At 41.4% G+C, this 72,089-nt stretch overlaps 2 protein-coding genes across 5 annotated transcripts; both read left to right on the top strand.

Moving 5' to 3' along the window:
• Positions 1-1,235: 1,235 nt before the first annotated feature.
• CCL20 (C-C motif chemokine ligand 20) lies at positions 1,236-4,598 on the top strand (the record flags this gene model as incomplete). Its single annotated transcript, XM_082658256.1, has 4 exons — positions 1,236-1,314; positions 2,479-2,593; positions 3,547-3,624; positions 4,577-4,598. The coding sequence occupies 4 exons, from the start codon at positions 1,236-1,238 to the stop codon at positions 4,596-4,598; spliced, it is 294 nt and encodes a 97-aa protein (XP_082514382.1).
• A 35,871-nt stretch (positions 4,599-40,469) lies between these two features.
• DAW1 (dynein assembly factor with WD repeats 1) lies at positions 40,470-71,838 on the top strand (the record flags this gene model as incomplete). 4 transcript variants are annotated; one of them, XM_082658542.1, is made up of 13 exons in its annotated part: positions 40,470-40,524; positions 45,556-45,628; positions 47,409-47,553; positions 48,920-48,978; positions 51,296-51,418; positions 52,045-52,144; positions 55,961-56,068; positions 57,589-57,695; positions 58,604-58,706; positions 59,505-59,619; positions 66,991-67,067; positions 69,168-69,330; positions 71,516-71,838. In XM_082658542.1, 13 exons carry the CDS (start codon positions 40,485-40,487, stop codon positions 71,548-71,550), a joined length of 1,248 nt encoding a protein of 415 aa, XP_082514668.1. In that variant the 3' UTR covers positions 71,551-71,838. The 4 variants fall into 4 exon arrangements, with proteins under 4 accessions (XP_082514668.1, XP_082514669.1, XP_082514671.1 ...); XM_082658543.1 differs by having other exon boundaries at positions 40,485-40,524; positions 47,370-47,553; XM_082658545.1 differs by lacking the exons at positions 52,045-52,144; positions 55,961-56,068; positions 57,589-57,695 and having other exon boundaries at positions 40,485-40,524.
• Between the last annotated feature and the right edge of the window lie 251 nt (positions 71,839-72,089).

Here is a 72,089-nt window from a genome sequence, read left to right as displayed (position 1 = left end):
TATCATTATGGAACTCCCTCTTTACCTCTAGTAACTTTCTTTTGTTTTAAAGTTTGTTTCTTTAGACATAGGCATAGCAACTCCAGTTCTCTTTTGTTTATTCTTTGCATGGCATATCTTTTTTGATCTTTTACTTTCAGTCTATTTGTTTATAGTGGACAGTTCTTTTTTTATGATTTTGATATCTTTAAACTTTATTTTTTAAATGATCATATAATACAATTCACTTTTTTCTTTTGATGTACATTTCTATGAATTTTAACACATGTAGTGATGTGTAACCATTCCCATAATAGGATAGAAAATAACTTCGTCACCCCCCCAAAACTCCCTTGTGGTGTTTCTTTATAGTCATACCCTTCCTGCAAACCCAGTTCCTAGCATACAATGATATTCTTCCTACTTTTTTCCTCTTTCTTTTTTTTCTTCTGAGGCTTTGTATTGAGTTATGTAACCACATTAGCATGAAGAGTTATGGGCAGATGAGGGTCATTTTCTGGGCTGCAATGTTGATTAGAGTCATGTAAAATGTAGAAGATTTAGAAGAGTGAGACTGAAACTAAGATAAAGCTGAAACTTGAGGCTCACTTAAGAGCTGGTATTTTCCACTAAAACTGGGGACACTACTAAGCATTGCTATATTACCTGCTCTGCATAATAGCCCAGAAATTCAAGGTCTTTGGTGACAGCTGAGCAGCAACGATGAAATTGTAAATGCCTGAGTACGCTTGGTGTCCTGCCTCATCCTCTCCCTCCCCTATTGGCTCTGGGAAGCAATCAGAGTGTAACAATAGGAGTTCTGGAATGTTCCCGAGTGGGACTTATCTTTGTATCATTGTTAATCCTTGTCCTCTCTTTTCAGAGACAAGAGATTAAGTTAAAACAGGACAGACATCTTTTCTGGGACTCAGGGCTGAGCTGCGTTTCCTTCTTTGCAAATTCAAAGGATTTTACAGGATTTTCCCCTTCTTAATCCTCCCTCCCCCTCCATCCTGCCCTTCACACCTTCCCAACATTAGGGAAAGGCAGGAAGTTTTCCCTGTGGTTTCTTCTTTGTGACGACATGATGGGGCAGGTTAGTCAATGGGGAAAACCCCATGTGAGAACACGCCTTCTATGTGCATTCAAATATTTGCTATAAGTAGGGCCATCCCAGACCCAGGCTGCTATCAAGCATAACAGCTCTCCCAGGCACTAGGTACCCAGCACTGAGACATCTATTCTTTGAGCTGAAAATGATGTGCAGTAGCAAGAGTTTGCTCCTGGCTGCTTTGATGTCACTGCTGCTACTCCACCTCTGCAGCAAGTCAGAAGGTAAGTGTCACTCTTTCTGCTAGCACAGGATGAAGAACTATTTTCATTTTTCTCTAAGCCTTGAGCTCATTTAGGGGTCCCCAAGGGTTGGAAGCCTGTTAGAAAATCTTCAAAAGGAAGTGATGGGGGTTGTCATCTCATTGGTGAGTGGAAGAGGGAAAGGTTACTGCTGCCTATCAGGATTTTTTCTCTGCTGTCAATCCCAGCAAATTTGGGGGGCGGTGGTGGTGGGCTCTTAGAGACCCTCGAACTCCAGAACAACCCAAAGTGCTATTCTGGGAGAGATGTAAATTGTGTAACATTACCAGTGAATGGGGCCGTTTTGAAATGTAGAAAATTCTCCCATTTCCCTAGCTTTCTCATTTCCCAACTGAATAGTTTTAGCAGAGTTCAAAACTCATCCTTTAGGGGTAGATTATGGCACCTGAATTCATCCTTGCAAGGCCTTGGGGACATCACTTGCCAACTTCGGGATTACATTTATCACTTACAGCAGGTCAAAGATACAGTAGGTTGTAATTTAACTCAGGGGAGTGCCCAAGAATTGCTTTATTACTAAGAGGACATCACTTTTAGCAACAGGTGCATTCCTGAAAATACACGTGTTGAAATTTTATGAACAAAATTAAAAATTCCCATTAACTAATATTACAATTTCAAAGTGTTTTAATTGTAGCTCTTATTAACAGCTCCTATAAATCACATTTTTCTTTGTAACTTCTTGTCCTTCCCCTCCTCTCAATATTCAGTAGCCAGATAATAGATTAAAACTTGCCAATTTACTTTTTTTTCTGAATTTAGAAGGTTATTTATAAGGGTTTCTTCAAGTGGAAGGTACTCATATTCTTGAGTGACTATAGTGAATGAAATAAAATACTGTCAGTTTGTGTTTCTTACTAAAGATATTCCTTTTATGAGACTGATGTCTCATGTGCTTCTAAACTGTATAATTGAACCAAAATTTCCCAGTACACAAACTATTTTTTTTAAGAGAACTGGAAACTATGTTAAAATGGGTCTCAAAGATATTGGAGGTGTTCCTCTAAATAGTTTATTTACCATATAAATCAGATTCTAGGTTTTCCACAACTTCAGGTAGTTCCACGATACCTATCACAGAATAAGTTCATTCATGTGGACTCAATATCTTTCATTTCTTTTCAGCAGCAAGCAACTTTGACTGCTGCCTCCAATATACAGAAAAAATCCTTCATCCCAAATTTATCGTGGGGTTCACACAGCAGCTGGCCAATGAAGCTTGTGACATCAATGCAGTCATGTAAGTTATTAAGGGATTCTAATTCATTTGTATTAGGAGTACATGAGAATTTCAAGTAGAAAAAGCTTTGCCTTTTTGGAGTTTCATTCAGAAATAACTCATGTGGAAAAAAGCTAGCTGTGTTTTAGTAGTACATTTATTCTTCAAAATTCACTTTAAATGGAACTGGAATAAGGCAAAACTTAGTTTAAAAAAAATGAACATAGTTGAGGGCAAAATCACTTTTGAAGATAAACTTATAAGCTACTAAGATACTATCTCAGGAAAATATGAAAAACCTAAACTTTGAAATGAGCATCTTCTACCAGAAAGTGGTTGAGCTATAAGCTAAAGCTCAGAGTAGTTACACTATCTCATATAATATTCTTTTGTGTTTTTTGCGGTACGCGGGCCTCTCACTGTTGGCGGCCTCTCCCGTTGCGGAGCACAGGCTCCGGACGCGCAGGCTCAGCGGCCATGGCTCACGGGCCCAGCCGCTCCACGGCATGTGGGATCTTCCCGGACGAGGGCACGAACCCGTGTCCCCTGCATTAGCAGGCGGACTCTCAACCACTGCGCCACCAGGGAAGCCCCTCATATAATATTCTTGATTTATATAGGGTATTATATTTTCAATGAAATAAGTTATTGATCAGATGTATACATATTTCATGTAGCCACCACCAACAAAATTAAATAATTCTGGGACTTGATCTTCCTGTTACTGCACAACCTTTTGTTAGATTGCAGAGAAAGTCAGGGAGAATCACTTTTATTTCTTGCATCAAACTTTCTAAGAAGAAATTTTTTTTTGCATTTTTTTTCACCTCTGAAACAAATAGAATGTTTAGGGCGTAGAGCCACCAATTGGAATATGAAATTTCCACTGCATGTCCTGTGGAAAAAAAGAAAAAAAAAACATTTAAACAATAAATGAAATTGAAACATAAATCAAATTCTCTGACTTTTTTCAGCTTATACACAAAGAGAAGATTAGCTGTGTGTGCAGATCCAAAGAAGAGTTGGGTGAAACATGTAGTGCATATCCTCAGGTATGGAACGTTTATAATCCACCAGCCTCTCTCCAAATGTTTGGGAAAGAGTGGTGTTCAGAGTGTTGCATCACAGGCTTGCTGGAATGCTTTAGCCTAAGCACTATGACGTTTTTAAAGGGTAGTGTGAATCGGACAATGAAAACAAAAAATTCATTTTTTCAACCACTTACAGATCATTTTCATTTTTTTATTATACATTTATTTATTTGTGGCTGCGTTAGGTCTTTGTTGCTGCGCACAGGCTTTCTCTTATTGTGGTGAGCTGGGGCTACTCTTCACTGTGGTATGCGGGTTTCTCGTTGCGGTGGCTTTTCTTTTTGCAGAGCACGGGCTCTAGGGTGCAGGCTCAGTAGTTGCGGCACACGGGCTTGGTTGCTCCGCGGCATGTGGGATCTTCCTGGACCAGGGCTCGAACCCGTGTCCCCTGCATTGGCAGGTGGATTCTTAACCACTGCGCCACCAGGGAAGCCCCATTTTTATTTTAATTGTTTTTAATTTAATGATTTTTCACACGATGTATGAGATTCCTCTATGCATTTGATTCTTGTTGCAAAGATGCCTCTTATTTATATAATTTAAAGACTACATGACATTCGTTTGTTAAAAGCTAAAAAATAAACAGTTAAAAAGAGATCAATGGCTCTGATTTACACTGATGATAATGGAGTGACATTTTATCAATGGACAGAATCATCTCACACCAGGGTGCCAGATACTGAATATGAAGACACAACCTTAGTGTTCATGTCCTGTTTCTGTCCTTAGCTAGCTGGGTTATGTTGGGCAGGGTCCATCCTCTCTGAACCCTGATTTCCTCATATGGCCTCTGAGCTGCCTGGTATCCTGAGATGAGATTGGAGTGTCTGAGGCAATCTGTAGGCACCAAAGATATTCCCACACACCAGGCACCCCATCTTTGCTTATTTTTTTCTTCTTTTTCTCTTTATAGTCAAAGAGTCAAGAAGGTGTAAAAACGGATACTCCCTGGACTGGAACTGGACACAGCCCAAGAACAAAAGGAACCTAGCTGAGCTGGCAGTTTCACTCACACACTGTTGCAGGTTCAGAGCTTATCTGATTTGTGTCTCATTGGACTTGTCCAATTAGTGAAGTTGATTCATATTGCATCACAGTTTGCTTTGTTAAGCATCACATTATACTCTATTTTATGTTATGTTATTTATATATGTGGTTTTGTTTGTGTTTTGCTATTTAATACTAGTTTTCTATAAGCTATCTGGTTTAGTATGTGGTATAAAGTTATACTTGGAGGAATAAGATATATGGACTTTCTTGCAAGCAGAAGGCTATTAAAAAAAACACTTAACATTCTTCTGTTTATATAGTTCTGTTTCCTAAATTGTTGTAATTACCTTGTTAAAGAGGAAAATGATAAGAAGAATAAATATTGAACATAAAAGAACAAAAATTTGTTTGTGGATTGAGTTAAATAGCATTTATTAAGAGGTGTATTAAGAATAGTTAAGAGTTTAGTAAATACGAAAATGTTGTGAAAATTGTATTCCCCATTTACTTCTTCCTGGTTTTTCCCTTTATCTCTACCCCTTGTGATCCTGGACTTCATTCTATATGAATTATAATGGAAAGGTTTTTTTGAATTAAAAAAAAATTCAAAGTCATTTAAACCAAAAATTAGAAAGATTCTATCTGTGACATAGGTCAATATTTCTTGATATAAAACTTTTCAAAATAAAAAAAAGTATGCCCATCTATTTTGTGACTCCAGGGACACAACAACTATTTAGAAAATTCCTTGAGCAATCACTTAGTCCGTCATTCTGTCACCAGCCATGGTCCTAGGAATGGGCATCTCAGCAGAGGAACATTTCTCTATTTTATAAGTCCTCCTGAGTCATCTTTAAGCACTTTCCAAAAACAAAATGATTATGCAGAGGGTTTATTTTTTAAAATTTATTTATTTTATTTTTGGCTGCGTTGGGTCTTCATTGCTGCACACGGGCTTTCTCTAGTTGTGGTGAGCAGTGGCTACTCTTCATTGCGGTGCGCGGGCTTCTCATTGCGGTGGCTCTTGTTGCGGAGCACAGGCTCTAGGCACTCTGCTTCAGTAGTTGTGGCACGTGGGCTCGGTAGTTGCAGCTCATGGGCTCTAGAGCGCAGGCTCAGTAGTTGTGGTGCACAAGCTTAGTTGCTCCGTGGCATGTGGGATCTTCCCAGACCAGGGCTAGATCCCGTGTCCCCTGCATTGGCAGGATTCTTAACCACTGCACCACCAGGGAAGTCCTATGCAGAGGGTTTTTAGAAACTGATTGCCTCAGTAACCAGAAGAGAGACAACAAATGTGTGAAACCTAGCAAGAACCCAGAAATAAGATGAAAAGACCCTGTACCAGGGTAGTTCTTGTCACAATAGTCATGTACTTAAGTTCACAGAGTGCCCGACACAGCACTCTGGACAGTCTGCTTCAGATTCCAAAAGCCACGCAGGATGAGTGGAGGAAGACACACTGATGATAGGATTTAAAATCCAGACACGCACATCCATAATGCGGGCAATGGTGGGTCATTTGGTGTAGCAAACGCTCAGTAGGCTCTGAAGGCATCTCTGTGCTCATAAATAACAACACTGAGCCGTCAGGGAAAGTATGCTAAATATCCTGTTTGACTATTCATCAAACATGAGTTAGCACCTATTATGAGCCAGGCACCGAGCCAAGTGAAGCTGGAGATGCCAAGAAATTAAGTTAGCACTTGGTGCTCACTCCCAGGTAATTAGTGCTGAGCAGTGTGGGAAGAGAGAGGGGCTGGCTAGAAAATCAGCTATGACAACACAGCGTGGTAAGCACTTGGATAAAGGAAGGCATGGGACAGGGCATTAGTAGTGAGGGTTTCCAGAAGAAAAGAATATTCAGTTGAACCTTATTAAATAGCCGATATTCGATGCTCTTGAACTATGAAGATGGCAATTGTGTATGGTTCAGCCCTTGTTGGAGTCGAGGTATGAAGGGCCAGTAGGAGACACCCAATTGAAAAAGGAGCAGCAGGGGGTGTTTGGAAATATCTGGGGGCATATTTTAGTTGTCACAATGTCTAAAGGTGGGATACTAAGGTATTCAGTGGGCAGGAGACAGGGATGCTAAACCCACTGGAATGCACAAGATAGCCTGGCACAATGAAGAATTTTCTTACCTAGGTATCAATTATGCCATCAGTTGGGTAACACTGGATGAAGCGGGATGTATGCAAGGAGTGGCTGTAGGATGGAGCAGCTGCGGATTAAGTAAAACTGTTACCTCAACTAAGCATAGTGGTTTGAACTTGAACATGGAAACACGGGGGAACCATGGAAGAAGTCAAAGCAGGAGGAAAGGGAGGTGGGATGGAAGATGGATGCAGAGATACAGAGAGAGCTGCAATGAGTAAGGTGAGAAACGGTGGGACCTCAGTTAAGGCCATGGCAAAAAGAAAGGAAGCAGAGATGGGCTTGGAATTGTTGAGACTCATTCTAGATAACCCTCCCTCTGCCACCCCTCCCCACCACCAACAGTCACCCTTTCCTGGAGCAGCACAGCCAGAGAGGACACTGTCAAGGGCAGTGGCCCATTTGGCCGACTGCTGCTGGGTGGTCTCACCAGGTGAGCTTTGCTGAGTCAGGAAAGTAGCACATTTTGTTAGTGCTCTGAATGTGTGTGAATTATTTGGGACTAGGAGTCCTAACACCTATTAGCTGAGTTTCTGGAGCCAATTTATTAATCGTAATGAGAACATTCCACTGTCAAGTGCATGGGTAAAAGCACCTGTGCAAATCAGTGTGTTACCCCCAAGAGTCCAAATTGGAATCACAAAGCCAGATTGTTAAGCCTGGGATCAGAGCACAGCACAGAGTCTCAGCCGTACAACTGCAAGTTTAATTCATTAGTCTCACTGCACTAACCATGTTCAAGGATTAGAGAAGTTGCTCCCAATTCGCAGCTCTTCTTTTTCTTTTTTTCATGTTGGAAAAGGTATTTTCTACTTAATTTTTTAATTAAGGTATAAAGTAAAAGGTATACAGTATACAGTAAAATGCACAGGTCTGTAAGTGTACAGCTTAGCTGAATTTTTGCATATGTACACGCCTGTGTGATGACTCTGGGCCATTCAAGATTACCCAGATGGCTCCCTCATGCCCCCGTACATCCATCCAGCCCCAGAGTAACAGCTTCAACCAACCAATGGCCATCTGGTTACATATATTCTGCCCAACTTCTCCCCGCTTATATACCCTGACTTACTTTGAAGGAATTCCCCAATATCAAATTATTATATATGAATATAAATATATATTTACACATGCATACACATATTTATATGTATTTTTTTAACAGGGACTTTTAAAAAGACACAAACAATCTCATTATCACAGATTTAAAGATCAACACTAATTCCCCAATATCACCAAATATTCAGTCAATGTTCTGATTTCCCTGTTTGTTTCAAAAAAGGGTTGTATTTATTTATTTATTACAGTTGATATGTTTGAATGAAGCTCCACATAAGGTCCACACACTGCATTTGTGTGATTTGTTTCTTTTTAAGTTTAATCTATGTTTCTTATCATTACCATCCTTCTCTTTTTCCTTTGTGATTTATGTTTTGGAGAAACCAGGAAACTTTTTCTGAGTTCCCACCTTCTGGTTTTTGGTGATTGCATTCCCGTGGTGTTACTTAGTTTGTTCCCTGACTCCTAGCTGTAAATAGAGGCTGGGTTGGGGAATGGGACCAGACCACTTTATAAGTGGCATTGCGCCGCATGGTTATAAAGTTGCCTAAACTGAGGTTAGCCAGAGGAGTGAAAGAGGATGTAGTGAACTTGGGCCAAATTTTTCAAGGCAAGTAAAGAACTGATCAAGACCTTCAACTGACAGCCAGAAAGAGGAGAAGTAGATGGTCTAATGACACACGTGTACTTCAAAGAATGGGGAGGTGTATAGAAATGAAGAAGTGCTATCATGGAAGCACAAGAATGTTGGTTTCTACCTGCTTCTGGCTCTGTGAACATCTTCAGAGAACCATAAGGGGAGTGCTGTTGCCATAGACTCAAGTTTCAACCAAGACAAGGAGATAGGGGAGCAAAAGCTGGAAGGACAGGAAAGAATTGTTAGGAAAGGCCAGAGCTGGACATCATGGAAATGGGTTGGAGGTATACAGCAGTATTCAGATGAAAGCATGAGAAATATGAGAAAGGACAGATGCATGCAAGTGTTTGGGTTTGGGTAGTAATCACGTCGTTAATAAAACCTAGACTAGTAAGCAGCAAGTGATATGCTAATATCGCTTGTAAGTTCATTAATGTACTATCTCATTTAAACATGAGGTAGGTACTATTTTTATGCCCATTTTGGGGACAGAGAAACTGAGGGTCAAGGAAGCTAAGGAATTTACCTAAGGTCACACAGTCTTTAGAGATATGATGGAATTAGTTGGTATCAAGTTTCTGACCAGGCGACTGGTATAAAGGTGTTTCTGTGTCAGTAAGGCAGCCCTGTGGTGTCTAATGTTCCTTGACGTTGATTCTCTTGTTGGTTCTTTGTCATCTTTATAATCATCTGTATGCTCTGGTATTTTAGATGGTATCAAAGTGTTAGAACAGAGAACATTTTAGACTTTCTTACTTTGGTATCAAAAAGACTTAAAAAGTTTGCCTTGTCAAGGAGTAAGTTCCAGTTGTGATTTGGTTACCTTCTTCCCCAGCAGTGCTACGCACGTATCACAGGTTTTTCCTTCTGGTTAAATAATGGTTTATTGAGTGAAAGCTATGTTCTCCACCCATTCATTCCTTCAGTCAACGGCTATTTATTGAGCACCTACTATGAGTCCGTCATCGTTCTGGTCACTGAGAATGAGCAGGACAAAGTCCTTGCTTTCATGTGATTTATGGAAGGAGAGACAGGAAAAAAACATATAACCAAATAAATGTATAATATGAAAGAAGAATAAAGGCACTTGGGGATGGGGATGGGATGTAGAACTTCTCCATATCTGTGAGGAAGCTGTCACAATTTACTTTCTTTCTCTCAGAAGCAAGGCCTGTGTCTTCCTCTTGGCTGAGCAAGGAATCTAGATAAGGTAAGAAAGACAAACGTGATTAAACCTACCCAAGAGTATACTATTAACTTTCTGTGATGAAATAAGGTCTATGGAGGACTGTTGTACTAGGCCTTGGCTTACTCTGACTTTTTCTGACTGAAAGGATAGGTCATAAATTCGAATTACTCAGACTGTAAACTATTCCTCATTGTATTGACTTTTCCACCAAGTGTCAAGATTCCAACTGGGGACTAACGTCAGGTACTTAACTATGGCCTCAGTTTGGTGATTGAATTAGCACAAAGCACCATTTATATCCACAGACTTTGGTGATTCTGCAAATTTGTTTTCTTTCTATGGTTCTGACTTAACTGAAACAGATAAACAAGGTTGATGAATAAATCCGGTACAATGAAGTAGTTATAGAAAATGCTGCCCAAGCTCTGGCATGGTACAACACATTCTCCATTCCTCTAATTACTAGAATCTGGGCATTTAAAAAAAATAAATTTATTTATTTTGTTTATTTACTTATTTTTAGCTGTGTTGGGTGTTCGCTTCAGCACACGGGCTTTCTCTAGTTGTGGCATGTGTGGGGGGCTACTCTTCGTTGTGGTGCGTGGGCTTCTCATTGCGGTGGTTCTCTTGCTGTGGAGCACGGCCTCTAGGCACGTGGGCTTCAGTAGTTGTGGCACCTGGGCTCAGTAGTTGTGGCTCACGGGCTCTAGAATGCAGGCTCAGTAGTTGTGGCGCACAGGCTTAGTTGCTCCGTGGCATGTGGGCTCTTCCCAGACCAGGGCTCGAACCTGTGTCCCCTGCTTCGACAGGCAGATTCTTAACCACTGAGCCACCAGGGAATCCCAGAATCCAGGCATTTTTAATAGTCAATGGTCACACGTTTGAAAGGCTTAACATGGAAAACTTTTTTCATGTTTCTTGTTCTTGCTGTCCTCCTTCTTCACTTGAATATCAGTTATCTTAACAGGAATATATTAAGGTTGTTTTTTTAACATCTTTATTGGAGTATAATTGCTTTACAATGGTGTGTTAGTTTCTGCTTTATAACAAAGTGAATAAGCTATACATACATATATATCCTCATATTTCCTCCCTCTTGCATCTCCCTCCCACCCTCCCTATCCCACCCCTCTAGATGGTCACAAAGCACTGAGCTGATCTCCCTGTGCTATGTGGCTGCTTCCTATTAGCTATCTATTTTACATTTGTTAGTATATATAAGTCCATGACACTCTCTCACATCATCCCAGCTTACACTTCTCCCTCCCTGTATTCTCAAGTCCATTCTCTACGTCTATGTCTTTACTCCTGTCCTGCCCCTAGTTTCTTCAGAACCATTTTTTATTTTTTTAGATTCCATATATATGTGTTAGCATATGGTATTTATTTTTCTCTTTCTGACTTACTTCACTCTGTATGACAGGCTCTAGGTCCATCCACCTCACTACGAATAACTCAATTTTGTTTCTTTTATGGTTGAGTAATATTCCATTGTATATATGTGCTACATCTTCTTTATCCATTCATCTGTCGATGGACACTTAGGTTGCTTCCATGTCCTGGCTATTGTAAACAGAGCTGCATTGAACATTGTGGTACATGACTCTTTTTGAATTATGGTTTTCTCAGGGTATATGTCCACTAGTGGGATTGCTGGGTCATATGGTAGTTCTATTTTTAGTTTTTTAAGGAACTTCCATACTGTTCTCCATAGTGGATGTATCAATTAACCCACAGCCAACATAGTTCTCAATGGTGAAAAACTGAAACCATTTCCTCCAAGATCAGGAACAAGACAAGTTTGTCCACTCTTACCACTATTATTCAATATAGTTTTGGAAGTTTTAGCCACAGCAATCAGAGAAGAAAAAGGAATCCAAATTGGAAAAGAAGAAGTAAAGCTGTTGCTGTTTGCAGATGACATGATACTATACATAGAGAATCCTAAAGATGCTACCAGAAAACTACTAGAGCTAATCAATGAATTTGGTAAAGTAGCAGGATACAAAATTAATGCACAGAAATCTCTTGCAATCCTATACACTAATGAGGAAAAATCTGAAAGAGAAATTAAGGAAACACTCCCATTTACCATTGCAATAAAAAGAATAAAATACCTAGGAATAAACCTACCTAAGGAGACAAAAGACCTGTATGCAGAAAACTGTAAGACACTGATGAAAGAAATTAAAGATGATACAAACAGATGGAGAGATATACCATGTTCTTGGATTGGAAGAATCAACACTGTGAAAATGACTATACTACCCAAAGCAATCTACAGAGTCAATGCAATCCTTATCAAACTACCAATGGCATTTTTCACAAAATAGAACAAAAAATTTCACAATTTGTATGGAAACACAAAAGACCCCGAATAGCCAAAGCAATCTTGAGAAAGAAAAACGGAGCTGGAGGAATCAGGCTCCCAGACTTCAGACTATCCTACAAAGCTACAGTCATCAAGACACTATGGTACTGGTACAAAAACAGAAATATAGATCAATGGAACAGGATAGAAAGCCCAGAGATAAACCCATGCACATATGGTCACCTTATTTTTGATAAAGGAGGCAAAAATATAGAATGGAGAAAAGACAGCCTCTTCAATAAGTGGTGCTAGGAAAACTGGACAGCTACATGTAAAAGAATGAAATTAGAACACTCCCTAACACCATACACAAAAATAAACTCAAAATGGATTAAAGACCTAAATGTAAGGCCAGACACTATAAAACTCATAGAGGAAAACATAGGCAGAACACTCAATTACGTCAATCAGAGCAAGATCCTTTTTGACCCACCTCCTATAGAAATGGAAATAAAAACAAAAATAAACAAATGGGACCTAATGAAACTTAAAAGCTTCTGCACAGCAAAGGAAACCATAAACAAGATGAAAAGACAACCCTCAGAATGGGAGAAAATATATGCAAATGAAGCAATTGACAAAGGATTAATCTCCAAAATTTACAAGCAGCTCAACATCAAAAAACAGGAATATATTAAGTTTAAATTCACCTGAATTCCAGGTGATGACGAAAGTGTTGGATTTAGATTCATTCAGACTCAGGCCATAACGAGTTCAGTGCTTTAGAGGCCCAAATCTGGGGAAGAAGAGAACTTCTGGCTTCCTAAGGGATGAAGTCTAGAGCCTGACCCAGGTAGATACAGGATCCAAGGTGAAGGGCTGTTATGGGCTGAACTGTGTCACCCACCCCCAAAACGCATATGTTGAAGTCCTGACCTCCACTGCCTCAGGTGTGACCGTATTTGGAAATAGGGTCTTTAAGGAGGTAATTAAGGTTAAAAAAGGTCATAGGGGTGGGCCTTAATCCAATATGAGTGGTGTCATTATAGGAAGGGGACATTTGGACACAAATATGCACAGAGGAAGACCACGTAAACACACAGCAAGATGATGGCCATCTACAAGCCAAGGAAAGAGGCCTCAGAAGAAACCATCCTGCTGGCACCTTGATCTCAGAGTTCCAGCCTCTAGGACTGTGAGAAAATTAACTTATGCTGTTCAAGCCTCCCAGCCTGCGGTATTTGTTCCAGCAGCCCTGATAGATGGATAGGGAGGCGAAAGAGAGCGAATGGAAGCTGATCCTGAGAACTTTGGGATTTATCACAGGTGTTGATAAATTCACTCAGCGTGGTGCATAAATAGGTTTTCACACAAGATCTTCAGTTCCTTAGGTGACGTCTTCTGTCACAGAAGCTTTCTCGCATCTATCTCAGCCATGTTATTGGGATGGGACTACGTTCATTGCGAGGAAAAGTACTGGCAAAACTTAATAAATGAAGGTTCCCATCTGATCTGAACTACCTGGCAGTGATTGATTCACCTCTCAAGGCAGAAGCTGACACACAGTTGTTCTGTGAAAAAGGGAAGGTTATCATTGAGTCCCCCCAACTCTGCCCCCAATAACAGGAGAGTCAGGAAGCTCTTTTTTCTTCGTCACAGACCCCAACCGCCTGCCCTTGGTTCAATACATGTTGGATAGAGGCGCCAAATAAATAGGTCAGGTGGCATCTGTCTCCTTTAGTAAATCGAGTCTTAGGCAATTGCAGTGAATGCCTTGACCTTCCCTCACCCTGTTCGTGGCTCCCTGGATTCAGCACATCTGGTGCGGTTTCATCTGGCCTGGATTCCATTTGCGGCAGGGATTCCATCTCCTCAGCTTCCACCCTCAGGGCTCCCTGCTGCCTCTTCCAGCCACCACCTCCCTGCTCACTCAGCTCTGACTTTGTCTGGGCCTGACCGGCCCTCCACTCCTCTCTGCTCCACTGGAAAAATTGGCTCACAATCTCTAAATGCAAAACCAGCCTGCAGATGAGTCAGCCCACGTGGAAATGTCAGCTGGAGTAAAGGGGTGTTTTCCCTTTTACAATTATGGGGGTAAAAATATTGTCTCCTACCGAAAGTAAAAGAAACTCCGACAACAAAAAACCTAAATTGCACATTTGAACCTACAATTGAGGAAGAGGCTTTTTTTTTTTTTTTTTTAACCCATAAAAATCACTGTGTGATAGAAATGCTATGGAGGTTAAGGGACCAACATGGGTTCTGCCTGGGACTTGCAGAAGGCATCTGAGATCAAGAAACACAGGAGCTGAGCGGTGTGTGAGGACATGTTTCAGGTGGGGAGAAGGACATATGTGCACAAACACACACTTGCTTCTGTCTGCGTGTGTATGTATGCTGCAGAAGTGGCTGGAGAGGAGAGTGGAAGAGACAGTAGTCACATGAAGACAACGAGAAATCAGCAAAGGGATTCCAGCAAGGAGTGACATGGTCAGACTGAGCTGACTCCTCTCTGAGGACAGCTGCCTCTCTTCTTGCTACTGCTCCCATTTCCGTACATCTGCTTTGCTTCATTTTAAAATCCCACACAGTCCTCTAATTTCTTGATTCCTCCCTTTTCTTTCCATCTATCTTCAGGCTCCAATTATTACCCCAGCCAGCCTAAACCCCATGATGTGCGACCAAAATAATTCTCCTGCCGACATCCTTGTCCTTTTGCTTCCTTGTCCACATCCAAGCTACAACACTGCATGTGGGGTTCAGTCCAGCCCTTCTTATTCTTAATTTGCAGATGGCTAAGCCCTGGTGGCAGAGTTCTACCACCTATAGTCTGGTGCTATTGCAAATTCATGGTTTTTGAAATCAACTGGGCTTTCACTATGACTGTCAAAGCAAAAATGGCACTGCACAAAGTTAAATAAGCAAAGATGACTTTGTTCAAGGCTATTGCAATAGGGGAGAGAGGCCAGAACTAAAGTCTGGACCTAATTCCCCTGAAACAAAGGGCAGGAGGGTTTTTCAGAGCCGGGGTAGGCTACCATAGTCCTTCTGTGTTTGCTAATTGGCTTTACCTACCACTCCCGTGACAAAAAAAAAAGTAAACTTTCTTGTATCTTCATTGCATAAAGCAGTTTTGTGACTTGGTGCAAGGTGCCCACTGGGGTTAGGCTTCCAACCTTCCCAGAGTCTGGGAGGTAGCGGCACTATTTTCTTTGATGATTATATTTCACAGGGATGGTTCCCAGGTGCTTGAGAAAGACACTCCTGAGTTGTAAAACTGGCAAAAGACTTTTAAAAATGATTTAAATTTCAAAGGGCCAGAGAAATAATTTATAATGACAAGTTTTCTATGATAGATGCTCTAAGGAAAGGGAGGTCAGGGACCTAGAGGGAGGAAGAGGTCTAAAGTTTGGTCAGACTGGCGGAGATGGGGGAATGGTAAGGCCGTCTTAGCTCATGGTCAAGTGCTCCCTTTTAGGTGAACTCAGCAGCTTCTCCCTGGTGTGGATTCCAGGCTGGGGCTTGTTTTGGAGCTGCCACAGGGTGTTTGTTCTCACTGCCCTCACCTTCTTTCTGCTGCTTTCACCACCTAAGAGATTTTCCAGCCTCTAATCTCTTCCCATGGGAACACACCTTGCATTCATTGCCATATTTATCCTCAAGAATTGAGTTTTACCATTATAATTGGGTTATACATTTCTCCTGGGTTCCCATTACCCATCAAGTCCCCAGCCTGGGATTCAGAGCCCTCCACGATCCAGTCCCTTCCTGCCTCTTGGGGTAACTTGTGTTCTACACACTGCGGGCACATTGACTTCCTTTCCATGGCTTAGGCAAACTCTGTCATTTTCTGTTTTCACATCTCTCTCTACAGCTTCATTTAGAATGCTGCCCTCATCCCCATCTAGATCAAGACCCCCTTCATGTGCTTCCTCCTTCATGGACCATTCCCAGATCAGTCCAGTCCAAGCTATGCCCTCATCCTTCTGAGCATGTGTAGCATGTTGTGTCTCTCCCAGTGATGGAGTGTTCACCTTGTTCTCCCCTGAATTGTACCTACCACACGTGCTTCATCTGTGCACAATGCTGGGCTCTGTTTTATGAAAAAAGCATTACATTGCTTCTACCTCTTTGAATTTTTTGCAGTGCCTAACATAGGACTTTGTACCTAGAAGGTGCTCTTTGGATAACTTTGAAAGGCTAGGATCTATATCAAACTCTGAGATCCTGCTAGCCTATTTATTAGATGCAGAATATATATGAAGTTGTTAACCATGAACTTACTTCTGAACAGACCCAGATGAATCTCATGTTTATTTATTTACTAATGTAAATTCTCTACCCTAAACATCAGATCAGACTCTTTCTACGATATTTAACTATCATTTAGCCACTTGGATTTACAATTTTCGGAAAACAGTGTAGTGGATACCCAAAAGCGGGATGAGAAATTAAAAGGAATTTGGGTACAGCTGTAGTCTACCTCTGTCACCAATCCATCACCAGTTGAAAGCAACACTCAGTGTCACTATCAAAGTCAGAACCTTGGAGTGTTTGGCTTTCATTCCCAATTATTTTTCAGGTTCTCAAAGGTGATATTGGAAGAAATTTGCCCCTCCACCTTTGCTTTCCAATTTGGGTTCATTGTTTACATATCCATAATCACTGGGCTCTTTCAAAATTACAGATTTTTGTTATTTTTTTGTTACTTTATTTTGTTCTGTTTTCTTGTCTATCTTCAGTCAACTCTCCAACTGTTTATGTTGAGTTGGATCCACAGAAGGGGTGAAGTTAACAAGCATCTTGAGGTAAGACCCCAGTGAAAATTAAGGAGTGATTAAGTAGGGAAGTGAACATAAATTGGCATTTATTTGAAAAGCATCCCGAATGCTATGTTAAACACAGTGTTCTTTGCTCAGCCAACAACTGAGTAAAAGACCAACATCAGGGCCTCTGGAGTCACTTTTTTTCAATGTCATGGTTTTTATGTTGTGCCTCCTACTCTAAAACAGGTCCCTGTTTTAGAACAATTATCTTTAAGATTACGTCTAATCTTGTATCCAGCAATTCCATGGTTCTGGGAGATACTACTTTGAGCTCCTGTTCTGGCGTATTACTATATAGAATGTGCTTTAAGCTGATAAAAATATTCTTAAAGAGTTTAGTAGTATATCCCATACCATTAAAGTTTAATATACATTCTGTAAAGTAAAATGTGGATTTTTCAAGTCACAATGTAACTTGGGCATTTCCTTTATCGCATAATTTTGGAAGAAGTTATTTCATTGTGAAGTGGCTTTTCTTAATAGAGAGTTTCTGCTAGGGTGGTAAATTACTGCAGACGATAACGTAATCTGCAGGAGAGGAAGACTGGGAAATATCAAAATGTCAGCATTGAGATTCCTGCATCACATGGCAGATTAGGTCTCATAACCTCTGCAAGCCTTTAAACCTTAAAATCCTATGTACCTGTCTGTGGACTTCCATGCTAGGCAGGTTGCATCATAATCACCTGGGGAAGATTTAAAAAATATATCGTAGGCTCTACCTAGGGAGATTTTTTTTTTTTTTTGCGGTACGTAGGCCTCTCACGGTTGTGGCCTCTCCCATTGCGGAGCACAGGTTCTGGATGCGCAGGCTCAGCGGCCATGGCTCACGGGCCCAGCCGCTCCGCGGCATGTGGGATCTTCCCGGACCGGGGTACGAACCCGTGTCCCCTGCATCGGCAGGCGGACTCTCAAGCACTGCGCCACCAGGGAAGCCCGGGAGCATCTTTTAAAAGCCAGTCAACTGGATAGCTCCGGGCATACAGAGATGAAAATGCCCATCTCTGCCCATTGGATGGGCCAAGTTTAGAGAGGCTGTGGAGCAAAAGGAATTCCTGTAGACTGCGAGTTGGAATGTAAATTGTTACCACCTCTTTGGAAAACAGCTTGGCATTTTTTACAAAACCCGAACATAAGCACACACTGTGACTCAGCAGTGCTGTCCCATTCATACCCTGGAGATACGTGGGCACACATGTGCCAAGATTCTTGTACAAGAATGTTCTCAGCAGCACTGTTTATAGTAGCTCCAAACTGGTTCATCAACTTTAGCATGGATAAACCGTGGAATATCGCATGCAGTGGAGATCTAAACGCAGCAATAGCTTAGAATTTTTAAAAAAATTTTTTATTTTATATTGGAGTGTGCTTGATTCACAATGTTGTGTTACTTTCAGGTGTACAGCAAAGTGATTCAGTTATACATATACATATATCTATTCTTTTTCAGATTCTTTCCCCATTTAGGTTATTACAGAATATTGAGTAGAGTTCCCTGTGCTATACAGTAGGTCCTTGTTGATTATTTATTTTATATATAGTAGTGTGTATATGTTAATCCCAAGCTCCTAATTTATCCCTTCCCCCGACCTTTCCCCTTTGGTAACAGTAAGTTTGTTTTCTAAGTCTGTGAGTCTGATTCTGCTTTGTAAATAAGTTCATTTGTATCATTTTTTTAATGACTCCATATATAAGTGATATCATATGATATTTGTCTTTCTCTGTCTGACTTACTTCACTTAGTATGATAATCTCTAGGTCCATCCATGTTGCTGCAAATGGCATTATTTCATTCTTTTTTTATTGAATAGCCTAGACTTTTGAACATAGCATTGAGTGAAATAAAAAGGACAAGAGAGAGCGATATATAGGATCTATCTACAGATCCCATTTTTATAAAATTCAGAAACAGGAAAAAATTCAACCTTACTGCTTAGGAATGCATGCAAAGGTGGTAAAACTAAAGAAAAGTGAGGAAATGGTTAGCATAAAGGCAAAGAGTACACTTATTTTCAGGAGAGAGTAAGGAGAATGTGACCAAAATAGGGCACTGTGGGCTTTTGGGGAGTCTAACCTGGGTGGAGGTTCTGTGAATTTTTATAAATATTTGTTCAGTACCCTATACATTTGTTTTATGCATTCCTTTCATATGTTGTTATATCTGACTTGTTTTTTTAAGGTTAAATTTACAATTCTGCTTTGAATTTTGATTGAGGTTAAACCTATGAGGTGAGAAGGTGATATAAGTGGGAGAACTGTGGCATTCTATAATGATGGGATTGCTTTTCTTTAATTTATTTTATTTTTATTTATGTATCTATTTATTTTTATTGAGTATAGCTGCTTTACAATGTTGTGTTAGTTTCTGCTGTACAGCAAAGTGAATCAGCCACACGTATACATACATCCTCTCTTCCTTGGATTCCTTCCCATTTAGGTCACCACAGAGCATTGAGGAGAGTTCCCTGTGCTATACAGTCGGTTCTCATTAGTTATCTATTTTATACATAGTAGTGTATATATGTCAATCCCAATTTCCCAATCCATCCCACGCCCTCCTTCTCCCCTGAGGACATTTCTTTTTTTTTCTTTTTATGAAACCAAAACAGGAAGACCTAAAGAAAAGAAGAGGAATAAGGAAAACTTAGAAGGGAAAACTGAGGCACAAATAGAAAGGAGAAGAGAGAGTAGGGAATGAGTCAGGAGGAAGACAGAGAGAAAGATATCAAAGACATAAAAACTAAAAATATAGGCAAGAGCTAGAGTGAAAAAAGGGAAGAAGGAAACAAAGAAGATCTGAGAAGATGGGTTGTTAAGACCATATCCTTCTCAGGTGAAGAAAGGGGGAAAATAAATGAAAGAGAAGCGAGAAACAAAGTTTTAGCACAAAAAACAAAAGAGAAATTGATCAGAAATGTCTAATGGGAATGTGAAAATTAAAAGTTCACAAGGCAAGAATAAAATGAGGCTTATTTTTCAAAGAACAATATCTGTAGAAAACCAAGAAGGCCCAAAGATCAACAAAACCAAGTAATGGAAAAACCTTTAGAAAAGAAACAAGAAAGGCATAAGAGGAAAAAAACAATCCTAATAGTTCAATCATATAAAGATGTTAAGGGAAATAATCGGGTGAAAGGAGCAAAAAAATTTTAATTTATGATGCAAGTGAAAATATAGAAGAAGAAAAAAAGGGTAAAAACTGTTAGATTTTCTAAATTTCAGGTCTCTTTGCATTTACTCTAATAAAAGTAAAAGCAAAATGGAAGGAAAGGATGAGAAACACCACAAAGCCATCCCTTTTGAGTCGCTGCAAGTCATTAAAACAGGGGAAAATCAACCATTGCAGGAAGGAATGGGCAACCTGGTGAAAGCTGGGAGAAGGATGGGAATATAAAAGTAGAGGGATGTCAAAATCATGAGTTCACTTTTCCTTGGGGGTGCGACACTCCCTCAGCTGGAAAGTCAAGTTCCACTCAAGCTAAGGGAGCAGTTAGGAAGTGACTTCATGAAAATCTTCCTCTGCTCTGGGGTAATTTGTGCCTTTCATGATTTAACTCAGTCTACCACATCTTGACCTAGTTGAAAACTGGGTCAGACCATTTTTTTAAACGGAAGCCTAAAAACCACCCTCCTTTAAACAAATTCATATTTTGCACTATTTTCTATGTTCAGTTTCTTAGTTCTATCTTTTTGGAAATGTTAACAAAAGCTGCTTGAACCAGCTGAAGGCCCTGGCCGCTAAATCCAGAAAGGACTGAAAAGAAACCTGGGATTTCATAAAATATTCAACAGTAGGAAGACTTACTCACAGCCCCTCTTTGTATGGCCCTGGGTGTTAATTTATATGACACTTGGCTCATTTTAGCCCTGACATTTCTCTTTTTCTGAGCAATTATGGAGGTCCAGTTGAGTTTCATTTTGGCTCAAAGATTTATATGAGGTGCTGAAGGAAGACAGTGTGGCAGGAGTTGGGAAGTGTGGAGTGAGTCATAAGTGGGGCTGCGGAAATAGGTTAGGGGCCGGGATTCCTAAGCAATGTAAACGTGTTTGGGAGGATTATAAAAAGAGTGGTACTGTGCACAGATTAGCATTTTGAAGCAGATTAGGAAGGGGCTAGAGTGGCTGGCGGAGTGACATGGGAGAAATTGTCCTGAGTGTAGAGCTAGTATGTGATGCTGTTCATCGGTGAGCAGACTTTCATCCTGGCCTGAACCATAAAAGCCCCTTAGAGAATGATTATCCATGCTCTTTTTGCCATCTGGCTGGTTGGAATGGATATGATCCCCAAGGAAGTTTGCCAGGTAAAATAGAGGATACCCAGTTAATTTTGAATTTCAGATAAGCAACACACTTTTTTAAGCATTATTATGTCTCATGCAATATTTGGAGCATACTTATACTAAAAGTATTATGTGCGCTTTATCTGATATTCAAAATTAATGGGGTGTCCTGTATTTTCATTGGCTAAATCTGGCAATTGTATCCTGAAGGCAGTCTTGGCAGCCACAAGTAGAAGAAGATACAGTCAAAAGATGGAAAAAGCCTGGGTCCCTGAATCAAATGCATCTCTGAATCTAAGCCTACGTGACAACTGCACAGGAGGGCTACCTAGATTTTAGGACTTCCAACCTCCAGAACTGTAAGAGAAAAAGTTTGTGCTTTAAGCCAGGAAGGCGGTGGTAATTTGTTACTGTGACCACAGTAAGAAAATACATAGTCTAATACTTTGGAATTACTGAACCTCTTTTCATCTCTTTTTTTTTTTTCCTTTTTCTTCTTCTTTGTGTACCCCATAGACACAAAGAATGTCAGAAATGGAAAGGACATTGGAGATAATCAAAATCAATTTGCTTGTTTTCAGAGGAGGGAACCGAGGACAAAATCACCATTTAATCCACTTGCATAGTAACTCTCAGCATTTTTTCCCTAGATGCTATCTACATCTATCTACTCTCTTATATTTCTCTTCCTCTTTCTTCTCCTCATCTAATTATCTCCCTCTTCCCAATTCTTTCTAGTCTTCCTATTTCCAGCCCCCTTCCTTTTCTCCATCAGTTATCCAAACTCCATCCATCCAACTTTCCATCCTTCTATCCATCAATCCATCCATCCATCCATCCATCCAACATTCTCTTCCCTGCTTTGTTCATTATTCCAAACAAACACTTTTCAAATTCATGAATCCCTGCTTCCCCCAAATACTTAGTCATTTTGATGTGTTACTAGTTATAGATCCATCTGAGTAAAGAAACTTCCTTTTTAAAAACGCAGTATCTTTACTTTGGTTGTTGAGTTTTCATAGGTAAGAAACACCTGGGGCACTTGTTAAGATGCCAATATTTTGGAGACACTCAATTTTGTATACATGTATTTGTATACTGTTTAAGTACTTCATATATTTGTATATTGTTTAAATACAGAAGGTCCATGACTTAATGATGGTTGACTTGAGATTTTTCGACTTTACAATGGTGCGATACACATTCAGTGGAGACTGTACTTCGAATGGAATTTTGGTCTTTTCCTGGGCTAGTGAAATGTGTGGTACAGTCCTCTCTCGTGATGCTGGGCAGTGGCAGTGAGTCTCAGCTCCCCACCAGCCATGCGATCATGGGGGGAAACAACCAACACACTTACAGCCTTTCTGGACCCAGACTACCAATTTGCTTTTCACTTTCAGTACTTTCAGTATTGCATAAACTGCATGAGATATTCAACACTTTATTATAAAATAGGCTTTGTGTTGGACAACTTTGCCCACCTCTAGGCTAATGTAAGTGTTCTGAGCACGTTTAAGGTAGGCAAGGCTAAGTTAGGATGTTTGGTAGGTTAGGTGTATTAAAAGAATTTTTGACTTCTGATATTTTCAAATGAGTTTATTGGGACATAACCCCATCATAAGTTGAGGAAGATCTGTACTTTGAAAAGCACTTTGCAGAGGCTACCTTTTTCAAAGACTCTGGGATTTCACAGATCACTTTTGAAAAAGGTGTGTGTTGCGGGGAGGGGTGGGAGGGGATAAGTTGGGAGATTGGGATTGACATATACACACTACTATATATAAAATAGATAATAAGGTAATAAGAACCTGCTGTACAGCACAGGGAACTCTACTCAATACTCTGTAATGGTCTATGTGGGAAAAGAGTCTAAAAAAATTGAGAGTGGATATATGTATTATATATGAATATACATTCAGATGTACAGCATAGTGAATCAGTTATACATACACGTATATGTATAACATTCACTATGCTAACACAACATTGTAAATCAACTATACTCCAAAAAAATTTTTAGAAAAAGGTGTGGGAGATGCACAGTGAAGGGAGGTTGATGAACGGAGTTACCAATCCATTGTTTTTCAAAGCAAAGTCATTAAAAGCAACGAGCAAATACACCATCATTTCATTAAAGAAAGGCTATTTTCACATCTTAAGCATGGGAAGAACAATTTCAGAATAATGGGAAATTCATCTTAAGAAGCATAGGAAGTAAAGTTATGTTGATACCTAAATGTCTTTTTTTAAAAAAGGAATATATTAAAGAATTTAGATAGATAAAAATAAATAGCTACATGACAGTTTATCTTACTTTATTTTAGTGTACTTTGTTTTATACAAGCTTGTCAATTTGCACATCTATATTTTGTGTGGTGTGAAATGAAGTGACAATATCCTACTTCTTCTTGGATTTAACCTTTATCGGTTATTGTTGAAAATCTGTTCTCACATGCAAATATTGACAGAAATAAACACAACTTTCTTAAGGTTATTTTACTCTATCTAAAATGTTTGGGATAAATATAAAGAAGGGACCTCGTGGTGCCAACCATTTCTCCCGGCTTTCTCACTCTCAGTGACAGAACCTGCCCTGGTTGGTGATTTTCCTGATTGAGAAGGAAAGAGCCAGAGGCTTCAGGGCTCTGCCCTTCCTGGTAGCACTTCCTTGCAGGGCTGGCCCCACCGGGAGCTGAGTGAGAGCATCTGGGTCCAGATGAGAGGAGTCTGGACTGGGGAAAACGTCATCCCTCACAGATACCACAGCTCAGACTACTGTCTGGGAGCCAACTTTTTTCTTCATCACCTTTGGAAAGGTGATGAAAACTTGCTGGTCAATGGTTTTCCAAAGCACATCAGAATCACCTGTATAGCTTTAGAAGCATAGAGTTACTTGAAACCTATGGGATCAGAATTTCTGGGAGTGATGTCTTGGTGTATATACACACACACACACACACACACACACACACACACGCACACACACACACACGCACACACATATAAAACCGCACAAGTGATCTGATGCCCACCCTCAATTAAGAAACTTGCTATGCATTACTGATTCTCACCCATGGACGCCCATTCTACTTATTTGGGGAGCAATTCCTGGGCCCTACCCCAGGCTACGTATACCAGAATATCTGATAGAGGAGGGAAAGCCTGGGCATTAGTCATCTTTAAAAACTTTGCAGATGATTCTAGTGTGTAACCAAGGTTGAGAATTTCAGGAAAAAAATTGTTTGTATCCATATAATTTTGCATACCATTGCAGGAGTCCACTATTAGGGAATCTTGCCGTTGACGCTTTGGAGCCAAGAGTCAGCCCCTCCTTAGCGTGACTTTGTAAATCTCATGGGCTTTCTTGGGAAGCAGAGGCAGGGTAAGCTTGTAATAGTAGCTAATGCTCCCGAGTGCCTGGCCTTGCTCTGGGGGTTTACATGTATTGCTGTGTCTCACGAGGATACCAGCAAGTTGGCACCATTATTCTCCTGACTTTCCAGGAGGAGGAATGGAAGTGAACTCGGTTGCCTGGATTCATGCAGCTGGGTCTTGACGCAGCCTAGCTCAGCATCCGTCCGCTTTGCCAGAATGCTGTGCAGGAGGAAGCCGTTTGGCTGGGAAAGGGTTTGGAGGCAGATTATTAAGGAGGGCAGCTAATGTAGAGGCTTGTGACAGGCTGGCAGCTGGAGTGAGTCCAGAAAGACCCTTGCAAATGGCAGACGCTGAAGGAAGAGAACACTGAGAACATCCCTGGTGGGAAGGAGAATTGGTGAGTGAAGGGAGCTGAGACAGCTGAAAACAAACGTCCTTGTCCTGTTTCAACAACTTCCCAGAGCTTTGTATCCAGAGAAGGGGAGGGAAACTGCTCCTCGTGTGAGGCGTGTAAACTGTAAACTGCTCTTCAGTGGTGAGCTTTTCCTATCCCCATGTGGTGCCCAAAGGAAAGACATTTGAATTGAAGGTACAGCATGAGGTTTGTGGTCTCTAGAACGAGGGACATAACAGTCCCTTTCCTTTGCGCTACTCAGACCACACCAAGAGGATGAGCCATACTTTGAAAAGAAGAAGAAGAGAAAAATGTTTTCAGAGGGCAGGGTCATCATGAAGAGGGGATTGGAGAGTGGTGTGAGGAAGCAGTGGGGTTGCACGGTGGTCACGTATGGTCAGCTTCTGCTGGACTTTCCTATGGAAGACGACTTCGATTTGCTGGGTCCAGTCTCAAGGGCTGGTGGTGGACACCGGCTGAGAATTTATCCTATTAGAAGAAAGTTCACCCTAACTGCCCCAAGAAATGTATTTTTTATTACCAGAAGGAACCAAGATAGGCTGTACAACGACTAGGGAGGGGGGGTACCTGTCAATGTCTTTGCAACTGACCTTCTGTTGTTCTGGGATGATTCCCCATCCTCATTCAATGACTGAACAGGGCTTATTGTCCTTGGGCTAGGCACGAGGGATACAATGGTTCACACACACACTAGGAAAGCAGGGGAGGAAGAGAAATAGACAGCTTCACTCCTACACTTATGATCACTTGCTCCCAAAACCTAGAATTGGAATTCAGATTATTTAGCACTGTGTTTCCTACTATATTTTAGACCTACCATCTCTCTCTCTCTCTCTCTCTCTCTCTCTCCCCCTGGCTTTGTTCAAATGCTTTATATTTTTCCTCTTCCTCTTTGTCTGCTTTTCTTTTTTCTTTATTTTTTTAACATCTTTATTGGAGTATAATTGCTTTACAATGGTGTGTTAATTTCTGCTGTATAACAAAGTGAATCAGCTATACATATACATATATCCCCATATCTCTTCCCTCTTGCGTCTCCCTCCCACCCTCCCTATCCCACCCCTCTAGGTGGTCACAAAGCACCGAACTGATCTCCCTGTGCTATATGGCTGCTTCCCACTAGCTATCAATTTTACATTTGGTACTGTATATAAGTCCATGCCACTCTCTCACTTTGTCCCAGTTTACCCTTCCCCTTCCTCGTGTCCTCAAGTCCATTCGCTACATCCGCATCTTTATTCCTGTCCTGCCCCTAGGTTCTTCAGAACCATTTTTTTTTTTAGATTCCATATATATGTGTTAGCATACGGTATTTGTTTTCCTCTTTCTGACTTACTTCACTCTGTATGACAGACTCTAAGTCCATCCACCGCACTACAAATAACTCAATTTCGTTTCTTTTTATGGCTGAGTAATATTCCACTGTATAAATGTGCCACATCTTCTTTATCCATTCATCTGTCGATGGACACTTAGGTTGCTTCCATGTCCTGGCTATTGTGAATAGAGCTGCAATGAACATTGTGGTACATGACTCTTTTTGAATTATGGTTTTCTCAGGGTATATGCCTAGTAGTGGGATTGCTGGGTCGTATGGTAGTTCTATTTTTAGTTTTTTAAGGAACCTCCGTACTGTTCACCATAGTGGCTGTATCAATTTTCTTTGTCTTCTTTTTTTTGTTTTTGTTTTTTGCGGTACGCAGGCCTCTCACTGTTGTGGCCTCTCCCGTTGCCGAGCACAGGCTCCGGACGCGCAGGCTCAGTGGCCATGGCTCACGGGCCCAGCCGCTCCGCGGCATGTGGGATCTTCCCGGACCGGGGCACGAACCCGTGTCCCCTGCATCGGCAGGTGGACTCTCAACCACTGCGCCACCAGGGAAGCCCCTCTTTTCCTCCTCTTTAACCATCTGTCTTAGTTATTCTTTTTCTCTTTTGTCCACCATTCTTCCCTTTACCTCCTTCATATCCCCCATTAATAAACAGGTGGAATTATTACATTTATTAAACAATATCTAAGTACTATACTTACATAGATATATACCTAAATATCAGTTCATTGTTTCAGTATTCCTGGTTATATTAGAAGAGTCAAATGAATGTAGTCTGCAAATATTTAAGTATGACACACAACTTTAATTAGGTTCATGAAGTATTTTAATAAAAGAGACAATAAGTTCCTTCTCTCCTCCAAACCAGTTCTCAAACGTGAACTTCCTCCCTTCACCTTGAGCATGGGAAGTACTGAGCAGTTTATAACAGAAGATTTATCACGCATTGTATATTTTGTTCCCTGATAGTGAATAGCTTTCTTGTTCTGCTCTGGATTATCAGATACAAAACATTTATAGAACAATAGCCTGAGCAAGACAGCCAGCCCTGAAAGCTAAATTCACTTTATTGTTTCAGAAGTGGTGGTTTCCATTGTGAAGAAACACAGTTTGAATTTTTATTCTTTTCACCTCTGTAGGTTTAAGTCATGGGTGAATTCTGAGAACAAGCAATTCAAACAGTTCTGCTTTAGCATGAAAGTGAAGAGCATGTAACAACATATTTTAGGAACTTTGCCCTGGAAAGTACTAAAAAAATAGATCACTCTAGGCTATTGCTAGGTATTAAGTAGCACCTTCCTGCTCCAAGAGAGGAGTAAGTCAAGGTGTTAGAGGAATCGGGGCAGCAGGGGTGTGGGCTGCAGCAAAACACAGCCCTACCCCTTATAAAACACTTAACTAGCACATCTGGTTAGAGAGCGATGTGGTCCAACGTCTTAACATGTTATTGGCCCTAGTTTCTAATGGCGTCTTTTGTCCAGATAACTTTCTACTTCTAAAAAGAAATAAAAAGAAAAAAAGAAATCAGATCCTTGTTGGAGTGATGTTTTCCCTGGCTTTATGCCCAGTTAGATACTATCATAGATGCTTTTCTTTTCCTTCCTGAAATGTTGCCCATTTTTTACTCATCGTATCTGGGGGAAAAGATATGACCAGTTGCCAAACTGCCAAACAGATCTGTCAGTTGTTAGGGGATGAGGAACCAAGCTTTGGTGTGTGTGCCAGGTACTGTACTAGGTGGTTTACACTCATGATCTCCCTTACGTCTCACGGTAGTTTTCCCAGGGAGGGGTTATCATTATACCCACGGGATGCTGAGAAGGTCAGGAAATTGCCCACATTCCCATAGGATGCGGTAGCTGAGTAGGGCTTCAAACTCCCATCTTTCTGACTCTGTCTCCAAACTTTCTATCATAGCTGAGAACATAGCCCAAGACTGGGTTTAAGCACTTCTTTCTCCATTCTTTTTTACAGACCGCCAGGGTGGCAAGGTCCTCTGAGAAACCTGAGGTAGAAAGATGTCTGGGAAATGTAGTCTCGGGTTTCTCAGCTCCAGCTTGCAGTAAGTCCTCATACCACCAATACAAGGGGATTGGAATTTCTTGAGTTGAGGAATATTTTCCCATCGTCTGCCTAATTTAGCAGGAGTTCCATTTCCCCTTGATGCACTTGCTGGAGCCAATATCCAATTCTTGCCATAGATGACATCTTTGGCTATTGGTGATACCCATGAATTCCCTTCTTCCCTCACAAACTTTCAAATCGCAACAACTGCAGCAAAAAATGTGCCCATTATTGTAATGAAACCATCTCTTGTGCAGATGAGAATACATTCAACTTCCCCCCAAAGCAGAGACTCCAAATGTTATCACACGCAGCATTCACCTCTGGGTGTCAGTCTTTCCCCCTTTAGTTTAACCACAGTATTGGTTGCTATACTATAACATGTGGGGAAAACTAAGCCCCATGTAGAACAGTAGAAAAAAAGGAGAGAAAAGATAAAAATACGACATAAAATAGAGAGAAAGAATATGTTAGCTACAACAATGTACCTTTTTTGCAACTGATCATGAGTATTTGTTACTTGTATCTTTCTTACTCCTCTGCCCGTTCTATGTTGCCTTTGTCTTCAGCCAGCCCCTCATCAGGTTAGGGTTCTTTATTGAGTGGGTAACCCAAACCTTCAATCCTGAAGGGTATGAATCATGGAGGTCCTTGTTATATTGGTTCTCATGGTCTTCCATGGATTTTTACCACTTGACGTGGCATGAAGTGGGGTCCCCATAGAATTTCTTGGTTTGAGGAATATTTTCCCATTGCCTGCCTAATTTAGCAGGAGTTCCATTTCTCCTTGATAACTGATCTAATGTCCCCAGTAAATGTGGTCACCCTCCTTTCTTACCTGTTTATCCAGGGACACAGGAATCTGAAATGGCCAAAGGGCAGCTCTTAGCTATGGGAACATGGTTGTGTCTAATGGAACAATTTTGTCCCAGGAATTCAGACATCTAAATCAGCAAAACCACACTTGAAAAGATGATAATCAAACTTTTATGAGTGAATTAGTAGGTGGAATATTAAGAGATGCCACTCTAATTTCCAACCTTTGGATCCCAGAACAATGGATTCTAGCTATGGGAAAATCAGTACCCAGTATGTCTGCTGGTTCAGGGCAAATAACCACATCAGGGGCAAACACCACAATCTCACCAAGTACTGCTTTCCACCTGGCCCTGGAACTAAGTGCTCTGTAGGCCAGTGGCTTCCAGGTGGTCAGGTTATGGTAAGAAGAGCTGAGAACTCTTTGACCACCTTAATTCTTTTCTTTTTTAAAAAGGGAAATAATAGTCAACTTATTTGTTTATTTATTTATTTATTTTTAATTTTTTTCTGGCTGCACCACGCAGCTTGCAGAATCTTAGTTCCCCAACCAGAGATTGAACCCAGGCCCACGGCAGTGAAAGCGTGAGTCCTAACCACTGGACTGCCAGGGAATTCTGACCGCCTTAATTCTTGAGCATGTACATGGTGCTGTGCTCAGTAGCAACATTGTTTGAATATCGTGATGATGCATGTCTTAGTCTGTTTGTGCTACTGTAACAAAATACCACAGACTGGGCAGCTTATAAACAACAGAAATGTATTCCTTACGGAGCTGGAGGGTGGAAGTGTGAGACTAGAGTGCCAACATGGTTGAGTGAGGGCCCCCTTCCAGCTTTTTGCTGTGTCCTCACATGGGAGGAGGGGCTAGGGAGCTCTCTCTCTGACTTCCTTTTAAAGGACATTAATCTCACTCGTAAGGGCTCACTCTCATGACCTAATCACCTCCCAAAGTTTCCACCTCTTAATACCATCACACTTGGCATTAGGATTTCAACAGATGCATTTTGGGAGGACACACATATTCAACCTACAGCAATGCATGAGGCAGACGGTGTGGCAGGAGGGAGCGTGGTAGGCAGAGAGGGAGAATTCTTATCCAGCATCAGGGTCTTTTTCACTGAGGGCAAGTTTCTGTCCTCTCCATCCTACCAGTAAGAGAAAAGAGAACTGAGTGAGCCAAGATGTCAGCTCTGCCAAAGTGGCCAAGTAAGAGTTTCGGAAACAAAAGGACTTATCAGCTGATTAAATATGAGAAAAAAGAGAACAGGAAGTCTCTGCAAAGGAGATGGTTTGGGACAAGGATGCTGTTACGTAGGCTGTGTTGGAGATGGCAATGTGGGACTAAAACATGAGAGAGAGAGAAATAGATCAGAAATGCAGGAGGAAGCAAAAGAAGCTTCGAGAAGGAAGTGTCAATGGGGTCAGAGAAAGAGAAGTGAGAGACAAAAGATGTGGAGCCCCACCTATAGCAGATCAGCTGAGATAGTCAGCTATACCTTCCCAGAATTACCCACAATTATTGCTACACTGAGATGCTGGGAAGGAGATTTAAGTCCTGGGAAAAAAGATAACAACAGCAATGACAGCAAGAATAATAGCACCATAAAAAAAGAAAAGAAAAGAATAATAGCACCATAAAAAAATAATAATAACACCATAAAAAAAAGAATAATAGCACCATAAAGAAAAGAAGAATAGCACCATAGGTCTCACAAGTTTTTATTTTCAAAAGTGTTTTTGCATATATTCCCATGGAAAACAAAACAAAATAAGAGCAGTTTGAGTCTCTTTCTGTTTTAAAGTATTACTTTTTAGCAACCGTGTATTCAATTCAATAGGCGCATGTGAAGTCAAAATCTTAGTTGAGAGGCAGCCGCGCTCTCACGGTCATGGAGTCTGTTAGCCACTGTACCATGAGCCCTGCAGGAACAGTGGCTCTTGAGTTGACACAGACTCATCTCGGGAAAGCAGTATTATAAGCAGTTCTTTATTCACGATAAAAGTGCTACATTCGTAAAAAAGAGAGGCAGGAGAAAATATAATTTTAGTGTTTTTTTAAATAAAAATTTTAGACTAGAAGGCAAGCAAAAGAGTTGGTCAAATAAAAGAACTACTTATAAAGGCCAGAAACAGGGAGAAGGAATCTCAAACTATCGTATCCTCTCAGAACCTCAGTTTCTCATCTGTAAAATGGGCATCGTCCTTACTTCATAGAGGTTTTGTGAAGATTAAATCAGGTAATAATTTGCGTGATACACTTAACCCAGTGCCTGGCATAAAATAGGTACTCAGTAAATGTTAACTATTATTGTTGCCATTGCTAACATATTTGCATGTCATTAGCATGGCTATTCAAATGACACGTTTTGACTTCTTATAGCTATGCCGCCTAAAATTATCATTATTTTATTATAAATTCAAAAATTATGTTTTTTTGTCACTCTCAAATATATTAAATTATGATTAAGAATACCGCAGTGACACATAAGGAAAGTTAAATGCAATAGAAAACAACAACAACAAAATCTACCTCACCAATCTTGAATATGCTCTCAAAACAAAAAGAACACTTTCCAATTACAAAACCTCAACAAATAAATACAAAATTGTAAAAAGATAAAAGAAATAAGAATCTGTCTTCTGGACTGTTTTGGTATATCCAGGGAATGACTCTCAAGACAGGTTTCGTGAAGACAGGAGAAAGGTGTGTTCTTGGCACACACCTTACCCTCTGGTTGGACCCTGGCTCTGAACTTTGAAAGGAAACAAGCGAAACCGCTCATCTATAACATATGTACACTGCTGCCCCCTGCTGCCAATGGGTTGCTTAGCCGCTAAATAAGCATAACAGGATTGTAAAAAATCCCTCAAAGTGATATTTTATTTTGAACAGATGGTTAGATATATCGCGCATGTAAGTATTCCAGAGTTAAATAATTCAGTTATAGAGGCAGATAGCTGCAGCATGAGGTTTAAAAACGTTTAGGTGCCTACCAATTTAAAGAGGTACACAGTGCACTTCATTGAATCTCTGCAAGAGTCCCATGAGGCGGGTACTGTTACTATCCCCACTGTAAGTGAAAAAACTGGGGTTTGAAAAGCTACTCAGCTAATAAGTGGCAGAACTACCATTCAGTCTTCAAAATCCTCTGGCTCCTGTTTGCATCCTTTCTAGGCCACGAAGTCTCCCTGAAGAGAACAGTGTCACCAACTATGTTCAACGAAAGTGTGACTCTTGGCAAGTGTAACTGAACCGTGTGGCATGCTATCTTGGCCCACTTTCTTCTGCATTGAAAAGGAGCTTGCACGCAAATGCACTGCAGTAGAGAACGCGCCACGTAGGGAGGTTTAGAGGGGTCAAGGCTTTCGTGTGAGCTAGGCTGTAAGGACCAACACTCCCCTGGGCATGAGTGGAGGACTGCAGGCAGTCTGGACAGCCCACTAAGCCCTGCCAGGGACCATGAGTTGGGAGGAAACCTGGCCCATGCTCATCTTGGGTCTGCCAGCTGTGGGAGTGCCCCTTTAAGCCTGGCCTTAGAGGCTCAGGACCGGTGAAGAGATACCTTTATAAACCTCCAAGCCAGAGGTGACACCTTGTTATAATTTGTCCAAAGGCATGGCTTTTGCTGGCGCTGGCACTAAATAAAGCTCTGCTGGATGTGTTTACCTGCTTGCCAATAATTCCCAAGACTAACAGAGGCCTTTTTCTCAGGCAGGCAGAGGGCAGCAGCAAACTGACTGTAAACCAGTCCCACCCCCGAACGCCCAGCACCACTCTCACCAGCATATTTAGAAAATGACCCTTTCATCTGGGTAAAGAGAGGAAGAATGGAGAGAGTTCCTTATGGTGAGAGGTGGGGTGGTGAGAGAGGAGCGTCTTTGGAGATTCGGTAGCCAAGAAGAATAATACCAAGCTTCCCTGAAATGACACTGGAATCCTACAAGCAAGGAGCTTTCACGAATCACAGAGATGGGTGGAAATTGGGTAGAAATGGCCTCTCGATGCAGACTGGAGAGAGCCCCCCAGCTTCTCCTGGTCAATCTGGTGATTTTAGATAACTGAAAGTTTGCAGGGCCCCTTAGTGATGCGTGGAAATTAACAAAGAGCTAGAGAGACTTCTAGGTCCCCTGGCCTAGAGGAGGAAATACAAAGGTGATATGCAGTGGGCGGTCCAGCTGGGGCCCAAAGCGGGACATAGTTACATCTCGGCAATTGGCTTCATCAGGGTGGCAGGGGGCACACTGACAAGCAGGGGGAGGGTTATAAAGGCAACTAGGAGCCCAGGACCAGGGATAACCAAGACTGAGAATTTCAGGCCTTTTCTCCATCAATCCATAAAATGTGGCTATTGTGCAAGACCCCTCACTAGTTTAGAATAAACTCCATTGGAGGAAGAAAAAACAACAGCTCCGAAGGTAACATTGTTTTAAACATGAAATGACTGAGGAATTACTGGGGTCACATGAATTTACCTGAGAGTGTCCAGATGCAGCCTTCTGAATGGGGGCTTAAGGCAGGAATTGCCTGGTAGGAATAATTCAGAGTCTGTGTTGTGAAACCTTTCCTTACCACACACTGTTGTATTGAATTGAATTGAGCCTGTGGAGAAGGTGATTCTAGCCTGGTAAGATTTCAGAACAGAGGAAGTGGGAGGCTTATCAGGTGGAAAGAATGACAAGAATAAAAGCTCAGAGCATGAATAAGCTAGTCGTGGTACGCTGAAGCTGCGTGGAATGAAAGAGAGTGATTTACAAGTGAGTAACCAAGGGTTGGAAGGACAACTGACTTTCTTAAAGGTAGGTCATTGATGTGAAGGCCAGGGTTGGAACTTCTATCTTCCAACTAGTAATCCACTGTTGTTCACCTTTCCACATTTATTCTCTTCTAAAAACACAGACAGCACAAAATCATGGAATCGTAGCATCCTAAGGGAAATCAGACCTCTCTTATCTAGCCCTGTCCCTCAGCTAATTTAGCACTGTGTTCTACAATAATTCTGGCAGCTGGACAAACTGCCTCAGCTAGAACACTTCCCGTGCTGGGAAATTCTCAGTACTTTTGGACACATTACTGGACCCACTGGCACAAAATTCTTTATATTGAGCTGAAATCTGCCTTTGCGCATCTGGCTCTTTTAGCCCTACCCTCCACGTGCACTTAATCAGCTCATTCCTCTTCCAAATGCATCCTCCAGATTCTTGAGCATCAAGCATTAATGGAGGACCTACTATGTGCCAGACATGGAAGGTAGCATCATGCCCACCGCAGGTCTCCTTGTTCATGTTCCGGACATTCTCAGGTCCTTTAACATCTGTTGTTCATTGTTCTGTTCAGTGCAAGCCTGGACTATCTCCAGACTTGTTAAGGTATAGAACCCTCTCCATGCTGCTATTGAATCCCCACCAGCCATTTCTTTAAGAAGACAAATCTATTTGGGTCTACAGAGAAAGTAGTTACGTCTTAAGAAACGTAAGCTAGTTTTAAAATTTATACCAACTATACTAATACTAATTAACATAAGTCGTAAGGTACACCTGTTGTTAACTATCATACAAAGGACTCCAAGTTGAATGTAAGTGATTATCAGAATAATTGTCGACCCAAATGATCAGGTCCAATAAGAACACTATGGACACACCCTTTCCCCAGTTTGAAACATTGTAGGATAATAAATGCTTATTGTTAGCATTACCATCCTTGATACTTAAGGAGTGTTTTTGATTGAGCCAGACTCAGCGAGAACAGCTCTATTATTCGATACTGTGATCATTCCTATCTTTCCGGTGATGAAACTGGAGCTATAGAGTTTACAGACCTTGCCCAAGAGCACACGGCTGGTAGACGGCAGAGCCAGGCTTCCAGTCAGGCAGTCTGCTCTAAGGAATTACAAGTGGCAAATCTATGTCAATCAGCCCTGCTGGTGCGATCTGCGTGTCTCACTAGTAGCCTTTCTGTGAATGTAAATGTGGTCTCACCTAGAGACGTGCCCCCTCTCCAAAAACGCAATAGTTTCAAACCCACCTGAAGTCTGATTCTTTCTATGAATGAGTCCCCTGAAATAGTTTTTCAGAATTAGATCCCTTGTACTTGGAACATGCCTGGGACTCATAGGTCCTCAACACATACTGATTGAATGATTCAGTCAGTAGACCTTGGCCCACCAGTTTTCTGGTCCCAGGTAAGGTCAGAGGCTTTGTGAGCCCTTCAGTGGGATGGAGGCAGGATGGGAAGAAAATAAAAAGGGATGTGTCATCAGTGTGTCTCTGCCCTGGTGCACCTCCTTGCTTGGGGGCTTGCTGGGGCAGGTAACTGGAACCCCTCCTGCACCACCCGTCCTTTGTCAGTGCTGAATCTGGATCCCCCAGACCGCCTCCCGCCTCCCTCCCGTCATCCTTCTCCCCCTGCTTCTCTCCCTCTCCCATGCGTAGGGATCCTCTTCTCTCCCCATCTTCCCTCCCAGGAGCCTTCTTCTCCCACCCTAGTCTGATGCCCATTGGTCTCTCTCAGTGCACTGGAGCACCTGAAACACAAGTATGCAAAGAATTCCAGTCTCTTCCCATGTTGTTTCTGGGTCTTCTTCACATCATCTGAGCAACCAGTTTACTGTCCCTGACAATCAGGGAAGACTGTTCAGAATACACAAAGGGCCTAATTGCAGGGAGAGGGTATCCAATTTCAATCAAGCCTGGCCAAGCCAATGGAACCTATTACACTAGTGCAGTGGCTTTCAAACTTCATCATTCATCAGCATCACCAGGAAAACTTATCCAAACATGAATTGCTGAGCCTCACTACCAGCACTTCTGATTCTGTAGGCGGTGTGAGGTAGGGCAGGAATTTGCATTTCTAGCGAGTTCCCAGGTAATGCTACTGCTGCTGGTCTGGGGACACACTGTGAGAACTGAAGTTCAGCATGGCTTCCATGCATTGGACTGAAGTGATTTGGGTGAATAACATTAATGCTAACTTTTCAGTTTCTGATTGATCAAGGCAGGTGTCAGTGGGAAGAAACCCAGGGTCAATATTACATTCATACGTACAAATCCATATGAATTGCAATTGTTGATCTATGAGTCAACGTTCAGATCAACACAGGATGCCATGAATTGATTAAAAGTATTTTACAACTTTTAGGGAGGCCTCTAAAAGCCCTGTGAGAAAGTCCTACCAAGTGCTCTACACACCGGGATATGCTCCCATCACCAGGATAATGTAGGAGTTTTGTTTTTGCAAAATTTTGTACATCATTTGAGACTAATGGCCCTCCCCTGGGGGTGATTTAAAGTGCAACAGTTATTTCCTCAGGCTGAGAGATTCATGCAGGAGCTTCCAGGAATGAGTAGATGGTGAGTCAATTAAGCACAGCTTTAACCCCTTCTTCTGCCAAGGCCACAAGAGAAATCTGCCTGCACTCAGGACCTTTGATGACTTCTCTTTGGATCACCACCTCATTTGCATATAACCCTACTGCCTTCCTAGAAAGGGGGATGGGGACATATTCGGTACCAGGATTCTGGGCTGTTAAGTCAGAATACTAGGAGTCTTATTAGCAGAGAGGTCCTTGGGAGAAATTGTGAGAAGAACTTTGGAAACTGAATGGACAGTCAGGGTGCTTGGACATCCAGATAAATGACACTCAAGCAAAGATGGAGGTGAGGGCTGCGGTGGGCATGGGCTATGGGAAGAATGGACGTCATTTCCAAGGACCTGTGCTCTGAGCTCTGGATATCATGGGACGGGGGATGATTAGGAGGTTCTCTAACCTCTTACGTGGGAGAACTTTGCTTATGCTCCTTGAGCAAAGGGAGAGATGTCAAAAGCTGCAGAGCTGGAATTTTTTTAAAAAAAGCAAAGGACAACACTTCAAAGTTTGGTTTGAGGAAGTAGGGAAAATCTTTCACCTGGAACAGGAAGAAAAGAGCCACTTAGGGAGGACAGGAACTCGTGGAAATGGAGGGAGTGGTGAAGGGTAGGCAACAATGATGGAGGCTTTGGGTCCTATAACTAGAGGAAGATGGAGGTGGAATTAGGGGTGAAACAGGGAGTGTACTTGAACTTGGACTCTCTTAACAGAACAAAAGTGGAGCCAAATAGTTCTGTGATTGCCACTGATATCCCAGAATGTTCTGAAGCTGGCTTGGCCTGTGGGAAACAAAGGCCTCTTTTTATTTTGCAGTAATTTCAAATTTATGGAGAAGTTACAAGAGTACTCAAGGAATACCCCAAAAGGAACCCTTCGCCTAGATTCAACATTTTGCTCATTGGCTCTATCAACACACGTCTATACTTACACATAAGTTTTCAAAACCATTTGAGAGTTGATTGCAGGTATCATACCCCTTGATCCCTAAATAAGTCAGTGGGTTTTTCCTAAGAACAAGGACATTCTCTTACATAACCACAGTACAATGATCAAATTAGGAAATAATATTGATATAATATTAATAAAATATACTCTAAACCTCAATCCCTATTCAAATTTCATCCAGTGGTCCCAATCATGTCCTTTATAACTATTTTTTTTCTGGTCTAGGATCCAGGGTCACTCAGTGCATTTAGTTGTTCAACTTCTTTAGTGTGCATGAATCTGGAGTAGTTTCTCAGTCTACCTTTTTCTTTCTTGACCTTGACAGTTATTTTGTACAATTTCTTCAGTTTTTGGTTGTTCTGATGTTTCCTCATGATTAGAGGCAGGCAATGCATCGTGGGCAGAAATTCCAGAGAATTGCTCTGTCCTTTGCAGTGCATTGTAATGGAGATACAGATGTCAGTTTGTCCCAATATTGGTGACGTTAGCTTTGATCAAGTGGTTAAATGGTGTCTACCAGATTTCTCTAAAGTTATTATTTTTCCAAAGGCCTCATTTTAAATGGCACAAGCATAAGCAATAACATGGGTGAACGAAATCTACTGGAGAACCCCTCATTTCTACAGATGAGCTCTTTGCCTTTCCCTACTTAAACCCTTTCCAGAGTCTTAATCATGAGGGGAAAGTTTGAGCTAGAAGGTGTCTTAGATTTCATCTGGTTCCCCGCTTCCCAAGTGTCGGATGCTTACTGCTGGTGGGATGCGGGGACTTTTATGTGCTGTCCGTTTGTATTAGGTTTAATTGTATCACTGCTGGTGGGATGCGGGGACTTTTATGTGCTGTCTGTTTGTATTAGGTTTAATTGTATCACTTAGCAGCAGAGGCTTTCTAATTTCAATATCTCTCCAACATTCCAAGTACATGAAGTAAAAAGGTTCAGTTGTGTGCTAGCTTGTCTTGAAAATTTCAAATAGTTGCTAATTTTTCCCTTTAAAAAAAAAAGAAAGAAAGGAAAGGCCTTTTTTTTGCAGTCTGGCAGGCAATAGCATAAAGTATTTCAATAGTATTTTTTTTAACATCTTTATTGGAGTATAATTGCTTTACAGTGGTGTGTTAGTTTCTGCTTTATAACAAAGTGAATCAGTTATACATATACATATGTTCCCATATCTCTTCCCTCTTGCGTCTCCCTCCCACCCTCCCTATCCCACCCCTCTAGGTGGTCACAAAGCACCGAGCTGATCTCCCTGTGCCATGCGGCTGCTTCCCACTAGCTATCTATTTTACGTCTGGTAGTGTATATATATATGTCCATGCCACTCTCTCACTTTGTCACAGTTTATCCTTCCCCCTCTCCATATCCTCAAGTCCATTCTCTAGTAGGTCTGTGTCTTTATTCCCGTCTTACCCCTAGGCTCTTCATGACCTTTTTTTTTTTTTCCTTAGATTCCATATACGTGTTAGCATACAGTGTTTGTTTTTCTCTTTCTGACTTACTTCACTCTGTATGACAGACTCTAGGTCCTTCCACCTCACTACAAATAACTCAATTTCGTTTCTTTTTATGGCTGAGTAATATTCCATTGTATATATGTGCCGCATCTTCTTTATCCATTCATCCGATGATGGACACTTAGGTTTCTTCCGTGTCCTGGCTATTGTAAATAGAGCTGCAATGAACATTGTGGTACATGACTCTTTTTGAATTATGGTTTTCTCAGGGTATATGCCCAGTAGTGGGATTGCTGGGTCGTATGGTAGTTCTATTTTTAGTTTTTTAAGGAACCTCCATACTGTTCTCCATAGTGGCTGTATCAATTTACATTCCCACCAGCAGTGCAAGAGTGTTCCCTTTTCTCCACCCCCTCTCCAGCATTTATTGTTTCTAGATTTTTTGATGATGGCCATTCTGACCGGTGTGATTCAATAGTATTTTTAAAAATTGAATTTATTTTTATAGTTACCTGCTGCTCCTCATTAAGAATTATACAAAATTTTAATTCACAGTATTGACAACAGTTTTCTTTTAAATTACCTTAAAAAATGTGAAGTGGAACAAGTGAGCCAGTTCAGAGAAATTGTAAGAACTTGAAGAAAACCCTTAGGTATGCAGCTGATAAGGCGCTGTGGCCCAAGGCTATGAACGTAACTCAGGAATTGCTTAAATTTGGGAAATTCTAATTTAGGGATTTAGGCCAAATTCCTTAAAGGAAATTTGACAATCTGGTTAGCTGACTCTTCCCGTCCACAGTCTTCCTGATGGAAACTCAACATGCCAGGCAAAGAACCCATGCTGGCAAGAAACAGAACAAGTCAAAAGAAGGCCTCCAAAGCCTTAAACCCAGGGTTAGGAGCATAGGTGCAGCCTCCATAGGTGGAGGCTTCCAGGTATAGGCTTCTGACACGTCTGCCTTCCCACCTGCTTCTCTGCGACCTTGGGTGGACTGTGAGTATACCGGATAGAGCGCTTGGCGCAGTGCATGGCACTGGAAATGTAGGCGATTACGTCGAGGTCATTTTTCTTTTGTGAGGACAGGGACAGCGCATGAGGGGCAGAGAACAGTAACCGAGCGCGGGATATTTCTCCCACCCTTCAGTATTGGAAACCCAATGGGTTAAAGTGCGTGTGGCCCAGACTGTAGCTGAGGCCCTTGGTCCTCGGCCGCGCCTCGCCCCTTGTGAGGTCTCCCTTACTGAAGACACGAGTGGCCCTCGTCCCACCCACCCCAGACACCAAAGGGTGTAGATTCCGGTGGCCGCGGCGCGGGCAGGAGCGCACTCCTTGAGCGGCTCCCGGAACCCGGCGCCCGCCCTCGGGAAACCCGAGGCAGATGTAGGTGGGGGGGAGGGCAGGGCGCGCTCTGCGCCCGAGCATATCCCGGACCCCCTCGCCCCCCGCCAGCCCCGGGACGCCTGAGCTTCAGGATGCACCCCAAGATCTTGGGCTCTAGGCCCCGAGTCCCGGGAGCTTTCTGCGGCGCGCGCGCATGCGCGCCGGCGCCTTCCGCTGTTTGGCCGTTTCCATGACGACCAAGTCAGTCGGCTGGTGGTTCCCCGGCGAGAGAATGAAGCTCAAGGGCCTCCTGCTCCGGTATTACCCGCCAGGTACAGGCCGGGCCCCGCTCTGCCCTCTTGTGAGAACCTGCACTAGGAGGGTCTGGGGCAGAGGAGGGTGCGGGAACCCGAGAGGTGGGGTCCAGAACGAGTGATCCCTGTGGGACGGGAAGCCTGGTGCTTCCTAACTTGGGCCCCTCACTGCTTCGGATGCTGGACTCTGTTCCTCAAAAGTTTTAAAAAGACTCTTTCAGTTTTTTTTTGTTTGTTTGTTTGTTTGTTTGTTTTTTTTTTGCGGTACTTGGGCCTCTCACCGGCGTGGCCTCTCCCGTTGCGGAGCACAGGCTCCGGACGCGCAGGCCCAGCGGCCATGGCTCACGGGCCCAGCCACTCCGCGGCTCACGGGCCCAGCCGCTCCGAGGTATGTGGGTTCCTCCCGGACAGGGGCACGAACCCGCGTCCCCTGCTTTGGCAGGCGGACTCTCAACCACTGCGCCACGCGGGAAGCCCTCAGGAAGTCTTTAAACTTTTAAATTGCTGAGTCATAATGCTTTCTGGTTACTTAGGAATGAAGTGAACGGGGAGGGATAGGAGGTGATTCGTGGTGGAATATTGGTTTCTGGAAGGGAAGACACCGACAAGGACCACATTGATTTCTTTTTTTTTTTTTTTTTTTTCTCTGCGGTACGCGGGCCTCTCACCGCCGTGGTCTCTCCCGTTGCGGAGCACAGGCTCCGGACGCGCAGGCCCAGCGGCCATGGTTCACGGGCCCAGCTGCTCCGCGGCCTGTGGGATCCTCCCGGACCAGGGCACGAACCCGTGTCCCCCGCATTGGCAGGCGGACTCTCAACCACTGCGCCAGCAGGGAAGCCCTCAGGAAGTCTTTAAACTTTTAAATTGCTGAGTCATAATGCTTTCTGGTTACTTAGGAATGAAGTGAACGGGGAGGGATAGGGGGTGATTAGAGGTGGAATATTGGTTTCTGGAAGGGAAGACACCGACAAGGACCACATTGATTTCTTCTTTTTTTTTTTTTTTGCGGTACGCGGGCCTCTCACTGCCGTGGCCTCTCCCGTTGCGGAGCACAAGCTCCGGACGCACGGGCCCAGCCACTCCGCGGCTCACGGGCCCAGCCGCTCCGCGGCATGTGGGTTCCTCCTGGACGGGGGCACGAACCCGCGTCCCCTGCTTTGGCAGGCGGACTCAACCACTGCGCCACCCGGGAAGCCCTCAGGAAGTCTTTAAACTTTTAAATTGCTGAGTCATAATGCTTTCTGGTTACTTAGGAATGAAGTGAACGGGGAGGGATAGGAGGTGATTAGTGATGTGGTGGAATATTGGTTTCTGGAAGGGAAGACACCGACAAGGACCACATTGATTTTTATTTTAAACGCACCAGAATGACTAAGTCAAGGTGTGTTGAGTATAAAAAGAAAAATGCATACTTAATAAGCATATTACCTTAGTGACTGAATTCCAGACTGTACGTATCAATCAATCAGCACATTTACTCAAGGTCTACTCTGTACACACTTTGTGCTCCTTGTCATGGGACTTTGCGGTACGCGGGCCTCTCACGGTTGTGGCCTCTCCCGTTGCGGAGCACAGGCTCCGGACGCGCAGGCTCAGCGGCCATGGCTCACGGGCCCAGCCGCTCCGCGGCATGTGGGATCTTCCCGGACCGGGGCACGAACCCGCGTCCTTTGCTTCGGCAAGTGAACTCTCAACCACTGCGCCACCAGGGAAGCCCCTAAATACAGTGTTTTGACAGTTTCCTGTTCTCTCTTGATCCGAAATGCTGCTGGAATCATGTCTATTACGTCAAATTATAGTCTGTTGCAGTGATTCTCAAAGTGTAAGGGGACTCTTGGGGCCCTCAGATCCTTTCATTGGGGGTCTCAATGTCAAATCTCTTTTTGTAATAACACTAAGATATCATTTTCTTTTTTTCACGGTGTAGATATTTGCCCTAGTGGTGCAAAAGCAATGGCAGGTGAAACTGCTGGTGCCTGACTACAAATCAAGCAGTGGCACCGAACTCTAACAATGGCCATTGTATTCCTCACTGACACACTTGCAATAGGAGAAACAGACAAACACACAAACACCCAGAAGCCCTTAGTTTTACTTAAGAATGTCCTTGGTGAAGCAATAACACTTATTAACGTAGTGAAATACTGACATGTGGGTACGTGTTTTCTGGGTGATGAAGTAGAAAGTTCTCCTGAGGTGCTTCTGCTGCAAAGTGATGTACGATCCTTATCTTGAGGAATGTGCTTGTGCACGTGTTTGAGCTGCAAGATGAACTAGCCATTTTTTTCATGGAACACCGTTTTTACGTGAAAGACAGAAATAAACATGGTTTTCAGACTTGTATGTATGGCAGACATTTTCTTGAAAATGAACAAAGTGAGTCTGAAATTTTCAAGCAAAACTGTCAATATTTCTTGCCAGTGATAAAATTTGAGCTTTCAGAGCGAGAATTAGAACACCAGGAAATTTGTATCTAAATCATAAGCTTAACAGCTTACCAACAATAAAAGAGTTTTCTGATGATAGATATTGGTATTAACAAATGTGATTTTTTGGATATTGTATGATGAAATATGCGCACATTTAGAACTCAGTAAACTAACATTTTTCAAATATCTGACGCATGATGTTGTAAATCACACGTGGTAAAAGAAATTGAAAGTGTGAGATAGACCAATGGGTTTTAATGTAACCGGGTCTGAAGAGTTCATTGATGTGGTTTCAGACTCGGAATTGCAACCAGTCTTTATAAAAACTACCATTTGTTGAGTTTTAAAGTAGTATCGAAGAAGAATATCCAAAATTACACAAAAAACTGATTAAAATATTCCTCCATTTTCCAACTACGTATCTGTGTATGACCCAGATTTTTTCTTATATTATATCTAAAACAACCTATAGCAACAGCTTAAATGCAGAAGCAGAGATGAGAATCCAGCCGTCTTTAGTTAAGCTAGATATTAAAGAGATCTGCAAAAGTGTAAAACAATGCTACTTTTCTTACATTTTTTTGGGTGAGGGGAGTAAATATAGTTATTTCAATAAAATATGCTATTTATATTAACATGCTATGAATTTATTATTGCTATTTTACAACAATTTAGTAAATATGTTTTTAAAATTTCAATTCTAATGTGGAAAGTATTAGAAAACCCCCAATTCCCAATAATTAAAAACGTGTAAATTAGTCCTGAGGCCAAAACATTTCAAGTCCGCTGGTCCATATCCATAGAGGTGGTATGATAGAGGCTCTGTTCACATTTTTTTCAGTCTGTTATCTCTCTGTTGTTCAGCTTGAATATATTCTGTTGATTAGTCTTCAAGTTCACTGATTCTCTGCTTTGTCATCTCTGCTCTACTACTGAGCCTATTCAGCATGTTTTCCATTTTGGTTACTGTATTTTTCATAATACCATAATTCCCATTTGATTTATTTCAATAACTTCTGTTTATTTTCTGAGATTTTTCATTTATTTGTTTCAAGTGAATCTGTAAACGACTGCTGAAGCATTTTTTTTTTTTTTTTTTTTTTTTTTCTGGCCGTGCCGTGTGGCTTGTGGGATCTTAGTTCCCTGACCAGGGATTGAACCCGCGCCCGCTGCATTGGAAGTGTGGAGTCTTAACCACTGGAAAGCCAGGGAAGCCCCTGAAGCATTTTTATGATACCTCCTTTGAAATCCTTGTCATTAGTTCCAGTATCTGATTCATCTCCATATTGGCATTTATTGATTGTCTTTCTCTGGTTCTTATTGTGAAGAGTGACTTTTTTTTTTTTTTTTTTGCGGTACGCGGGCCTCTCACTGTTGTGGCCTCTCCTGTTGCGGAGCACAGGCTCCGGACGTGCAGGCTCAGCGGCCATGGCTCACGGGCCTAGCCGCTCCGCGGCATGTGGGATCTTCCCGGACCGGGGCACAAACCCGTGTCCCCTGCATCGGCAGGCGGACTCTCAACCACTGCGCCACCAGGGAAGCCCTGAGTGACTGTTTATTGTATCCTGGAGACTCTTGATCCCACCTACATCTATTTTGGCATGCCGTCACCATGTTTAGGTTTAGTACATAGGTTCTGGTCTGCTTCTGTGGGCTTTAATTACAGTGATACTTTAGTTTTCTGAGCCTTTGCCATGTTATTCTGGTCTAATTTGTTTTTCTGGTGTAAGACTCCTGCTTTGCTTTGTCTTAGCAAGACTCCTGCTCAGTCTTCTCTGGTGCCACCTGCAGGGGCAGAAGGTATGTCCCCAGTGTGCCTGTTCTCACTGTGTGACCTTCGGGGGGTGGAGGACAAGCCCCTGGGCCTGGTTGTGCCACTGGTTGAAAGGCAGGGAGACGCTGCTTTGGTGCTTTGCTGTGGAATGGGGTCTGGGAGGTCCTGGGACTTCGCTGATGCTGCTGTAGGCAGATCAGATGGCCCCCTCAGACAGCAGCTGAGGAGCAGGGATATGTGAAGGTCTGTGGCTTTGCTGCTCCAGCTGTTGCAGGCAGATGAGATTGCACTGGGGCCGAGCTTTGCAGTGGGGACTGGGACAGCCCAGGGCTTCCACTGGTGGGTGGGACTGCCTGCAGGGGCCCCCGTGGTGGAGCAGTTCAGGGTTCCTCATCAGTACTTTGTCTGACTTCTCTTTTCCTTGTCCATTGGCCACAGAAAGCAAGCTTTTTTGTTGTTTTTTGATGTTTTGATATCTGTGCTTTTCGGTGGTTTCGGGCTGCCAGTCCTTTTGGTCCCCACTGTTGGGATACATGTGAAATGAAAAGAAAACCCAGGGAACTCACCGTGTTGTCATTCCTCAAATCCTGAGGCCCCTATCCATCCACCTTTTTCTATCCAACTTTCAATTATTTTAGCATTGCCTGCTGAATTCAAGTGTATTTAGAGGACAGACCAAGGAAAAGTGGGTCTACACCATCTTGTTTTGAAATCAGACATCACTGCATATGTTTTATGTAGAAAAATGGAAAAACAAAAATGAAAAAATTATGTCAAAGTAGGTTAACTTTTGGCATAGGCTGTGATCATAAGTGTTTTATAACTTAATATTTGTTTATTTCTTAGGAATTATGTTGGAATATGAAGAAAGTGGACAACTAAAGACCAAATCCATAGATCTGCTCGATCTCCATACCAGGTAAGTTAGCTATATAATGCAATATGTATTTCATATCCAAAATTGTGATGGGGAGACCCTGACATAGGATGGTGTGTGGATGAGCTGCGTAAGCTACAGACAATGCATTACTAATTAAATTGTTCCGGGGTTTATTATTTCCTGTTTGTTTTGTTGAATTTTATTTGAATGTCTTGCTGAATGAGGAGGAAGTAGAAAAAGGATCATCAATCTCTCTTCTTCTTCTTCCCAAACCAACCATATTTAAAAAGAAAAAAAATAAACCTTTTAGTTTGGAAATCTGTTTTGATTCATAACATTTGTTGGAAACCTTTCCAAGAGGCATTATTGTCTTTTTAATTCTTATGTAAGTATAACTGTTTTGACAACTGAGTTTTTCAAAGTCATCATTGTGAAACATCTCTGATTCATTTCCATTCCAAATATTCACTTTTATTCTGAAAGACTGTGTTTCTTGAGAGCTGGGACCGTACCCTGACACTCCCAGGACTCAACCTATGGTAGGTAATAAACGTTAGTTGAATGAATGGTCTCCTAGCTCAGTGCCTTGCACAAAACTGGAGCTCAGCCTGTGTTTATTTGTGAACAGAAGGAGGATGCTTATCAGATTTCACATTTCTGGGAAGCAGATGCTGAAACAGAAGTAGGTGGGTACAAGGTTACTGGGAAGTGACACCTGGGACAGATCAGAGGATGAGGCACGTCTGGGCAGGAGGAGACATCAACCTTGATGATGATGATGCAGGTTTGACAAGAGTCTCTCCAGCCCGTGGGGGAGCTCGGAACAAAGCTTGCGGGTTTGAGGACCCCCTTACGGGGCAGAAGTGGCCAGGCTCTTGTGCGGCCCCCTTGCCTAGCCAGCGGCCAAGGGCTGTGGATAAGAGCAAGCCGTGGGCTCAGACACTAACATGGATCCTGAAGAAGCTGCAGCTGGAGGCTGTCAGCCAACCACCACCTCCCTCACGGCAGCTGGGCCCCGAGTCCTTTCTCGATACGCATTTGTGACATGTTTTGCAAAATGACCCTATTTTGGATGTTTTGTGGTATACAGACGTTAATATTTGTCTTGAATTAATATTATTCTGGACTAGCAAAATTTACCATGATTGCTGTAGATTATTTGAATACTGGGGAAAACTTGAACCTGTACTTTTCACACCAGTTCTCTTTCAGGGACATAATGTTATAGCCCATAAGAAATCCAATAATAATAATAATAGTAATTCTTTGAATGTTTGTTTTTGGTTAGGTACTTTCTCTTTCCCTAAAAATATTGCAAACCTAACCTTTCTGAGCCTCAGTTTCTTCATCACTAAAATAGTTGTGAAAACTATTAAATTAGAGGGTTGTTATAGGATTAAATGACAGAACATATGTAAGGTGCAAAGTATAGTAGGAGTGGGCACATTTAATATATGTTCATTTAAAAGAAAAAAGAAACAGGAAAAAAATAAATAAAAAGAGCTCTTGTTCAGAAGCAGTATGCACTTGGCCTTCTTAGGTAAGCAATGAGAATCTTGGTACACCTTCCTCAGGAGAAATCTCAGTTAATGGAAGGGCATTGGAGAGAACCCAAGCAGCTTTCATCTGTGACACAGTGCTCTTCAGTGATTTCTGTGTTTTTTTTTTTCCCCCCAGAAATCTCTTGGTAAAAATGATGGTGTTGTTGACATTTTATAAATCTTATGCGTCATAAAGCTATATAATCCTTTATGTAATAAATGTATATGCAATTTTTGACAAAGACAAAAATAACTTTTTTGTTCTTGGTGAATTTCAGTACAGATGTCAATGCCTTAGTACAAGAGATACAGAAAGCAGAACCTCTAATCACAGCTTCACGAGCAAACCAGGTCAAACTTTTAATACAGAGGTTACAAAATAAACTCGGACAGTACAGCAACCACAAATTCTATCTTTTTAAGGTAATGTCTGTTTTAAAGATACTAAGTAGAACTTCAATGAATTAATTGGTGTTCTATTAATCTGAGGTAAAGTACAAATCGTGTTTTCTCTTTTCCTCAGTTCCTCACATATTTTTGCTAAGTCTTAATAAATGTTCGTTGAATGAATGAATGAAATTCAAAAATTTACTTCTTAACAGGTTCAATAAAGATTTGTACTAGTAACTTTAACTTTTCTTTATAATGATAAATCTAAAGGATAATCTAAGTTATTGAATAATTAAAATTTTTTCCAGTTAGAGTAATATTAAGACATGTTTCATGGTGGATCAATATTTCAAATTTTCTGCTTCCATGTGAACTAAACTATATTTTAGCAAATTATTTATTGACATGGATTGCATAATTTAATTCAATGAAAATATGCTTATTTTCCTGTAGTATTTTGGTGACTAAATTAAAACAAATGTAGTCATTTATTCAAGAACAGCTTTTATTTTTTTCTTTATTATTTAACAAAATTTAATGATTTATTCTAGAACTGCTTTATATTACACTGATTTTATTTGTTATGACTTAAGTAGACTTATTATTAAATACTCAGCTTATTTTGTCTGATGCAAAATATTCAAGCAATCTGTATTCATCTGTTCCATTCACGAGAGGATGGTTATTCTTGTAATAGTTCTTTGTCCAGTAGGTGGCACTATTAAACTTCAAATATGAGCTCTATAACGCATGACCTTGTAATTTATCCACCAAAGGGAACATTTTTGATAGTGAAAGAGGACACTATTAATAGTTACACTCTGGCAGTACACATAACTGGGACCGTCCCAGTCTAGCCAATCACTCTGTCCATAAACAGACGATCCAATTTAAGTATATTCATTCAGTAAATATTAAGCGTCCCCTATGTGCTAGACAATGTAGGGATGGAAAGATAAATAACACAACGTATCCTGACTCTGAAGGAGCTTTAAGATTCAAAAAGTAATGATACATTGTAAATCTGTATTTGAAACATATTTAATTTACTTCCTATATACACTGTTTATGCATATATACAAAACCATGTGCAATATGTGAAAGAAAATATAAATTAGTGCTATTTGGTATTTTATAGCCATAATCTATCTAAAGGTAAATTGATGGAAAACACAGATCCTATTATGTTTCTGTAATTAGTTGTAACCACCAAATGTGTTAGTAGTCTTAATAATAGAAGGTCCAATGTAGTTTTCTCATTTGTTCAGATATTTGATATTGTCCATTTATTATGTATAATTAAGACACATTTGAGTGTCTTCATTGGTTTGCAGTTAAAATGAATGAACTGAAAAATTTTGTTTGAGTTTAAAATAAGTGGTGTTTTCTTTCATTGAAGGTTCTCAGAGCACATATACTGCCATTGACTAACGTTGCACTTAATAAATCAGGCTCATGGTAAGGTTCTCTGTTTATTTAAAACAGTTTATTAGACTTTATTTTTTAGAGCAGTTTTAGGTTCACAGCAAAACTGAGCAGAAGGTACAGAGGTTTCCTATAAAGCGTCTGCCTTGTGCCCCTGCACACAGCTTCCCTCACCATCAGCGTCCCCCACCAAACCTGCATCTGTTACAGTTGTAGCCGATATTGATAGCGACACATCATTATCACGAAAAGTTCATAGTTTACATTAGGGTTGACTCTTGGTTTTGTACATTCTGCAGGTTGGCAAATGTATAATGACATATACCCACTGTTGTGGGATCACACAGAGCAGTTTCACTGCCCTAAAATCCTCTGTGCTCTGGTTCTTTATTTCTATGTGTAAGTCTCTGTCTATTTCTGTTCTTTATTTCTAATTTTTAATAATCAAGGGATAAAAGTTTTAAAATAAAAGTATACATGTAAGGAATACAACAGGATGATTTGATATACATATACATAGTGAAATGATAACTACAGGCAAGTTAATTAACATCTCCATAGTTACCATCTTTTGTGTGTGTGATGAGGGCACCTGACATCTATTCTTTCAGCATATTTCCGGCATTCAATACAGTATTATTAACTGTAGTCATCATGCCTGTACGTTAGATCTCTAGGCTTATTCATTCTGTGTAACTGCAACTTTGTACCCTTTGACCAATGTCTTCCCATTTCTCCTCCCCAGTCCCTGGTAACTGCTGTTCTACTCTCTGCTTCTGTGAGTTCAACTTTGTTGTTGTTTAGATTGCACATATAAGTGAGATCATATGGTATTTGTCCTTCTGTGTCTGGCTTATTTCACTTAGCATCATGTCATTCAGGTTCATCCATGCAGTAGCAAATGGCAGGATGTCCTTCTTTCTCATGGCCGAATGATATTTCATTGTAAACATATATATGCACCATATTTTCTTCACCTATTCATCCTTTGACAGATATTCAGGTTATTTCCATATCTCGGCTATAGTGAACAATGCTGCAGTGAACATAGGAGTGCAGGTATCGCTATGAGATCCTGATTTTGTTTCCTTTGGATATATACCCAGAAATGAGATTGCTGGATCATATGGTAGTTCTATTTTTATTTTTTTTTTGGTAACTACCATCCTCTGTTGCATAATGACCATACCAATTTACATTCCCCAAGAAGCTAGGAGGAAAATGCCTAGAAGAGAACCACAGATATACTGCCTTGTCAGCCTTGCTGTTTAGCTGGGTGTGGATCAGAATTTGTTTCACCTTTTATCATAACCACTTGTCATTAAGACTGGCTTTTCAATTTTGTGCTTTTTGTTCTGTGCTTGGGAAATATTTTTCCTAATGGAGTATTTAAGGAATAACTAAGATACTCTTAATTTAAGCTATTAGAGGTCAATATATTGATACTAACGATTCCTATAGTAGAATAGTCACGTTAAAGGATTGTTAAATATTAAACAAATATTTATTGAACACTTAGTGTGTCAGTCATGTTCCAGGGCCTAGGGATGATGGTGGTAAACCAGGCGGGTAGAAGAACCAGCATGTATGAAAGAAACAATACAGTGCTTCAGAGACTAGTGGGAAGGGGACTGTGGCTGATCAGGGTGTGCTCTCGGGAGAAGTTGAGGTCCCAGGTGTAGCCAGGACTGCTGGCCTTGCGGACCACAAGCAAAGTTTGAATTTTCCTCTAGATCACTGGGAAGCCATCTGAGGAAGGTTAAACAAAATAAATCCAATTTTGGTGAGGGAAATAGATTTGTAAGGGACATGTGTGAGTCAAGCCCTATTAGAAGGTGGTTTTATTTGTTTGGGCAAGAGATGGAGACAGTGGAGCTGGTGAGAAGGGATGTACTAGGGATGTATTCTGAGACTGGGCTAATAGAATTTACTGATAGATTGTGTGTGGGATGTGAGGGAAAGAGAGGCATCAAAGGTGATGCTAAGACTTTATGGTCTGACCAACGGGAAGAATGATGTTATTTGTTGAGATATATTAGAGTTTCAGAAAATGTTACTGATTATTAACATTATTTAATGATATAACTATTTATATTGTAAGAATGATTATTGGAAGGATTACTCTTTATTTTATTTAGTAACTAGCAACTCCTTTTTGGGTTTGGGTTAAAATTGGAAAGTTTCCAGGTCAAAGGTTAGATATTGCTCCCAATTTGTTTGTTCTGCCTTCACAACTTCCATTGTAAAAAGCAAGGTAAATGGGGTTATAATTTTGCAGGCAAAAACAATGAGGTCTTTATTAACACATTGCTAGTTTCACCTTGTGGTGTATTTATATTGCTTGTGTTAGCTTTATCACAGGAAGCTATGATCGGACATGCAAACTCTGGGACACTGCCTCTGGAGAGGAACTTCACACCCTGGAGGGTCACAGGAATGTGGTTTATGCCGTAGCATTCAACAATCCTTATGGGTAAAAAGACATTCACTTGTTCAGTTATTCCTTATTAATCCATTCATTCTTTTATTCATGTCTCCCTCTATCTATTGGGGAAGGAAAAGAGGAAGACAAAGAACTAAAAGTTATTGAGTGCCTGACATGTGCTTTGAAAACCTCTTAAATACCTTCTTCAGTGCTTAAAGGAGCTTTGGGATAGGTATTGCTGGTTTCATATAACGTATATAAAGTTCAGATACCCTTCCCAGGTTCACACAGTAGTAAAGAGGTGAGTAAGGGTTCAAGCTTTTGCAGGGCTGACTCTCTGCCCTTGGGAGCTCTCTGACAGCAAGTTCCTGCTGATGTTTATAGCACTGGGCTGAACATGTAAACCGATACTATTCAAAAATTAGAACTCTAGTTTGTTATAGAGTTCACTGAAATAGATATAAGATTGCTTGTTGTTTCATTTTATTTTTAAAAAATTTTTATTTTATATTGGAGTATAGTTGATTTACTGGATAGGTTATTATTTTAAAAGTGAAATAAACTTCTGAGTAGATAGAGATCCATGTATTAATATCTCTTCTCTTAATTCAGTATATCGAATACTGTGGTTGAATTTGTTTTCAAATTCCATATATATTCTTTTTAAATCTTAGTGACAGAATTGCCACTGGATCCTTTGATAAGACTTGTAAACTATGGAGTGTAGAAACCGGAAACTGTTACCATACCTTTAGGGGTCATACAGCAGAAATAGTGAGTATATTTATTTTATTATATTTTTATGTTGTCATTCTTTTTGTTTTTGTTTTGTTTTACTTTCCTCTTTTTTCAGTAGAACTTATTTTTTAGAGCAGTTTTAGGTTGACAGGAAAATTGAGTAAAAAGTACAAAGATTTCTCACCTTTCCCCTCCGCGGCATGCTCCATTATTAGCATCCCCATCAGGGAGGTACGTATATTACAACTGATGAACTTACACTGGCACATCACATCATTGTTATTTCTTTTTAGAATTCCATTGTAAAAGCAGTGGCTATACCTTTATAATTAATTTTAAAGCCTATCTGATATTTTGAGTTTCTATGTATCATGTATGGTGGTATTGATATAATTTATAAACTACTCTAGTCTTAATATCTTGCCCATGCTGTAAAAGACCCATATCCTGCTTTGACTAAGTAGGCAAACGATGGGATAAGTATATGAACACAATATCCAACCTGACTTTTCCTCTTTCACTGACTTGTCTTTAGAGGACTGACGTGATGAGGGTTGACGAAGTTCTTAAAGTAGCTTTTAAAACAACTTTTTTATATCATGTAAGATATCTAAGCTGATTGTTTTCTGGATATAATTAGAACTCAAATTTGCATAAATAGTTTGATACTCAAAATGGCTTTCACTATTGGGAAGCCCTTGTCCTTGGCCAATTCTGTGTTACATTTTATAACAATTAGTGAGATCATTGGCACCCTATGGAACAAGTGATAGCTTTTAAAAATAAACAGTCTACTTATTTTAGGAATAAAAATTTATTTATATTCATCCTTCAAATTCATTGTATGTTCATCCAACAAGAGCTCACGCTATGTTCAAGGTACTTTGCTAAACACTGGGGATACTGCAGTTAGAAATTGTAGCTGACCCTTTAGTGGCACTCAACATGCCTGAAGCACCGTCCTAAGCCCTTTACATATATTAGCTTAGTTGTTTCTCATAACAACCGTAAGGGGTAGCTATTTCCCCATTTTACAGTTAAGGATGCTGAGGCATAGAGCGCTTAAGTAATTTGTCCAGGGTCATAAGAAAGACAGAATCCTCATTCTCCTAGTGTGGCCATGTTTTCATACTCCCTTGGAATTTTGAAAAGGTTTCTTTATTTATAGTTCCTAGGAAGACATTTCGTATTTTTCGTAGTCAACAACATCAATCCAATGAATGTTTACTAAGCATTGACTGTGTGAAGCCCTGGCCTATGTGTGTGGGGTACCAAACAGAATCAGATGTAGTTCTTGGTCCCCCAGGGATTTTGCAGTCTTGTAGAGGGAGTAGAGGTGTCCATGGATAAGCTTAAAGATGTGTTGTAGGTGGGCTAGAAGTTGGCGGGGAGTTCAGTGAGGGCACAGAGGGAGTGGCCAAGCCTCCGTGGCCAGGACTGGTATTCAGGAAAGACTCTGCAGAGAGGTGGCAGGTGCATTCCAGGCAGAGGGAGCTGCAGCAGCAAACGCCCAGAGGAGGTGTGTAATCGTGGTTTGTGCTTAGAACTCAAGTGGCTCTGAGCGTCCAGGGCAGCGCTTCCCAGCCTTCCGCGCACAGAAGGTGCTCATACGGAGATGCACATGCTGGGAAGAGCCGCTCCCACAGTTAGAGGTGACTGGCAGGGATCTCTGGTGCTGCCCAGCTGTCTGGGCTAAATGTGCCAGTGCCTGGCACACCTGTAACCCTGCAAAGCCACATCCCAGCCTTTGTGTGATTGAAGTGAGGGAGGCAGGGGAGGCCTTCTTGTAGATTTCTAAAGGGTCTTAAATGCTATGCTAAGGAATGGGGACTTCATCCTGGAGATATTGCCATGCTGTTGAGACTTTTCAGCTGGGAAGGGGCATGCATGGTCAGCTTTGCATTTTGGGAAGATCATTCTTTTGCCATTGTGAAGGAGAAATGGGCAGCGGATAATATCAGAAATATGGGCCAGTGGGGATCTTGTAGCCACCCAAGCAAAGATGACAAAGCTCTGTTGTGAGGCTGGTGAGGCGAATGTGAGAGAGGTCAGGGGTGGAAGGAGGAGGACTGGGTCACCAAGTAGACACGAGGCATGAAGCAAACAAAGTGTTTAGGGTGGTTCCCTGATTTCAGACTCAGGCAGCTGGCAGCGCCATTCACCAAGTCTGTACATAAGAGAGAAGCAGGATTCTTTGTGTGATTTGCATGTCTTAGACAGAGTGATTAAGGTCTCCCTGTGTGATGGCCAAACAGAGGCATCCATTTGGCAGTTGGCTCTTTGGGGCCGAACCGAGCAGTGAGATCTGGGCAAAAGACGTGGATGTGTGAGTCACCGGCATCTGGGTGGCAGTAGAAACCACCGAACAATTGAAATTTCCCAAAGGGAAAGGTAGACTGTAGGGAGAAAACTGGTGGGATCTTGGGAAGATGGAGAAGAGAAAAATTTTAAAGATACAATAAAGGAGACAAGAAGTTAGAGAAGAAAAGCAGAGCACTATCAAAGCAGTCAAGAAGGAAGAACATATCGAGAACCTCAGGCATGTTAAGTGAGATGATCAAGACCAACAAGCCTCTCAACTGGACATGGAGTTCCAGTAGAGTTGAAGAGTGGAAGATGGGCAGTGAGTGATGGTAGGCTATTTTTCCAAGGAATTTGGTTGTAAAGGGAAATAAAGGTAGTTAAAAAATGGATATGTTGAGTCAAGGGAGGATTTGTTTTCATGTGGGAAGAGCTCAAGCATACTTATAGGCCACTGGAAAGGATCTCGCTCCTTCTAGAGGGAAGGAAAAGTTGGTGGGCTCATCTCTCCTAGGTGTACAGGGAACATAGTGTCCTAAAATGGCAAAGTGATCCCTCTGAATCTGAGACTGGAGGAAAGGAAAGTGAGGGCCAGGGGAGGAAGTTCTCAACTGATAGGTAAGTTTTTTCAGGGAAGTATTAGGAGGCCAGGTTATCTGCTGAGGAGGAATGAGGATGGGAGTGGAAGCAAAAATGGGGAATGGGAGAATATATTGAGTCCGAGGCGTGTTAGACAAAATAGGGAAAGCTACTGAGGCCACAGCTGAGGACAGAAGACATGAATGAACATCACTAGTATCTGCTATACTGTTTTCTTCAACTGCCTTGGTTGAGGGTAGTGCAGGCAAATGAGAGATAAAATCCCAGATTGATACAAGTTTTTAGGAGTTATATGAAGAGTGCAGGTGAAAAGACAGGGACTTGGAGTCTTGGGATGCTGGCAGGAGTGATGCTTCCAGGTGTCATTTGAATGGGGGATAATGGGCCAGGAGAAAAGAGAGGGGTTTACATGAAATGGAAGGTATCCTATGGGGAGGTTGGAGGGGAGGCTTGGTAAGGAAGAGAGAAAGTAGAAGTATTGGGAAATTGTAACTAGAGACTGGTGTATTGGTAGTGAATCTTCTAGAAAAGGTGACATCAAGGTAAGGGTGTTGCCGTGGGAGTGATCCCTGGTTGGGCAACTAAGGTCCCCCATGCCCCGCGTCGTGGCCGAAAAAAAAAAAGATGGGAGCCAGATAGCATGAATCTCCAAGGAGCTGGGCTTTGCTTTTGTTCTTGTTCTCCTATGGTCTGGAAGTGACTAAGGGGAGCCAGTGCCTCTCCAAGCCTGAGCTGCGTGATGTGGGAGAACAGCAGCCTCTTCTCAAGAGGAGAATGCGTCAGGATCTACCTGCAGATAAATGGCTACTCGTATCTGGTATTTTGCTGCATATCTGTACAAAGAATTAGGCTGAATCTGCTGAGAGAGTCACGTCTCCAAGCTTTTCTATATTAGAATTAACAATTTAAAACTCTATCTTTCTAACATCTCTCTCGTTTCATGTAATTCAGGTGTGTTTATCGTTTAATCCTCAAAGCACATTGGTGGCTACTGGAAGTATGGACACAACGGCCAAACTGTGGGACATTCAGAATGGAGAGGAAGTGTTCACTCTCACAGTATGTTACTAATGTTAATAACATCAAGAGTTTTACATTTTCATTAGCTATTCCTTTGGGTAAGCCTTTTACTTGTGGGTTTTTTTTTAATAAATAAATTAATTAATTTTTATTTTTGGCTGTGTTGGGTCTTCGTTGCTGCGCACGGGCTTTCTCTAGTTGTGGCGAGCGGTGGCTACTCTTCGTTGCGGTGCACGGGCTTCTCATTGCAGTGGCTTCTTTTGTTGCAGAGCACGGGTTCTAGGCGCACGGGCTTCAGTAGTTGTGGCACGCGGGCTTCTGTAGTTGTGGCGCACGGGCTTAGTTGCTCCGCGGCATGTGGGATCTTCCCAGACCAGGGATCAAACCCGTGTCCCCTGCATTGGCAGGCAGATTCTTAACCACTGCGCCACCAGGGAAGTCCCTTGTGTTTGTTTTTATTTGTATATTTATTACAAAATGAACTCTAAGTTAGAAGATGTTTTTGAGCGATTGGTTTTCAGACTGTAGTAGAAGAGTGTTTCAGCTGGTTTGCTGACTATTCCCAAAGACTTAAATGGACGTGCTGGGGAAGCCCAGATGGGCTTTTTATTTTGACTAACTTCAGTCTGTAAGCCGTACCAACTATTGCTTAAAACCTATGGTCACCTACCTGGCTAAAAGCAAAGGAGATGGAGGCTGGGGCCTTTGGGAAGAGGCAGAAGTGGAGGAACCTGCCAGAAGATTTCTTAAAGAAACTCCCTTCTTTTCTAACCTCCAGCCTTAGAAGCCTCTGGTATTACAAAGTCTGAAGTATAAGGGGCAAGGGGCAGGAAGTGACAAGGCCAAAGGGCACTGCCCGCAGAGTGGATGCTGGTGGTGTGGTTCGGCAGGGGCCCCTGTCTGTCGCCACCACATGTCCGTCCAGAACCATCCTATGACTGCTACCCTCCACTTCTTCCCGCCTCAGCGAAAACTACCAAGCAAAAAAGTGTGATGCTCTGTGGCAATCAGTGGGGACAATTGGATGGGAAATCACATTATTTTATTCTTTCAGATTATAAATGGGTTTAAAAAATAGGATCCACTTTCTAGGAGAACTTTTCCTAGAAGTTCTCCTTCTAGAAAAAGTTAAAATGGACTAGAAAAAAAGAGGAAAATCAGTGTTTTTAACTAACACCAAGAGTTTTTCTTTCTTAAATCAGAGAGCCTCGTTTTATTCATGCAAGTATACTTTTCCTGATCTTCGTACTCATCACTTCTGTGGGTCACGCTTCTTCACTGCCTCTTCTTTCAGATAAATGCCTAAGAGCGTTGGAAGGTGCGTGTCCTGCTCTACACGTGTCCTTTATTAAAATTAAATGGAGCTGAACATTAAAATTCTGAGCACATAAACGTATTTCAGCTTGTTTGCAGTCTCTCCCTATCCAGCCAGCCACTGATCTCTCTTCTCCCTATAGAGCTTTACCTTTTTTAGCATTTTCTTTTAGACTATTATGTTATACATTTGTAGAAATCGTTTCATCTACAGGTATGCATGATGATATCTGGTCTTTTTCTAGGGACACTCAGCTGAAATCATCTCTTTGTCCTTTAACACCTCAGGAAACAGAATCATCACGGGGTCTTTCGATCATACAGTTACAGTGTGGGATGCTGATACTGGAAGGTATTCTTGATTTTTAAGAATTTTTTTTAACCTGCATCAGAAGATTAAGAAGATAGTCTTTGTTATTTATCAGCTTAATGTTAACTCTATTCTTTACCTTGGATTCCATAGGAATAGGAACACATTGAAAGCAAATTAATTCATTCTTTAATGATTTTTCTGATCCACCAAAAATACATGCTTCCTTGGAATTCTGAGGAAATAATGCCAAACAGTAACATAAAAGGAGAATGTTAACAATAGCCTGGTTACACAGCTATTATTTATTCCATGTACTATGTAATCAGATTTCAATGGCTTGTCATTATGGTAGGCATGGGTATCATGAATAAATAAAATCATGGCTAATGACCCAGATTTAATTTTGTCCAAGAACTTCAACTTCCTTCCTAATTATTTTTGGTTCTAGTTGCTAAGAAGTTAACTAAATTAGCCTACTTTTGTTGGAAAACTCCACTCTTGGACTTGTCTGCGTTTTGATAGAGGGACCAATTATCAGGGGTACCGATCAACATGGTTGCAACAAGAAATGAGAGGGAAGGAAGGGTTCTCGACGACTGATGGGTAGTTTCTGAACAACCAAGGGGTCCTCCTATCTGGTGTAAAAATAGTTCTAGAACTTCAGATTACCTTTATTATTTTTTATCCATGCCTTTCTGAAGTGTTGTCTTAAGTAATGTTGTTACCTTGGGTTGTTAAAAGTTTAAGTATATTTTTTGCTGAAATTAAATTAGTAGCCTAGTTGACTCTTTTTGGAGCTACAGTTAAGCCATCTTTGATTGGTCATCATAGATATTATTTTGTGAAAAGTAAAATTCAGACTCTTACACCAATGGCTTGAGATCATTCTTTGTACACATTCTTGACTGAGGAATCTTTTGCCAGTCTGAACCATTTCCATTTTGTAGGAAGGTGTACACCTTAATCGGGCATTGTGCTGAGATCAGCAGTGCCTTATTCAACTGGGATTGCTCTCTGATATTAACTGGCTCTATGGACAGAACCTGCATGGTGAGCTCAAGAAATATCTTTGCTCTGTAATTCTTATGTCTGTACTTTATACAGTGTCAGGTATTCATTGCAACATTAACAAATTTTAAAGGTGCTATAAAATTAAGACATTAATTTATCAACAATTGGTAATTTTTAAATTTCAAGTTTCTGATCCTCCAAGTTTGAAGAAATTATGATGTAAAATAGTTTTAGTTGATTTAAATGTGTTGAAAGATCTTATTATTTTAAAAGGTGCGTTATTTTTGTTTAATGCCCCTCTATTCCTTTATTAAAGTTCGATTAGAGTGAACTTCACGAAGTCTCAACACAATGCCTCCCTGCCTTTACGTTTCTGTTGCTAAGAGCTTATGTTCTAGAATTATTATTAGATATATAGGTTATACACCAAATGTATTATAATCTTAATGTGCTTTTCATTTTCTAGTATTGTAGTTTTAGATCAAGCTCTTTACCATTTGGTGCCCTTTGCATGAAAAGAGGATGCTTCCATTCCAATCAGAGAAGCATGCACTTGGAGATTTTTTTCCTCATGTAGTGGCAGATTTGTCTACCCGTTCTAAATGTCTGTCCTTGGTCTTCTCTGTGTCCAAAGTGTGCCTTGTTAGATGGTTGGCTGTGGTCTCCGGTCATGAATCAAGGTAAAATGAACAAACATGTGAAAACTATACACATGATTTCGGCACAGTTAATTTAGCCAGCCATAAACATGTCGTGAAGACTACTTCTGGCCACCTTTGCACTTTAGATAGGAAGTCATAGTCTTTGTCATCTTCTTCTTTTTAAAAAAAATTTCAGCTGTGGGATGCTACAGATGGAAAATGTGTGGCAACATTGACAGGCCATGGTGATGAAATACTAGACAGCTGTTTTGATTACACTGGAAAGCTTATTGCGACGGCTTCGGCTGATGGTAGGTAATCTGTCGGTACATTTAATTTATGGAGAGATTTATGTTTTGTTCGATAAACACGTGTGATTCTACACTGTAGGTCATCTCCCTGGTGACCAGCTATGATAGAAACTACATGTGCCTCATCTCTATGATGTACGTCAGTACACTAGATCTCTATCATATTCTTGATAATCACATGTGATGCTATAGAATGTCTGCATCACCTCCTTGACAGCCACATATGATGTTAAACTAGATCTTCATCTCCTTGATAACTATATACATTGGTGTATCTTGGGTCATCTCCCCCTAACGACCATGCATTATGCTACACTATGTTGTTCTCATCAGCTTGACTGCCACTGATGGTTCTATAATAAATCTGCATTGTCTCCTTTGTAACATGCACTGCTCTAACATGTCTAGTGAATCATCATGATGAACATATATAATGAGCTATACATCACTTTCCTGAATGTCACTTAGGATTCTACACCATGTCTGTCTGATCTTTTTGGTAACCACGGTCTGATGCTACACTGTGTCTCATTGTCTGCTTGACAGCACTGTATAGTTGTATACTTTGCATCATTTTCTTGACAATAACAAATGAAGTTATGCTATATCTACATCCCTTTAAAGTAAATATGTATGTTGTTATGCTATTGTTTATCGCACTGATGACACTATATGATGCCATAGTATGTCTGTGTTGTCACCTTTACAACCACATATGATGCAGTGCTATATATGCAAAGTCTGTTTGGCAGGCACATGTGATGCTATATTATGACTGCATTATCTCTTTTTTTTTTAACATCTTTATTGGAGTATAATTTCTTTACAATGGTGTGTTAGTTTCTGCTTTATAACAAAGTGAATCAGCTATATATACACATATCCCCATATCTCTTCCCTCTTGCATCTCCCTCCCACCCTCCCTATCCCATCCCTCTAGGAGGTCACAAAGCACAGAGCTGATCTCCCTGTGCTATGCGGCTGCTTCCCACTAGCTATCTATTTTACATTTGATAGTGTATATATATCCATGCCACTCTGTCACTTTGTCCCAGCTTACCCTTCCCCCTCCCCGTCTCCTCAAGTCCATTCTCTGCATCTGTGTCTTTATTCCTGTCCTGCCCCTAGGCTCTTCAGAACCTTTTTTTTTTTTTAGATTCCATATATATGTGTTAGCATACGGTATTTGCTTTTCTTTTTCTGACTTACTTCACTCTGTATGACAGACTCTAGGTGCGTTATCTCTTTAATAACTATGTATGATATTTAAAATAAGATTTTTCTCTGATAATCCCGTATTATGAATGTCTGTGTGCATGTAATCTCCTTGAAAACTAAAGGTGATGCTATACCATGTCTATGTCATTTCCTTCACAAGCATGTGGAGTGCTACCCTATTCTGCATTATCTCCTAGACAACTGTGTGTGATGATATAGCTTGTTTCATATCCATGATGGCCATGTATGGTGCTGCAGTATATCTGTGTCACCTGCTGATAACCACATATGTTGTTACACTCTGTATGTGCCACCTCCCTGTAGTCCACAGATGACTATACACTATGTCTCCATTATCTGCTTGCTGGGATGTATTATTGTACAATGTTACACTATGTCTTTTCATCTTCTTGAGAACCACACATCATGCTATACTATGGCTGCATTATCTCTTTGATATCCTCACACAGTGCACACTGTGTCTACATCAACATTCCGACTACCACGTACGATCTTGCATTACATCTGGATCATCTTATCAATGGTCATGTGTCATGCGACACTATGTCTATCTCCTTGATTCTAAACTATGTCCATGTCATCTTCTCATCAACAATGTAAGACACTATGCTGTGTCTAGGTCATCTCCCTGATGAACACATACGATACTACACTCTATCTTCATCATCTTTCTGATGACCACATTTGATCCTAGACTTTGCGCCATCTCCCTCATGACCATGCTTGACGCCAGCCTATGTCTACATCATCTCTGTGATAACCACACATGACACTATGTCTGTGTCACCTCCTGTGAATGCATGTCATGCTGCTGTATGACTGTGTCATTTCCCTGACAACATGAGCAAGCCTCCACTCTGTCTAAGTCACCTCTCTGATAATCACATATGATGCTACACATATGTTTAATTCTCTTAATGACCATATGTGACTTTACATCGTGCTTGTGTAAATTCCTTAACAGCCCTTTAAGAGATTCTGGCAAAAATGGAATGCTTTTCCCAGGCATGATTTGTTCACTTGTTCTTTGCCTATATTTGCTCCTGGTGACTAACATACTTTTAAGTAGTTACTTTGTGTTATAATCAGTTGTAGAATTTTGCCAGTGATTCATTTTAATTACAGTCTTTATTATTGTCTCTCTTTTCAAAATTATATTTGCATGCTCATTCTCTTACTCACTAGGACTTTTCAAACATGGTCCTTTAATCATACATACATGTCCTTTTTACATCCTGGAATATAAACACCCTGAATCTGGAGAATTTTATTTTTTAAACTATTTACTTTCTCATCTTCTCACAGATCTTTCCTTTTAAAAATCATCCCTTAACTATAATTAATCTGCCCTTTTCATTTTAAATATCATTCTCATTTATACAAAAAAATCTATTCACTAAATATATATGGAGTACCTACTTTGTGCCAGGAATAGTTTTAGGAGCATAGGATATATCAATGAACAAAAGAGATGGGAATCTCTTTCCTCCTGGAGCTAAGTTGTAGACAGGGGGACAATAAATGATACTGTGCATGTGTTTTATATAGAATATTAGATTATATAGAATGCCAGGAGTTGGTCAGTGCTATGAGGGAAGAAACAAGCAGGGACAAGGAATCAGGATGCTGACGGATGGATGAGAATAATATATAAGCTTGATTCTTTTAGTTTTGTCCTTTCTATCATCTGTTATTTTCCCTAGCAGTGATTCTTTCCTTGTTCGGTAACACATTACTTCCAAAAAACTCTTTTTCTTTTCTTTGTTTTGTAAACCTCTTCTCCTTCTGTCCCTCCTAAGTCTTGATGTTTAGAGCAATTTTTTTTTTTTATTTATCTCTGGTCTTTGCTCCTCATTCCCTTCTTAAAATTAGATCTCATTCAACAGAGTTAGTTGCCTGTGCAGCTACAATCTGTTTTTTTATATTTATCACCTTTTTCATTTTCACTGGAATTACTCTCAAGGCTGAAATTTTTGGTGTCTTATTCATATTTCTATCTTATAAAAAACTACAATTTCAGGCTATATTATTTTTATGTTTTCTGAAGTTTAAAAATGCTTTTGTAAAATTTAATGTACTAATCTATACTGGATCTCTTTGTCTTATTAACAAACTCTTTTTAAAAATTTTTTCTCTATTTAAAAAATTTTTTTAAAGATTTTATTTTTTTATTAGTTATCTATTTTATACATATTAGTGTACATAGGACAATCCCAATCTCCCAGTTCATCCCACCACCACCTCCCCACCAACCCCACTCTCCCCCCTTAGTGTCCATACGTTTGTTCTCTACGTCTGTGTCTCTATTTCTGCCCTGCAAACCGGTTGATCTGTACTATTTGTCTAGATTCCACATATATGCGTTAATATACGATATTTGTTTTTCTCTTTCTGACTTACTTCACTCTGTATGACAGTCTCTAAGTCCACCCGTGTCTCTACAAATGACCCATATTTCATTCCTTTTTATGGCTGAGTAATATTCCATTGTATATATGTACTACATCTTCTTTATCCGTTCATCTGTTGATGGGCATTTGGGTTGCTTCCATGACCTGGCTATTGTAAATAGTGCTGCAGTGACCATTGGGGTGCATGTGTCTTTTTGAATTATGGCTTTCTCTGGGTATATGCCCAGTAGTGGGATTGCTGGGTCCTATGGTAATTCTATTTTTAGTTTTTCAAGGAACCTCCATACTGTCCTCCATAGTGGCTGTATCAATTTCCATTCCCACCAACAGTGCAAGAGGGTTCCCTTTTCTCCACACCCTCTCCAGCATTTGTTGTTTGTAGATTTCGGATGATGCCCATTTTAAATGGTGTGAGGTGATGCCTCATTGTAGTTTTGATTGGCATTTCTCTAATAATTACTGATGTTGAGCATCCTTTCATGTGTTTGTTGGCAATCTGTATATCTTCTTTGGAGAAATGTCTATTTAGGTCTTCTGCCCATGTTTTGATTGGATTGTTTGTTTTTTTGTAATATTGAGCTGTATGTGCTGTTTATATGTTTTGGAGATTAATCCTTTGTCCCTTGATTCGTTTGCAAATATTTTCTCCCATTCTGAGGGTTTTCTTTTCATCTTGTTTATAGAGTTTCCTTTGCTGTGCAAAAGCTTTGAAGTTTCATTAGGTCCCATTTGTTTATTTTTGTTTTTATTTCCATTACTCTAGAAGGTGGGTCAAAAAAGATCTTGCTGTGATTTCTGTCAAAGAGTGTTCTTCCTATGTTTTCCTATGTATGTTATTTGTCATTTTTCCCTTGTTGCTTTTAATAATTTTTCTTTGCCTTTAATTTTTGTCAGTTTGATTACTGTGTCTCGGCATGTTTCTCCTTGGGTTTATCCTGCCTGGGACTCTCTGTGCTTCCTGGACTTGGGTGACTCTTTCCTTTCCCATGTTAGGGAAGTTTTCAATTATAATCTCTTCAAATATTTTCTCGGGTCCTTCTCTCTCTCTTCTCCTTCTGGGACCCCTGTAATGTGAATGTTGTTGCATTTAATGTTGTCCCAGAGGTCGCTTAGGCTGTCTTCGTTTCTTTTCATTCTTTTTTCTTTATTATTCTGTTCCGTGGCTATGAATTCCTGCATTCTGTCTTCCAGGTCACTTATCTGTTCTTCTGCCTCCGTTATTCTGCTATTGATTCCTTCTAGTATATTTTTCATTTCAGTTATTGTATTGTTCATCTCTGCTTGTTTGTTCTTTAATTCTTCTAGATCTTTGTTAAACATTTCTTGCATCTTCTCGATCTTTGCCTCCTTTCTTTTCCTGAGGTCCTGGATCATCTTCACTATCATTCTTCTCAATTCTTTTTCAGGAGGTTGCCTATCTCCACTTCATTTAGTTGTTTTTCTGGGGTTTTATCTTGTTCGTTCATCTGGTACATAGTCCTCTGCCTTTTCATTTTGTCTATCTTTCTGTGAATGTGGTTTTTGTTCCACAGGCTGCAGGATTGTAGTTCTTACTTCTGCTGTCTGCCCTCTGGTGGATGAGGCTGTCTAAGAAGCTTGTGCAAGTTTCCTGATGGGAGGGACTGGTGGTGGGTAGAGCTGACTGTTGCTCTGGTGGGCAGAGCTCAGTAAAACTTTAATCCACTTGTCTGCTCATGGGTGGGGCTGGGTTCCCTCCCTCTTGGTTGTTGGGCATGAGGCGACCCGATGCTGGAGACTACCAGGCTCTTGGTTGGGGTTAATGGCGGACTCTGGGAGGGCTCATGCCAAGGAGCACTTCCCAGAACTTCTTCTGCCAGTGTCCTTGTCCCTGCAGTGAGCCACAGCCACCCCACGCTTCTGCAGGAGACCCTCCAACACTAGCAGGTAGGTCTGGTTCAGTCTCCTATGGGGTCACTGCTCCTTCTCCCAGGTCCTCATGCACACACTGCTTTGTGTGTGCCCTCCAAGAGTGGAGTCTCTGTTTCCCCCAGTCCTGTCGAAGTTCTGTAATCAAATTCTGCTAACCTTCAAAGTCTGATTCTCTGGGAATTCCTCCTCCTGTTGTCAGACCCGCAGCTTGGGAAGCCTGATGTGGGGCTCAGAATCATCACTATAGTGGGTGGACTTCTGTTGTATAATTGTTCTCCAGTTTGTGAGTCACCCTCCCAGCAGTTATGGGATTTGATTTTATTGTGATTGCGCCCCTCTTACCATCTCATTGCAGCTTCTACTTTGTCTTTGGATGTCCGGTGTCTTTTTTGGTGAGTTTCAGTGTCTTCCTCTTGATGATAGTTCAGCAGTTAGTTGTGATTCCGGTGCCCTTGCAAGAGGAAGTGAGCACACGTCCTTCTACTCCGCTATCTTGAACCAATCTCTCTTATTAACAAACTCTTAAAACAGTTGGATCACTTTTCTTTAAGGCTTTTGAAATGTCCAGCCAAGTTGCAAGTTTTATATTTGAATCATATTAATTCTAACATAGCAGTTTTGTCTACAATTTTTGTTTTGTCTACAGTTTTTGTCTGACAATTCCCTATCCTTGCTAATTTTACCTTGATGTAATCTATAATTTGTGGTGAGACAGCATCCTTCACCTGGGCAGATAAATTTTAATTTTTTTTCTGACAGCAATTTTACTACTTCTGTTTTTCTCCTTCTATGCTTATTTAACTCCTCTATTCTTTTTTTTTTGTTTTAAAATACATTTATTTATTTATTTATTTTTGGCTGCGTTGGGTCTTCGTTGCTGTGTGGGCTTTCCCTAGTTGCGGCGAGCAGGGGCTACTCTTCGTTGCAGTGCACAGGCTTCTCATTGTGGTGGCTTCTCTTATTGTGGAGCACGGGCTCTAGGCGCACAGGCCTCAGTAGTTGTGGCACGCGGGCTCAGTAGTTGTGGCTCACGGGCTGTAGAGCACAGGCTCAGTAGTTGTGCTCATGGGCTTAGTTGCTCCGCAGCATGTGGAATCTTCCCGGACCAGGGATTGAACCTGTGTCCCCTGCATTGGCAGGCAGATTCTCAACCACTGTGCCATCAGGGAAGCCCCAACTCCTCTATTCCTTAATTCTAACGAAATGTATCTACTGTTGTACTTCATGTATCCATCCATCCACCCATCCATCTACCCTCCATCCATCCATCCATCCTACATCTATTTATTGTGTTTACTATGAGTTTGGCACTTCTGGGCATTGGGGACCTGATAGGGAACAAACCATTCTCTTAGCCTTTTCTGTTGAAAGGGGTTTCTTAGTGCCTGTTCTTCATTCATTGAGTAGTGAACGCTGTTCCTTCTCAGGAAGGCCTCTCGATCTTCTGCAACCCTAGACTCATATTTGGTGTATGATGTTAGTCTTGCTGTTTATTTCATCCTCAGCCTCTCAGAACTTGTTTTAATTCCCCTTTTTTCTCTTAAAAACTTTATTCTTTTTGGATTCCTGTCTCCCCATTCCCATCTACCTTGGAACCCAGTATCTCTTCTAATAAGCTTGGGGCTAGAGAGACTCCTTTTCACTCTCTTCTCCTGCAGTGGAACCAGCTTGCATTTTAAGTATTAAGTGGCTGGTTCTCACCGCAGGCAAGAAGACAAACTTAGCACAGAGTGTGTGTGTCAGAGGGATAGATATTTAGATAATTCAGGGCATGTGGTCAAAGTTCTGTGTTTCAGATGAATTTATATATATCTCAACTCCTCTCAAAAAGGAACAGCAAGAGTTTTCAGTGCAGCCACGAGAAAATGCATTACCAAATTGGAAGGCCATGTAGGTGAAATTTCAAAGGTGAGTTGCTTTCTCATTTGGAGCAATTTATTTATTTTCAAAAAAATAGGCAGCTGGCTTAGTATAAATAGGTCTGTTGGCACTGATGGTACCAAGGTTTGGCCAGTTATCTCACATTTTCTAGAAATCAGTTACCTAAAGACTTTATTTTTAAAAGTGTCCTGAAACTCAGCATAATAAATGATTTCTAAAACCTTTTACAAAGTATAAAACAGCATTCTCCTCAGCCATGAGCAAAAGATTCTGTTAGCTAAAAATACTTATTAAAGCTATTAAGAAGCTAATAAAGTATTTTTCCTAGTTCTAGTAAACACACAAGTTTATATTACGCAAAAGACACGCTGCACAGCAAATATCAAGTGTCCTGTAGATTAGATGCAATTGAGGAAGTATTTCCTGGAAATATTTAACACTTAACGAAGTTAAAAATGACCTATTTTGAAACTTGAAAGCTGTAGTTTAGGATTTTATATCAGCTCCTCCCAAAAGCTTATGCACAGAGCAGGGCCATCCAATCAGGGATCTGAGGTTTAGATGTGTCCTCAGAATACTGTATTGAAGGCTGGGACTGGTGACTCTCACCCCCTAGTTTGGCCCAATTCTTTGGTCTCATACCTGAGATAGATTTCTCGTTCCTTGTAAACTATCAGCTTGATGGTTTCAAGTCTCTGCAGGCTCCTGCTGGAGCCCGGGGCCGCCCGCTGCTGTGCTGTCTCCCCATCTCCTGCCTTTGCACCTGCTGCTGGTGGCCACTGCCCCCTTGCCCATCAGGGTTGGTCTCTGAGACTGTGCAGGACACATCTTCTTCACAGGCTGGGAGGCCTTGGGGACTGGCAGGAAGAGGGATGGGATGTGTGACCGTGGGAGACAGGCCACAGAGGGAGCCCAGGCCATGTTGCTGAGAGTCTGGTGTGTCACACTCAATAAGCGCACGTTTGTGTGTGTGTGTGTGTGTGTGTGTGTGTGTGTGTGAATAGAGTTCTCAAACTTTATTACTGCATTTTATGCTTGTTAAGTATATATTACCTATTGAATTGCCATCCAGTGATGGCATTTCTATGGGGTGCCAAGCTAAGGTATTCATTCATTCATTCGTTCATTCACTTAGCAAATACTTTTTTTTTTTTTTTTTTTTTGCGGTATGTGGGCGTCTCACTGTTGTGGCCTCTCCCGTTGCGGAGCACAGGCTCCGGACGCGCAGTCTCAGCGGCCATGGCTCACGGGCCCGGCCGCTCTGCGGCACATGGGATCTTCCCGGACCAGGGCACGAACCCGTGTCCCCTGCATCGGCAGGCGGACTCTCAACCACTGAGCCACCAGGGAAGCCCAGCAAATACTTTTTGAAAGCTCCCACTGTGCTAGGCATTATGCTAGGTCCTAGTGACACTGTGATGAAAAAAGCCATGGCCTTGGGACTTGCCCTCATCAACCCTTCAGTTACAGAGGAAGTGGCCCAAATTGTCATCTTCTGATGCTTTAGAAAAGGTTATAAGCATGATGTCCAGAGGAACCAAGGACTAACACTTTTCTCTGCTGCTCAGATACCATGTGACGATGCCTGGCATGTAGGGGCTCTCAGGACACATTGATGGAAAGTTCTGTGCTTTAAGTAGCAGCAGACAGAAAGTCCTCCCTTAGTGGCCCTGACATTCTGTACCACAGATTGAGGGACGATCCCTATGCTTGTGATGACAGAAAGTTGGTTTGCAGCGGTGACATCGAGGTGTGGGTATGAAGATGCCTGGCTTGGGTTCTCATCCACACCAGGGCTCTGCCTCTTGGTTTGCGTGGGGAGATTGGCATCAGGAGCCTTTGGAAAGAAGCTGGGTGGGGAACACTCAAAGTATGACGGAGCTTTGGTTTTTATCTTAGAACCGTGTGTGACGGGTGGGCAATCAAACTTTACTGTCTAGATTTTAATTTTCATGTATTAGTCCCTGCAATATTTTTCCCATCCTGAAGGAACTGTTCTATGTAAGAATAAATACCAGGCTGAGAAGGTGACAGGTACTTAGTAATGTCCCCTTTCTGCTGATTAAAAATATAGTGGGAATCAAATTACACAAACCTGTGGTCACTTTTCTTCTTTCTTGCTTATAGATTTCTTTCAACCCCCAAGGGAACCGTCTTCTCACTGGCAGCTCTGACAAAACAGCTAGAATCTGGGATGTTCAGACGGGTCAGTGCTTCCAGGTTCTTGAGGGACACACAGATGAAATCTTTTCATGTGCTTTCAACTATAAAGGTGACATAATCATTACAGGTAGGGGAGAAATAAACACCATCGACTTAGTTTTCCTTTCAAATTGGCTGTTAGAGTTACGAAGCTGGATACCAAAAGGAGACACCCCCATCCCCACCAGGGTCCCTAGCTCATCTTGGTGCCTTTTATGTCCTTTATTTCATTTTAGTTGCATTGCAGAACCACAGGAGTGAGCTCTGCCACTGACTGTAAGGCTTTATGAATTCTCAGTTTCAGTTGCTCCAGGCGAAGTAAGAATTCAGTAGCCTGCCTTCTTCCTGTTTACTACATTTCCCCAGGCACAGTCCATCAGATGGTCAATACTCAGTTGACGGCAGTAAATGTTAGTAACTAAAACAAGTCAGGACCTGAGTTCTTCACAGTGGGATTTATAGCCCATTAGAGATTTGTTCTTTGAGTGAAATTGTTTTCTCCTTGGATGTCCCCTCGTGACACATTAATATTGGGGGAAAAGAACACATATTGAGCAATTTTTCAATGATTAATGATTTATTGTGAATAAATTATATTAGCGATATTTTATAAGAACTGGATTGAGATCAGGTTAATTTAGATTGTGGAAACGGGAAAAAAATGACAAGAATATGGCACTACGTTAGTGCACTGCCTCTGGAGGAAACCTTGGCAGGGAGTGGGATGCTACAGTGGTGTTGGGTAGGGATGCCCTCAGAGGGCACAGAGGAGCGAATCTGCCTAACTCTTAGTGATTCTCATTGTGTCCAGAAGATTTTCACATTGCTTAACTAGACTAGTAAGTGAAATGTCACATATACAAAGTTGGCTTTATATATTGGCTGATTAGGTAGCTTCCTAATCATCTAACTTTAGAGGTGCTGAGAATAATCTCCCCTTTGCCCTGAAATACCACCCCTTTCCACCTAATTATGGATAATTTCTAAAATTGCAGATTACTTCCTTTGGGCTTACGGTTAGCGAGTGTTACTGAAACGTAGGTACTCCTAAGACAAGGCCATAATAAAGAATGTTGGATCCTTTCTCACAATGAGGAAGGAGGTGGGAGATTGTGACAGGAAGCACAGGAGCTGAGGGCCAGGCTTTCCTAGTCTGCACCGTTCATGTTAAGCCGGGTCAGCTATGCAGTACCTCTTCCCCTCAGCCACAGAAGACCCTGAGAGTTAGGGAAGGAATATGTGTTGATTGTGCCTTGTTTTAGTGGTGGCCTTCAAATGCCTGAGCTCTTTTAAGATATTATCGATTTATTTAGTATTTCCCAAAGCACCAACATGCTAAATACTGACCCACTAGATGCCAGCGCTTATGAGAATGGGGGTGACACGTCTGCCTGGCCTTCAGCAGAGCACCGGGTTTGAACTGATCTGTCCTGTTTCGTGTCAGACCCCGGTGTGATTAACTGCATTTTTTAGTGGACTGCCTGAGGGTTTAGAGTCACTAAATGGAAAGAAACTGTCTGGTGTGGTCATGACACTTTTAAAAATACGAGGTGCCTTTGCGGGGAATGTGCGGTGTTCACAGGCTTTCCCGATCCGTGCAGCCCTCACACTTCCTCTATCGATGGTACCTGCCTGGCTGCTGAGGTTGAGAGAAGCAGCAGCGCCCAGCACTGCTCCGTACCAGGGCCGTCATTCCCACAGACAGAATGTGAATGGCATCCCTGGGGGAGGAGTTGTATCAAGGCTGCTTTGGAAGAGTGTCGATCATAGTCGTGGGGCGGGCGGGAGGATGCAAATTTCACATTCTGACCGACGATGAGAAAAATCTGTTGACATTTTGAGACGTTCCAAAGTGGGATGGGCTGCCCCCTCATAAGCTAGTCACTCAAACCTGGAGATGTTCAAAGTCACCGTATTTCCACCTCGTGGCCATGTGTGAAGGTGGGGTGGGGAGATAAGCAGAGGGACGGCCGATGTGGCTGCATTCTCCGGTCCTCTCCAATTCTCAGATGCCATGAACCTCGCGGGGGTGCGTAGGTAGAATGTGAACTTGCCCAATTTATGACTGACATGGAAAAATGCAAAAAAAAAAAAGAGATTCCCGCCCCCCAAACGCCTGAGCTGCTGAGGGGCTCTCCAGCTGGGCACCGAGGCTCTAGCACATTAAACATACTGATCATCGACAATGACCCAGAAAATGTCAACCTGTAAAAACAGAGAGAGCTAAGTGAGTAAAATAAAGAAAACTAACTTTGTGAAATTTGCTTTATTAGGTAGCAAGGATAATACCTGTAGGATATGGCGCTGATTGAAGAAAGCCAGTGCATGAGGAAACTTGCCGCTTGGCATCACAGCCAGACAGCAAGCTATTGTGAGAGTTCATGTTTTCTCTTTGTCCACAAGTCAACCTTTCATACACTGTCGTTAGCTTCACAGATACGACCATTAAAGCTGATGGACTTATATCATTCCTTGATATTATTTGGTAGAGATGACAGGAACAAGCATCCTGTGTGGCAAATGTCACTGGTTATTTCAGTTTTCTTTCTTGATAGCATCACGATACTGATAAATGAAACAAGAGTAATGTAACAACGTGTCTCCTAGATTCTACTTTGAAGCCTATTATTATAATTTCTGTTGAATAAAGTTTTTGGAGAAAATGTTTTGTGAATTTTTTGTGCATATCTACGTTTACAGTGTATGTTTTCTTCCTTGTGACGAGAACTTTTAACATCTACTCTTTCAGCGGCTTTCAAATATGCAGTACAGTTTTATTAACTATAGTCACCATGCTGTGCATTACATACCAACAACTTAATTATTTTATAACTGTTATTTTATACC

Source organism: Grampus griseus, assembly GCF_964374135.1.
Source record: "Grampus griseus genome assembly, chromosome: 7".
Lineage (NCBI taxonomy): Eukaryota > Metazoa > Chordata > Mammalia > Artiodactyla > Delphinidae > Grampus > Grampus griseus.
This window is presented reverse-complemented; position numbering and strand designations above follow the sequence as displayed.